Consider the following 60948-nt stretch of genomic DNA (forward strand, 5'->3'; position numbering starts at 1 on the left):
CTCTGGGAAGGAGGCCGTGGGCTTTGGCTATGGCTGTAGAAAAAGCTTTTGAGGTCCCAAAACGCTTTAACTGGCACCTCGCATTTAGGCGAAAGTGCTGGGAAGGGCCCAGTCACCACATTAGCTGGTAGCATGGCCACATGCCCTCCCACATCACCCACACTCACCTGTCAGCTCCAGCCCCTTCCCCCGCTGCTCTGCGATGCTTTCTGGAGGTCGGGAGAACCTTCATCTGACAGCCTGGATCTGGGAAACAGCCAGGAGAGGAGCTGAAGGACATAACTGTGCCCAGCTGGGACACGATTCCCCAGTACACCCTCCTCCATCCCACAACTTCCCCACTCTTCGTTGATGTCTCATCTATGACTAGTTGAGATCATAATCTTGCTACAGCCAGTAACATCTGTAGCATGTCTGCATGTGCCTGCAGGAGGCAGGGAAAACACATGCATCCCAACATTAAGTAGGGTATGGATACCACTTAATATTATTAATTCCTAATTATCTTCATTACTGAATCACTGTCCCAAGGACTGCATTCCCTAGGTAGGATGGGCTGTGTCTGCATCCTGCAGCTCTGAACACACAGAAGACACACTGCCCAACCACAGCTGCTCCCCAAAGGGGAATACCAACAAAGCTTCCCCGGCTTAGCAAGAAATGCTCTCGACATGGAAGGAGCAACCAGACCTGAGCTCCCATCCCCCAGAAGCTGGAGGTGCAATGGCGGCAGGGCGCCCCAAAGCCAGTGACCCACAGGGTGATCCTCCCTCTCCCCTCAGCTGCAGAGCAGACCTCTGGCACCTACCAGGCAGAGGCAGCGGTGTGGGGCTGGCTTGGCAGCAGGGCACAGCTCAGGGAACACAGCTCAGTTTTGAAGGGGCCGCTCCTCCTTCAAGAGGAAGCTGCAAATGGGGAAGATAAGGCTGAGGTTAGATAACAGGAAATGTCTGGAAGCGAGTGACAACACGTTCAGGTTGTGAAAGCAGCTCCCCATCCCATACTAGTGTGCAAGGCTTGGAGAGGGCAAGAGACAGCTAGGATGACCCTCAAGCCCTCACTGTGTGCAGCCAAGTCACCTCAGCAAGCCCAGGCCTTTGGAGCAGAACAGCCAATCCCTCACATCCCAGCTGAGGGCATCATCCTGCTTGCCCTGCTGTCTCCACAATGAAGCAGCTGCACAGCTGTGCTGGCTGCCCAAAGCTGGCCAGCTCACAGCATCACAGCAAAGCTGGGCTGGGGGACCCAGAGGAGCTGCAGGGAGAGCTGGAAAGGACACAAAGTCAAGGACCACCAGGAAGTCTTTGACTCAAGGAACAGGCTCATCAACATGCTTGACCCAGAGGGGTTTCTTGTATCTTCAGCTGCATAAGCATCAGGATAAGGGTTGCCAAAGTGCTGCCTCTGGAGCTGCACCCAGACTTTACTCAGCATCATCCAGAGTTATAAACAGAGCAGATCCTGATTCTTACATCATGGCCTGCCTGCAGTACAGGGTGCCCTAAGGTAGATGGTGCATCATCCCTCAGTGCTGCTTTCATCTAACTTGACTGGCAGCAAGGCATGTCAATACAGCTGTATGGACGGAGACCAGTGCAGAAGCTAAACTGGTCCAAGCAAAAGCAGAAACTTTAGAGGGAGATTCTTTAGTGTGGTCAGTATGGTGTACCATATTTTGTAAGGACAGGACTCATTAAAAGTGTTACTTTGTGCCTGCATTATCCCAAGCATGTATGCCAGCAGCAGTGCCACCATTAAGATGTGGAATCCTTCTCAGGATCCATCTTCTCTCTCCCAGCACTCAGCTGCTGTCCTCATTTTCCAACTTCTAACTCTCAGGTTTTCCTTCCCAGCCTTCCTACTCCAGTCCCAGCTCTGATGCCAAACCACTCAGAGCTCTTCTCACATGTGCTGCCCCAGTCCTTTGGCTAATGCAGGCTCCAGCAGCAAGTGCTGCATAATCTCCAGCAGCTTTCAGTTATGTTATCAGCAAGCTTGGGTTGCAGACATTTATTTATTATGTTCCTGCAGTTCTGTCCAAATCCCTGATCTGTAAGACATGTATGCCAGGGACTGTGCGCTCCAAGATCCTTGGGACTGCTCATGGGCTGCTCCTGTGCTTGTGTGTAGGTGCCAGGGAGGCCAGCTCTCCTGCTGAAATCCAAACCTGACGCTTGTGCTGAGGGATAGTTAGATAATGAGGAATACAGTTACTTTCAAGTTCCTCTTTCATCTGCCTGTGTTTTAAAATACATAATAAAAGAGGAATGGAAAGGTCTGGGTGGTTTATTTCTGTTTTTACTTTGGTTTTAGTTAGGGCAAAGAAGCGGGCTTCATGTAGTCTTTGTAGCCTTTTTCTGGCCTTTCTTTTTCACTCTCCTTCTTTTGCTTATGCCCAAAAGGCTTTAAAATGGCTTAACACTGAGGTTAGGATCTATAGAAAGAAAGAAAGGGCAGATATTTTATTTTTACTATTTGTGGGCACGCAGTGCAAATAAAGTGCTGAAAAACAAAATTCTTGGTCACTCACATTGGAAGACAACTCAGGGCTGAATTTAAGAGTGAGAGAACACCCAGGCAAATACCACAGCATTTTGTCATTTCTGAAAGCCCAGACAAATCCAAATTCTTCAGTCCACACTCTAATCTCACGTTGGACTTCTTTGTATTCTCAACATGAAGCAGCTAACAGTGCCTCTCCCGTCATTTTCTGCTATGTGAACAAAAGATCTGAATTCTAATCACTCATCTTTGCTAGTTTCAACAACAAGTTCTTAGCATTACCGATAAAACCCTGTCAGCCTGTTTCTGAACATCTGAGGGACTTCCTGTATTTTACTGGAAATAGTGCTGATGCACAGCAGCGTGGATCAGAATCGATTCTGGCCCACAGGTAAAAAAAGTCAGAACCTGAAAAATACACTCAAAATGTAGATGCTATTCAATACACACATTAGGAGAACAGGAGAGAATTCCTCCACAGATTTACTTGCCCTTTTTGCAACCCTCCGCAAGTTTGGCTCCATCCTGCTGGCAGCTATCTCCATACTGCTCTGAAGCTAGGGGTCAAGTGTGCTGCATCTGTTGTACAGGAGGTCAGGGTGGTTAATCAGAGTGGTCTCTTTTGGCCACTCCTTCTCACAATTAATGGTGAGAAGCATCAAACTCAGATGCCTAAATGTAGGCCATTAAATCTGTGGATAAAGCTTTTCGGTGCTAACAGCCTTATGGCAAAGACTGCAGGCTCCCAGCCTCCTCACTGCACCTGCAGAACAGGTCCTTTGCATTTCAGGAAATTAGAAGGCTCATTCCAAGTCTGGTGCTTTTGTCCTGCTCATTTTTGTCACCTGGCTGCACCTGGTAGCAAGCCTTGCAGATCTGGGAGCAGCATCATGCTGAAAATTGGTCTGTGGGCATTTCATGCTTGCCTTGGATGGCTGCACAAATTAGTACTGACTTTACGCATGTAATACGAGAAACAGACTGATTTTAAAAGACGTTATGAAACTGAATCAGTGTGAAGAGAAACACGACTCTTCTGCATCCAACAAAAAGGCCTAAGGCACAGCTGCAAAACTCACACTGAGAGCTGAGGTCCTTCACGGTCAACATGTGCTCCATGGTTCCGTCCAAAGCAGCTAGGTTGAAGCTTATTCAGGTAGGCCAGCTTCAGCCAGAGTTCCTAGCAAACATGCCAGCACAGACCATTAAGTCTGATAGAGGATGATCCAGTGCCTTTCTCTAGTCAAGACAGTGCTTTGCACAGCTCCCAAATGCTGCATGGTCCTGGAGGCCAATACTGATGCCTAAGGTGGACGTTCACAGCAAAGCTGACTTCCTCCACAGCTTACAAATGTCACCACAGCACCCCACTCAGTGCAAGAGCCTTGAAATTGCACTCTATTTCCTAATCAAGCTAGCTTTTTCAGTACATTTGCGGCACGCAGCTCTGCGGCCTGTTCTGGGAAGTGGGAGAAAGGAGAGAGAGAAGATAGGAAGGATTACAGATGGCCAACTAATACAGTCTCAGAGGTTTCTACACTGTTCCCCAAACCACAAAATTGTCCTGGAAAACAGCTTGAAAGAAGTGGCTAAAATGGCTCACGTAGCCCATCTGACCAGCCTGCAGCAAGTTCTCTTGCATTTTAGTTACGAGTCACTGTACGTTTTACTTGTCACAAAATCATCCATGAAGAATTAGCAGGTTTGTACTGCACAAAGAACAGTTCCTTCTTATTCTGTGTCTGTGCTGCTCTGTATTCATTGATCTACACCAGTTGGTGAAGACCAAATGAATGCTGAGCTTGCTCCACTGCTCACTGTACCTTCCCAGAATAGCAAGAGAATTTTCCTCGTAACAGTTCATTCCATAAATATCTTCAAAGCCAAGCTCCTCTCGACAAAGGAATTGAAGTTGTATATCATCTGATATATATATATGTATATATATATACGACTGATTACAACCATCAGGATGGTCTTTCAGTTTCCTTGGAAACTGAAAATGCAAAAACACAGTTTTACCATCCAGCAGCACCTGGAACTGAGGTCATCAGTTTTTATGTCACTGTATAAAGTGATGCAAACATGAATTGTTCATACATCAAGCTTAGATTCTCTTCCCAGGTGGAGTGCTATTGATTTCCACACTGGCTAACTATTTGAAGTGTTATTTTCTCCACCCTTGGGTCTTGGAGAGCTTTCAGATTAAATCCCAAAGAGCCATCTGCTGCTGGAACTTCTCTTGAGCTGTCTCTGTGAGCAGTAGATACTGATGTACCCGGGGGCAGCCTACGTCCAGGAGCCCAACTCCAGGGCTCCAAGGAAGCCAGGAGTGCCTGATGCAGCAGTCAGCTCTAAGCACAGCCTGTGGCGATTTGTCCAGATGGCACTGAACCCTGACACTTCTCCAGGCGATGTCGGGGCAAAGCTGAGGAGACCGGTGTGAGCCTTACATGAACGTGCAGGGAAAAAGAAAACAGTACAAAGGATCTTTCACATGAGTGACCATAGTGGAGCGAGGAGAGGAGGAAAGAGGAGGTCAGGAGTAATCACAAGGCTTACATCTGGGAGCAATTGTGCTGCACGATTCTCCAGGGAGTAAGATGGGGTGAGTGCTGTCAACATTCAGAAGATGGTTGATGAAGCCACAGCTTAACTCTACAGACACTAAAAAAACCTGCAGCAATGCAGAAAAAAATGACAACTGTTCCTCAAGGGCTGAGACATCCACAACAGAGGAACTCACTGGGGAAATCCTCCTGTAACCCAGGCCTTTAACTCCTGCAGCTGGGCATAGAGTAGGAATCTCTTCAGCCAGCAAACTAGTCTGGAGACATTGCACCCCACTGCTTGTCTGCCTGCTTGCTAGTTCCTTCTGCAAAACACACACATGGCTGCACATGCCTCACTGGCCTGCCTGGGCCCTGAGTTGTGAGAGCACTTTTTTTTTTTTTTTTCCCCCATTTTGAATCCTTACTTCATTCAGAAAAGAAAAACCAAGTCAGCACAGCACACATACCCCCATTTTTGCTGTAAGAGCTGTCTCCCTCCCTTCATGCCCCCTTCTCAGGCAGGCACACAGCAGTAAGTCAGAGGCTCGACTCCAACCAGTGGAGGATGTTTCTGTTTGTGGCTGATTACATGTTAGTCTCTTTTATTTTAGACTTATGGTTACAAAGCAAAAAAAGAGAGAGAAAGAAGACAAATACAAACCAGGAGTTCAAAGTTGTTTTCCTGATGGACAGCAGCAGATAACAAAACCACACTAACTGTCACAGCCACTGAATGACCCACAAGGCATTCTGTACTGCACACACTATTAGTAATAGTATACAACGAAGAACTGTTGAGCAAATTCTGTAATTCTAAAGGGGCAGAAAAAGAGCACTACTTTATATCATTTAGTACACCCGTATTTTTCTTCTCATTTTTATGAAAAGAAAACCAGACCTTACTTAATTTTCCCCGAGTCTGTCATCTCCATTCAGCAGGGACCTGTTCTCTGTTCACACGTACCCAGAAGCATGGTCTTGCCTAGATGTTTTGCCTCAAAATAAGCTCATATTGCAGCTATCTATCTCCTTAATTCCAGCACATCACTGAAAAATAAAGCCATATTTTCCCACCTTTTTTCCCTCAGAGGAGTATGTTTTCTCTTGCAGTAACCTTGTTATGTGACCAGGCAAGGAATGAGTCTTACACCTGGTAGGACTTCAACAGTCAATCTCTTAAGAAAATTTGGAGCTGTAAAGATGTATTTTATTTACTGCTGATGTCATTGTGGTTACTGCATATGTATTATCCCTAATAAAAGAGTCCAGCCCTAGAATACTAGGAAAACAGCCATGGATTCTAATGCAGTTCTTTATGTGAAAGCTCAAACAAGCACGTAAGTCATCAGAAAGCCAGGACTGTGCTGACTCCTCCTGAGCTCCACCCTGCTCCCTCCAAGAGATTGTGCTTCTGATGCTAATCTATGGCTTTTACTGACCACATTAAATTACTTTTCTCTGCATACTGCTTTCAGAAATGACATATTCACCAAGTTTCTCTGCTACCAGTTTCTTATCAAATGAATACCCTGGGAACAAAGCATTTCTGATTACTACATGATGTAACAGGCAAAGGTCTGTATTAAACTGGTGTGCTCCTACTGTGGCTATTGTCTCTGCACTACACCAGGTCCTTTCCCTCATGGGAACACATCAAGAAGCATAGCTTTGCTCAGTGACATTCTGAAATGATGTTTCAGACTCTGATCAAGGGGCCACTGGCCGCCACTGGCAAAAGCAATTACAAAAGTCAGGGAAGAAAAAGGGCATCAGAACTCTTAAGTTCAGCAATACAAGTTCTGACAGGCTGAGTCACAGATAACCAGAGAGCGGGGCTGCCCCATTCCGATACCAGCTGCTCTGCCCTTTAGCATCTGCTGCTGGCAAACCCAAAGTGATAGGGCAGCAGGTTGGCTGCCCCCTCATCTGATCTCCAGCAGATGTTCTGCTGTTCAGTTAAGCCTCAGACACAATTGGAGAAACAACGTGGGATCAACAGTACCAGGAATGCCTACCATACCCAGATGTCATGTTTATCAGCCCTGTGCTCTCACAGGCCTGCCAGCAGCCACCACAGGGTCACCAAGGCGCCAGCTTTTGCTGTTTTCAGACCCTTTTGCTTTGGGCTTCTGAGGGGACACGGATGTGCAGCTTATCATACACCCCACTTTTAGCATGCAGAGGGCATTTCAACACTGCAGTCTTTGCTTGCAGAGTCATTGTCTTAGGGAAGTGTGTGACCTCTGGGCTCCAGCTCCCATTTCGTGTTCCGTGTTGCTCAACAGTGACAGTTGGGTTTGCATCAGCCATCACCCTCTGTGGCAACGAAGGGCTTCCCCAACAAAGAGCTGCTCTTCAGCTGCAGAAGCCTTCCTAACAGAAGGAAAGTGGCTTTGCTGTACAATATAAATGCATGACTCAATCCAATGGGCATCATCACTGTAACCACTGGATCTGACCTGTCCTCTTGGGACACAAAAGATCTCTTCAGCTGTTCTCCGTAAAGCTGACCCCCCAAAGCCCCTCTCACAGCATAACCAGCTGCTTCATCAAACCTCATCACAGTGAAACAAGACAGACCCACAACGAGCTGTTGCTGCTACAACTGCCAACAAGTTTCATAAGAGTAGGAGCCAGTTGTTTTTTTTTAAATGTATGCATTGCCTTAACAGTCTACAGTGTTTCCCAATCTCTGTCTGAAGACTTAAAATATATAAAGACCAAACCAATTTCTTTACCAGCAGCTTCTAGAACACTGCACAAATCAACAAGGTAGATTAAAAGTGTACTTTAAGCAGCATTTCAGCCTAATCGAGGCAGTGAACTTACACATCCGGCACCAAGACAGAAACTATATTGACCATCCGAGCACATTGCCTGAACAAGGCACGAGTGTCAGAGCACTCAAAAATGAGTGGTTTGCAGTGCTACCAGGCAACTAGACAGGCTGTCTATGGGGCAGATGGCCTCCTGTCAAAGGACGAATAAATATGAATGCTGAATCTTAAAACTGTTTGGCTGACTATCATTTCTGGATGTTACATTGAGGAGTTACCTAAGGATTTGTAGCTTTTTAACACATGGGTTGCTATGAAAGTCATTTATTTCAGTGGAAACTCCAACATCTACAAAGAGCACAATAACACTACTTGATAGAGCAAGTTATCAGTTATAAATATATATATATATATTTTATTAACATAGTCACCACTGTTATCTGTGCATTTTCACCAGCAACGAACAAGACCCTGCATGCTGTGCTCATAAATATCTGCATGGCCATCCACAGCGTTTTGTCTTCCACATCGCTGTCGCCACCGCAGAAACGCAGCACCCAGCTCCTTGCTGTGCCAGCAGCCGCACCCAGGGCTCCATAAACACGCAATGAGTGTCAATCAATGTCAACGGGCACCATTTTCTCCACTCGGATGAATTCAGTTCCACCCCTCTGCTCCATACACACTTCCATGTCCGGCACCGTTCTCTCAGACCGCCCCTCTGCTGCCATCTGTCGCACAACAACGATTTGTCACGGAATATTGGCGAGAAGGTTCGTCCTCGGCTGTCACACACCGACCGACATCGTGGCCAACGTCATAAAATAGGAGGCATTACTTTCGGAGCAACCCCCTCAGGCACGAAGCCCGATCCGGCTGTCCGAGCCAGGAAGACGCGCTGCGCAGCGCCCTTTTCTCCCGCAGCCGCTGCTCTGCCCTCCTCTGGAGCTGTTCTCACCGCCCTGCCCCGGTCCTCCGCGATCCGCGCGCCCCGCTCCTGCACAGCTGTTTCGCTCGAGCACCTTACAGCTCCACTCCACCGCGTCCCACACAGATGGCTTCACCTGCAGCACGGCGTCACGCCACGACCGCGGAGAGATTATGCATTTTCGTGGGGAAAACGAGGGCTGCATCCTGCTCGGACAGCGGGGAGCCGGAACGCCGTTACGGCAGCGGAGCACCCGCCGACCCATGGGCGCCGTCCCGCCCAGGCCCCGCGCTCCCGTCCGCCGCCACCAGGTGGCGCCACCGCCCCGCCGAGACGGCGCCCAACGCCGCGGTGCTCTCATCCCGCGCTCAGAGATGGAAAACGAGCTTTGACTTTCACCATTTTGTACTGCCAGCACCATTACGCTGCAGCAGCCAAGGGCGATCTTGCCCTTCTCTTTAACACGGAAAGGAAGGCAGCCCAGAGGCCGGTAAGGGCTAAGCGTCCATTGCACCCGGTCCTGGGCAGCTGCATTGCACTTCCAGATACAAAACAAGTCCTGTCAAAACACAGCCACCGAATCTAAGGCACAAGGTCAGTTCCTCATTTTACCTAGTTAGAGTGGGCTGCTAGGAAAGCAGCCAGAATAGCCGCTTGCCTTCACTCCTGGTGGCTCACTGGTCGGCAGATGCTCTGTGTCCATGGCGGGTGGTGCTGTGCAAAGTGCATGGGAACATTCTTTGCAATCCTCAGCTTAAAGTCTCCCTAGAGAAATAGCTGCTGTCACGAAAAATGCAAGGGCAACATTTCAGTCTGGGAGTTGGATTTTATTTTTAAAGACTGTAAAAATAAGTCAGATAAAGGCTTGTGCCTGCTTGTGGTGCCCAGAAGACGGAGCGGTGGAGCAGTGGCAGAGACACTTTCCCAGGTTGCTTAGAGCAGTCCTGCTGAATAGCTGTAATCAAAGTAAAGGCAGCAGTACTGAAACCTTCACCCTGGAGATCGTCTTTCTACTGGTTGAAATGTGACTTCTGTTATCATCACCCACAGCTGACAGTTCTGCCAGAACCAAATCAGGAAAACTAAGCAGACTTCAATAACTACAGTAATTTTTGGAACACAGTTCTTGATACCCAAACCAAGCAATGATCAGAACCCTCACAGCCAGCTGCTTGTCTCATTCCAGGTCAGTCTTACAGAGGCTCAACAAGAAGCACACAAAAGAAAATATTGATGTTAGGAGGCCAGGGCTTTCTCTGACCTCATTCTCTCAATATATGTCTGTTCATAATGGTGATTAAGATTGAAGATCTCTGGAGCCTATTGCTGTTTGTCATACCCACTTGTTTAGAACATCTGTCCTGAACTCAACTGCAGGACTCACCCCTACCTATCCCTGCTTCAAACCACTGTTTGTTATGATTGGAGGCAGGCAGTTCTAAACAACCTCAATATTATCACTGGACAGAAGAGAAATGATGATTTACTAACATATTAGACTTCATGCCTTGAAAGCAATGCCATGCCCTTGCTCATAACAGTTCATCTTGTGTTTCAAGCTCCTCAAGGCAGGGGCAATATTTATCAGCCGTTCCGCTGAACTACAGCACAATATGATCACATTTGTACAAATATTTGTAGGGGAGGTCAGGGCCTGACTTCAGAAGGGCCTGTAAACAGAAAGGGGAGAATTTCTGCCCCAAAGGGTTTGCAAACTATGAAGCACTGACAAAAAAACTGAGGAGGTGACAACGACTGACTGCAGTACAAGACCCGGGATCACAGCAGTGCTCATATTCAACCCCTGCAGAAAAGTGGACTCAATTTTAATTTGCTCAGTTTCTAATTAACAAGCCAAGAACTTTTACTTCCACTGCTGCTGCAGTGGGATGCCAGGTACATAGTTCAATTCCCCAAGCTAAGAGTCCAGCACACTCACTTTGTATGTCATTAATGCAGAGGAGCACCAGGGGATGCACCAGAACTGCTGCCTATCCTGACCTGGCCTCGGGAAAGTCACCTTCTTCTCATGGACCATCAACGTGGACAAAGCTTCCAGCTTCAGCCCCACCAGAGATCTCTGCCTGAGGTAGTGCAAATAGTCGCTGCTGTTTGGATTCCTTTCTTTGGCAGTCCAAGCTACTGTGTTACATTCGTAGGGCTACTTTCTGGAGCCCTCTGATAGGCTTGGGATACAAAATATCTCCGAGCTGTACTTAGTGTGGCGAAGAAATGGCCAACTTTGCAGCACTAACAGAGATTGTGGGCAGGCATTCCCATGTGACTTTCACATCTCAAGAGCAGGCGAGGCACATTCAACCTTCCCAGCTTAATTTACTGGTCAGAAACAAGTGTGAGCAAATAGACAAGGGACTGATTCATGCACAGGAAACATTCTGCAGCAGCAAAGCAAACTTCAACACTGAGAGATGGAGCAGCTCTGAACAGCAATACGCAGAAATGAGTGCTACCATTTTCTCCCCGTGGATTTATTCCAGTTTCCTACAGCCTGATGTAGGCAGAAATAAACCTCTTTATCTGGCAGTTACAGTCCTACAAGTCCTGCAAGTCTCTCCAGCCAGGATGAGCACTGCAACAACTTCCATACTACCAGTGCCCCAAGACAGGAAAAGCTGAAGGAGTAGCAGGGTTAGATGAGTGAAAGACCACAGCATGCAGCCAGCACTTGGAATGCAGATGAAGTGTCAACCACAGCAACTCGTGAGTACTCACCAGTGGAATATCCTGCAGGAAAAGGACTGGCAGCAGCACCAGGGCCAAGAGGAAGTGAAAGAAGGCTAGGAAATAAGCTGACCTGAAATCTGCTCCATCCAGAGATGAGAGCCAACCCGAGGGGAGAGCAGCATCAGCATTCAGGTCTATAAATAAGTGCAATCAGTTGGGTTTGTTTGGGTTGCCAAGAGTGATGGCAGCTGGAAATCACAGGGCAGAAAGACCTCATTACTCTGCAAGGACACCTGAGCAGAATAATCAAAAGTATCTGCAATTCAGACTGGGGGTGGAAGTTCACATGACTGCGAGAGGAGGAAGAGTGGATGATAGTACAGTTGAGGTTTCAGTCTGCTCTGTGAGCAGCTCAACCCTTGTGACACACTGCACTCCTGCAGCAGACCCCGAGGCTCCGCTGCAGCTCTATGCAGGACTTCAGCTTCTGTTCATCTCCTGTTTAGCTCCTGTTCCTGGACTCCTGCACCTCTCCTGCTCAGAGCTACCCAGAGACACTTCATCCCCCTGGAGCAGTAACTAAGTTGTGCTGTCTCTGATGCAATTTGTCTATGAAAATGTTCTGCAGAGTCGTTTTCTCAGAGACTGAAACGTTTTGTTTCTTTATTCAGGGCCACATTTTTAAATTATTTTAATCAGTAAAAATAAAATAAATACGTGCTTCAGAAACTTTTTTCGTCCCATGATTGGTTCTTTGCCTTTTGCGTCATGTTCTCATGAGGGAAAAAAAAAATCTTTCTTCCCTTCTTGGAATTTGTTTGCTTTTTGTCTTTTAAACATTTTCTCAGTTTATACACACATGCTTTCACTATCACATGTCATGACCATAATTTGAAAACAAGTTTGTCCTCCGCTATCATTTTTATTTTAAATGCCTGGCGAGTTGGGAGCCTGGGGATGCAGGGCCTGCGGTGGATGCTGCTGTGATAGGGGGGACCGCACTGCCCTGGGCCTGATATGCTGCACTGCTCTCTGCCTGCACAGCACCACTGAGGTGAAGCTCTTTCTATCAGGGAGAACTGAGAACACTCCTAACATTTTTCATTGTGTTACGGGTCTGATTTAAACATAGCAGTGAAGTCCAAAGGGATCCAGTAAAGGTTGAAGTCGCACAATGGGACTGCTTCCCAAATGGGATTTCTCATTGTATTTCATTCCCAGCTGGACCACATGGAGGCCTTGTGGTCCTAAGTCGTAGTCCTTAACTCTTTTCCAGTTCAGAGCTCATGAAAGGACACACAGCCTGTCCCGTAATGCATTAGCACAGTGTTTTCACAGCACAAAATTGCACTGCCTATGCTGCCTATTGGCAATGCTTCCTGATTTATGATATTGTCCAAACAATGCTCAGACATCATTTTAGAGAGTATTAATTAGCAACAGCTGAAATTGCCAAGTTGTGAGCTAACAATTAAGTGGGGCAGATGATTGCTTGTCTGTACTTAAGCTTTCAAGCTGACAATGTTTTGTTTAGTATTATAAACATAGCCTGGTCATCAACTGATGCTGCAGTGACATCATCAGGGCGTTGTATACTGCTTTTGCAACTGGGAAATCCTGACCATCAGGAAACCTTGGGACTTCTTATACTGCTTTTTTTTTTTTTTTTTTTTTTTTTTTTTCTTCATTTGCAATGACCATCAGCTGCTATGTGACAATTCAAGCCCTGTAATTTGTGTATCCTTGCCTGAAGCATCACAAAAACAGTTCTGTTATGAAGTCGTATTGACACAAAAAGCAAGAGTGTGAGTGATGCATGCTGTGTGAGGAGTTCAGGCAGAAATTGGACCTGATGGGATCGTAGTGTCTGTGCAGCATGCAAAGCATTGCTGCCTGTACAGCAAGAGCAAGCTTTTCTCCAAGGAGGGCAGTAACATTTGTGCATCACACGTAGCACTGGTGGTGCTGTGCTCAGGTATTGCAAATACTAAAGCAACTGGGATCAGGGCTGCATGCAACAATGAAGTAGCTTTGACAGGATGCCTTAGCTGTTCTTCAAATGCCCAGCAAGCTACTTTGCTTCCACTATTAACAGAGAATACAAATACACTGCGAGAAGTATCAAGACTGGGAAGGAATCACTGCTGATTATTTCTAGAACCCAGGGAGGTCCATACTTTGTGGACAAATAGTTCTTAAAAAATCAGGGATGCAAAGTTAAAAGAAAAATAATCTAAAAATAAAGACTTCCAGTATTTGCACAGTTTCACTTTGTTGGTTTCAGATATAGGATAAAATTAAAAAGAATGAAGCCAAGGGAAATGCACTGTCATGTGTGCGGAGCACATACAGAGAACAGGACAAAAAGTCCTTGGGAAGACACAGAAATTGATCGCGAGTAATACATTTTATGATGCAGGCACCTAGGTTTTGGAACTGCTGTGAAGTCAGTATGCATTAACCACACTTGCAGCGCAGTCCTGCAAGGTGAGTAATGCTGGTTGAGATGAAGGCAGCTCAAGGCTGCTCAGGGCTGTGCCTGGATCTCACAAAGCACTTCTTTTTCCCCAGAGTCCTGCCCCTATGCAGCCAGCACTTGTCATCCACACACAAACCTTCTGGATCTACTGGCTTTCCCCATGTACAGCAAGAGGAAACTTTTAGGAGCAGGGCTCAAACTCAAGAAAAGTGCACCAATCTGATTCTAGGTGTCGAACGGTCTATTTAACTTTATGAAATTTGAATATTATAGATGGAAACATGATAGTCCCTTCATCAAGAGTCGATTGCTATTCCAAATTCTGGGTAGAAGATCTGCATCCAAAAATTGTAACAGTAACTGCCATCATCCCTGCATATGTGTGGCAACAAAAGGAGAGTCTGAAACTAAATCGGCCTTTCCTGCTCTTTGTAATAATCAAGTTCAGATGAGAGCCATGCTGCATATGGAAGGAACAGTCCAGGTCAGCAGCACCAGTGTGAGTGCATGAGGAGAGAGAAGTAAGCAGATGGCTGAAGAGGAGAGATGTGACCAAGATGATGGAAGATGACAAAAGAAAAAAAAATGAGCAACAACAACAGAAACAAATGCCAAAAATAAACAAAGAGGAATTAAATAAAGTGGAGATCTCTCAGTGAGTGGAGAGGAAGCTAGGCAGAGTCTGTGCATGCTGGGACACCGAACTGCTGCTGAGCCCCAAACCACTGAATCACTGCCAGTGGTTTTCCTTTGGCAGCTTCAGCTACAAAACCACTGCCAAGGTGGAAGAATCAGGCAGCAGTTGTAGATGAGGAGATCCAGATGTCCTCACAGCAGGTACAGCGCAGATGGCTGCCGGCTCCGAATCTTTTAGGCAACACATCAGGTTCCTGATGGCAGCAATATGTATAACAAATGAGGTCACCAGGACTAATATTATTACAACAAATTCCAGAGGAATTAATCACATTTGAACTATAATGATAACAGAACGTTAGTTAGTGAATTATCTCTCGTGTTTCCCATCTCTCTGATGCTTAGAGTCCCATTTCTTTAGATGGGATGTGGACTGTTTTCTTTCAAACAGCAAAAGCAAACTCATTTAATCTAACTGAGGTTTATTTTCAGGTGGGACGGGTTTACAGTGTAAGTCATTCTAAATCTGCCTTGCAAAATGTATTTTTGTGAGTGGCTTTTGTCCTTCTTTCTATGCAAAATACTGTCAGGATCCTGAAAGTTCTCCCATCAGGCTTATACGTTTTAATTAAATGTAATCTCTTCGTAAAAACACACACGTGCATGGCTCACACCAGCCTGGTGCTGGAAGTAATGTCTGCCATAAATCAAGCTGCTTCTCTCCCACAGTAGGTCCAAAACACAATGAAGGAAATATCTTGGTGAATGTCTGTATTACTTTTAGGTTCTTTAATAGTAAGAGATTCAAATGAAACGCATTTATTAGTCCTTGAACCCAAAAAAAAAGGTCTTGCAAGGCCTCCAGAGGAAAGCCTTCTGGAGTAAATATGTCAGATACATCAACACGAATCAATAATATCTTATGAGAGTGAAAAACCATGCAATGGGAGCCGCTTGTTCGGGCATGTGGGAGATGGGCCACTGCTAACTGTGCTGACCCACAGTGCTTCCATCCTCCCTGATGCTGGATGGCTGACAGACTTTCACTATAAGAATGAGAGAAATAAAAGAGAGAGCACTTTGACTACACTCCTGGAAATCAGAGCAGCTGTTAGCTGAGTTGTATGCCACAAAGAGGGTTAAAGACAGGTTAGTGGTAGTGGGTTATCCACAGGCTATTTTTCTCAATCTGGCCATCCCAGAATGGCTGCTCTGCTTCAGTTTCCAATACAAAAGTTTTCTCTGTGATTCATACGTAGTAAGCAGGAAACCAGCAGGAAAGAGTGAAGATTCCACAAAAATTCCACCTTTTCCTGTATTACAGCTCTGTTGATGCTTTCTCTGCTCAGCTCTTGTTTAACTCCTGGGCACCCATCCAGATTCCCCCGCTGGCAGAAGACAAGAAGTGCCTTTCACAGACTGAAAATCAGAGCTTCAGTCTTAAGACACCATTTGGCTGACAGATGTTTCTGCTCGCCCATCTCCATCATAATTTCTTTTTGCTCCTACTAATTTCTACCCTAGGAAGTGCATGGCACTACTGGAGAGAAGGAAAAAGAACACACGCAAAAAAATAAACATTTTAAAGGACTTGGGACATGAATGCTTGATCAAACATTGTAGGTCCAGTCATGACTGGAGGGATGCGTCTGGGTCTGGGTGGGAATTTGCCCGCCATGAGCACTGCATTCAGAGAGCAGATGCTACACAATGCCTCTGAACTACCATTTCACAGAATAGGGAGTCAGCAGTCAAACAGTTTGCAGAAATATCATCCTACAAAGCTGACAAAGTTGTGTCCTGCACTGAGCAGGGACACATCTGCCTGCGAAGTTTGTAGTCAAGGCCTTGAGAACAGCATTTCTGATGAGGGATGTGGTAGAGAAAGATATCAGTAAAACATTGGATAAAGCTCAGGAGGACCTTTGATTTCTTAATTCTTGGAGAAGATCGGATCTCATCTTACTTTTTCCCCTTCTATGAGTCCACGAGAAAGGAGTACAAATGTCACTACATTTCAACTTTTGAAACCACTTTCAAACAATCCCTCACAAAACCACCTGAGGCCCTGGCAGTTCTTTGGCAGCAGTGGATGTTCGCACCCATCCTGTTGCTTTCTCTGCCATCTGTTCTCCATTGCCTCTCTTCTTCTTGCCTCTAAGCAAAGCTCCTGGAGGAGAGCGGCTGCACTGCTCTGCTGTGACCAAGAGAGATGCTTGTGGGTGATGTGGAACAAATCCTTAAACTGTGTTTGTAAAGAAGCTAAGAAACAAAGGTGGTGTGTTGGTTTGGAAAGCACAGCCCCCTGCAATTCTTTGCTGACATAAGCATTTCAAGTAAAATTTTACTTTCTCTAGAAGACTTTTGACTGCAGCTTCAACTCTGATGCAGTCCTTCATTTGCGCAATTCAAGACAGCATAATCAGTATCTTGGAAGTCTTCAGCTGGGAGGACTGTGAAAGATGTGCAAAGGGGACACTGTGCTGATCACTAAACTGTCAGTGAGTCAGTGAGATATAAGCTCCCAAGGTAAATAGCAAAATCATTTTATTTTACCTGTGCATTTCTTACAGCTCTAAGTGATTTTAAGTCTATCTCTGGGGCCCTTCAACCCTATCCTAGATAAATCATTGGAGTATATTCTTAGAAGATGCTGCAGTTTACTGTACAAACCAATTACAACTTCTTAAAACACCGAGACAAAAGGTAAAAAATATTAGTGCAGCCTGCTGTGTTTTTCAGGATCGAATAGAGTGGCCTTAGAGAAGGGAATTGCTTGTGTTGGCACACTTGCACATGCCTAGCATGAAGGGAAGACACATAAATGGGCACCAATAATTCCAAAGGGTTTTAATTGTTCTGCAATGGCCACAGAGCTCCATTCCACCTTCTCTCGGGTTTTTATGCAAATTGTTGAAGCATCTCATCAACCCTGATTTGCTCAGGGAGTACACCACTCTAATCATCATCCTCTTTCAGTAAAGCCTGCTTTAATTGCCTGTGATGAGACTTTGATTTTCACGGAATGCCTTAGCCCTTTGTAATTTTCAGGTTCTGGCTTATTCGCAAGCCTTTTCATGAATAGCTGCAGTCCTTCACGAGCAATAAAGGAAGATACAGCTCCACAAGGGAAAATGAGATCATGTGTGCATGAGCTACCTGTCAGTTTACTTTTTCCAGTCTTCCAACAACATTTCATCGGTCCCATATAATTCCTGGGAATCTGGAGAGCAGAAGAGCTGCATTCAATGCAGATGGTGATATGATGAGAGAAGGTGTCACACATGGGCATTTTTCACGAACTCGGTTATGTTGTTCATCAGCTCTCAGGCTCTGACCCGACTGGTAAGCATATTCTCTTCCTCATGATGTGCCAAGACTTGCTCAGGGATGCATTTTAATTTCCTCAAAAGTACAGTGATTCTCATGATTCATAAAATGATGCTGCCAATCTCTTATATGTGGTCAAGAAAGTTGAGCAGAAGTCTTTGCAGAAATCTTCCGGAGATTTTTGGCTTCCTGGACAGCTCTCAAGCAACTCCACCTTCGGAAGTGTGCAGGACAATGGTGTTAGAGGGAGCATTACATTTTGGGAGCTCTCCTCTGCTCTTTCAGAGAGCAAGTGAGGTCACAGGCAGATCAGCAGGTTGTTGGGAGGAGAACAGGATTGTTTCTAAACATCTACTGTTTTCCCATAAGGGATTTTTAGCACACCAACAAGCAGCTTTGCAGGGCAAGATGAGTTGAGGGAAATGCTTTGATCATGCCTTGGCTAATACAATCACCAGTAGTGCTCCAGCAATTAGATAGCTTTATAGAATTCCTCCACCCAATTGAAAGCATGGTGACTAATTCTCCTGCATACAGTCCATTTCCTCAAAACAGCAGTCAGTTGCTGAAGACAGCAGGCAAAACATTCTGACGATGGAAAACAGCTCACACCTGAGTGGCCTCCTCAGTATAACCAGTTCAGTGCAGAGCAGGGAAGGAGCGTTAAAATGGATGTGATACCGTGCCAAGGAATTCCAGTGTCACTAAGTAATTATTTGCAATAATTGTGAGTAACAGTGTTCATATGTTGAACCCAAAAAACAAGAACTACACGATGGGAGATGTGTTCTCCAGCTTCTAAGATGAGAGCAGAATTTTTATGTCCTCTAAATTAAAATATATCCTATTTCCTATTATCCTCTCATTACCCCACCACAATAAAATCAGCTAAAGACAGATCTGTCAGTCAACAGAGATGGAATTTTTGCCAGAAGCTGGAATGAGTGTTGGCATGGAACGAATTTTGAACACTATAATTCCTTTTTACTGATTAAGGAGTTGGGACAGATGAACCTTCCACTTCCAGTGTAGATGGAAATCTTGACCATCTCCTCCATGTGGCAACCATTGCTCACCGAGACTAGGAAGCCTCTGAGAGAAGCCTTCTGTATGGCATTGGTGCCTTTTCAGGCCTCTCCAGAATGTGAAAATTCTGAGCCAGATGCAGGAGTTGGAGGGAGGGACTAAAAAACTGTGAATGAGGACTTAGTAAGAACTTCCATCAAAGAGGTCCGTATGCTTTCCCACATGGAGGAATGTCATTTTCCCTCACCCATCCCTCAGAGTGCTTCTTTGTACAGCTGAGCAGTAAAAGCCAGGAAGATAAGCATTAATCCCAACAAAGTTATTTAGCTGAATGGTGTCTTTTTTCCCTCATCCCCCACCACACGCACATGGTGAAGCAAGAGGAAGGAATTCCCTACGCCATCCAATGGAAGGATATGAGCCAGTGCCTCCACAGGCACCACTGGTGTGCTGCACTCCTCCTGCTGTGCCCCAGCAGCACCACGTGCAGCTTTCCTGCCCCACAGCCGGGCTGCTGGGATGAGGACATGCACACCAATGCTTCTCTGTTCCTCACCCACAGCCTGGTCCTGGTTGGAGCTGGCAGAATTTTTCTGGCTCCTAGCCATGTCTCAGGGCTTTTTTCCCCTCTCTTTGCCAAAACAAATTGTCTTCTGACAACTTCCCTTACGTTTTCACCCTTTAAAGGTTGGAAAGCTGAAAGCTTGTCTTTGCTGTCCACACTTTCATGTGTTCTCCTCACTCCTCCAGCCAGACATTCAATAATCTCTTTCAGGCAGCACAGGACTCCTGGATTAGTGACAGCTGCTTGTGTTCTGGGGAGTGTGCAGCCTGTGTGCCTGCTCCCAAGGAGAGCCACAGGGCGAGAGTGCTGCCCGGCCACCTCACAACTCCTGTGCCTGCAGGAGCTCTGGGCCTCAACTGCCCGCTGAATGAGAGCAGCTCTTGCCTCCCACTGCCTGGTGGAAAGTGGTGTTTGTGGCCTAGGTGCTAGGCATGGTGCCTGCGACTGATGGCAAGCAACGTTTTGATAACCAACTGCTTTGGTTTTGTTCCTGCAAGAATCTGTCACCACCACTCCTGTATCAAAGTGGGTCCTGGAATGCCATGCTAGGAGAATCCATCAGTCATATTAAGCTGGCACAGGATCAAGGTATTTTCCCTCTTTGCCTTTAAGTATTTCTGATCCCTTTTTCATGTTATTTCCTTGTGATCTCAAAAAATGACATATATATTTAGAAATTCTTAGAAATGCTAATTTATATGAAGATTTAAACTGCCCAAAAAATGCACATTACAGGAGAACTCAGGCCTCCCAGTTTGATCCCAACCAGTCTTTGGAGTGCTGATTCAGTAATTCCTCCAGCAGGTGTGAAAAAAACTGTTCAGGACCTCTGTTGTCCACCTGTGAGTTGTGGTGAGCTGAGGAAACAGATCTGCTGAGTGTGCAGGGACTGCATGCCCAGCTCAACTCCGAGAGGAAGATCTGCCCTGGGCTGGGGGGAATTCAAGGCACGGGCTGTGGAGTCAAGGTCTACACCAGGAAGCTGTTGCCCAGGCTGCTGACATTACTGCCCTAGGATTTGCAAAGGCATTTTGTGACCTGGATGAACTGAAGGGCTGTGCCGCATACATCGCTCAGGTGATTGACTTCATTCTGGCTTGCTGTACTCATGCTTTTGACATCAGTAGTGCTATTTTCCACTAGAATATTGTCACATATCAGACATACAAAACATCATTTTAAGCTTCTCAGCTCACTAGCCCTCCAGAACGCGAGGTAGCTGAATTGCTGAATTCACAGGGTTAAGAGATCTAAGGTGTGATTTTTATCTCAGACATCACTTACCTCTACTGGGAGACACTGCTGCGCGATTGTGAATTGGCTGCTTGTAAACCACTGTGCCAGCAAGTTTCCGAGTGGAATCAGTGACAAAATTTGGAAATAAATTTCTGACTGCTTAGAACAGGGGGGCCAGGAAACTCAGCCCAGTTCTGAGCTAAAAAAAACCACAACAGAAACAGCCACTGCCCATCTCCACACACCTCTCACATTCATGCACTTTCTGCAGCCCCCTGAAATCCTGCAGAATTTGTAGGATTCGCACTCATCTCAGGGAAACCTGACTCTATCAGTCAAGAGGAGGAAATGTTTATTCGCAGCCATGATTATTTTTCCAAACCAGACTGGAGCAGCTTTTCCCAGCTAGTGAATGGATTTGTTGCATATTTTACTGACCATGCACTGAACCATTCTATAGGAATGACTCTGACCCATATTTCCATATTCCTCATTAATCAAATCCATTGACAGATTAGCCCTATGTATAGATATGGAGATATTTCTTCCACTTTTTAGTTCTAGGATTTTAATTCTAAAAGTCTAGGAGTGCCTGACATTAAACCTTGAAATTTGGAAGTGAAATTTTCCCTCAGTTCATACCAACTCCTGAGCCATAGAGCAGCTACAAACTTGGGATCTCTGGCCAAAAATGTTCCCTGAGTCCAGATTACATGGTCACACATCCCATCTAGATGCAACTGTAGCTCTTCAGAGAAGGGCACAAAATCATTGTCTTCTCTGTGTTCTTTGGCAAGTTTTGCTTCTACCTTCCCAACTCTATCAATCACTTTGAATTATTTTTCTAGTATGTAATTGCACTTTTTTTTTTTTTTTTTTTTTTTTTTTTATGTCTGTGCTCATTTTACCAATAAATATACAAACTATCTTTTTCTTTACCAAGTTGGACTTCATTGCTATTCCCACTTGAAGTGTTTCTTGCTAGGCCTGAGAACACCTTTGTGTCAAAAAACATGCATTTCTACAAAGCATTTCAGTTTTTGTAAAGAGGCAATTGATGTTCAGGAAACAAAATAAGACAACATAATTTCTTAAGTTACTTCTACACACTTCTGATATGGAGACGATGCGTCAGAAGAGCAGCACTGGCTTTCTTCTGCTTCATGAGCACCTTTGCTGCTCCATGCATGGCCTTTGCTTCCCAGACAGCAGTTCTAAAAGGCCACCAATGTGTTAAAGACTTCCCAGACTGGACAGATCCATAATTTTATGGGGGTCCCAAGGTGCAGAAGAGCTGACTGCCAGGAAAAAAACTCTGGGAGGTATGACCACACTGTGATGACAAGTGAAGCAGGATAGTCTCTCCTATAAAAAGCTGCAGATATGGAAACTAATCTACTCTTCTTTGCAGCTGACTTCTGCTCAGGTGTTTGAAGACACAAATGCAGCCATACAGGTAGGATCACGTAGGGGATATTGCTAGGAAAAGAGCCTTGAGACTCAGCTTTTGAGGACTGAAGCTGAACCCAGGGCCAGGCAGGGCTTTTTCTGAGGATGGAGGTTCTCCAGTGGCCAACTCCAGATTTTCAGAAAGATGTAACTGTGAAGAATTGGACAGAAAAGCAAATGTGACCCAAAGGATTTGCTGTGAATTCTTGGTGGCTTTTTACTCTTACTGTGACTGGAAATGCTGCAAAAGCAACTTTTCTTGTTCAGGGTTATATATATTCACCCCTTAAACAATGGAGCACAAAGGGAAGTGCTGTGGTCCTAATCTGGCAAGCTGTAATTGGAAAAAAGGTCTGGGCATCAGTAGGTTTTACATCTGAATACTTGAAATTTTTCAACAAATTTTCATCAGATTCACCATATTTGGCTGGACAAACGTTATCCTCTCATCTCTCTGTGTGGGAAAAATTACTGCTAACATGTTTGCTTTTTGGTTTTTTTTTTAACATGTAACCCAAAAGTAATTAAGTTCCCAATTAAACAGCCAAGTCCTAGCAATGACTGCCTGGTAAAATAGTCAGCAGGCCTAAGTGGACTGGGCTTGTCAGGCACCTCCAGAGAATAGCATCAGGCATCTCTCAAAGCTAACAACCTCCTGCTTGTCCTCCCCCCCAGCACCACCAGCCTCTTTCCATATTGGCTGCAGGCAGCTCAAAGAGATATTAATGTTCTGGAAGTGATATGGATGCAGAGTTTCCATCTAAAACCAACCGCAGGCTGCAATTAAGTTTGTTTGCCATATGTCTGTTGTCCTCATCACTCTCAGGCAGTTGCAGTATGTCAGAAACTCAGGCTGGTTTCACTCCATGCCTTTTGCTTCTGCTGCTACTGTCCCCAAATTCAGGAAGGTCTGTAAACAATGAGGGGAAGATGAAGGAATGAAAGAAGATGAAGGTCTGCACCTTTATTTATCTCATCTGGCAGTAAATGCCTTGCAAAGTGTACCAAGTCAGATGAGGGAAAGAAGCTTGTGAGTCTTTCAGTTTCTGCAGCTTTTCTCTGATGCATTTCTCTGGTATTTCTATAGCAAGCTCGAATGAGTATGGCCCTGGATGAGGATAAAGCAGCAAGACACTGATCTCGGGGGGGGGGGGGGGGGGGGGGGGGGCTGTCTTCATGCCCTTTGCCTGTGTTTTCACAGTTTCTTTGAACTGTGTAATGTAAACAGGTATTGATCCATATAACATGAGCTGCTAGCCCCAGATTGTTTCTCCACCACTGGACCTCTCCAGCTCTTTACATGGAAATCATGAACTTTATCCCTCACAGAGGCACTCCCATGTTTTTCAGTTCCCCTCTACACATTTTTTGCAGGCAAGGTAGATGTCACGGGAAAAAGTGCTGGAAAAGTCATTGCTGAAGCTGCCAGATTTGTCCTGGTAAAGAAAAGAGATGCTTTCACAGACCTAGAGCACCATGGCACATCTCATCACACCTCCTGAGCCTGAGCGTGCTTCTTCCTCTGTGCAGGAAGCAGTGGTCTACGAATAGCGGCAGTGTGGATGAGGAGTTGGCTCTCCTGCACTGACTGTGTGGCGGCTCTCAGCAGGGCCACTTCCACTCCAAATGTGTTACTGCAATGAACAAACGAGAGATGGGTGTGGTTGCAGAGGCTGTTCACACAATAAAAGGAAATGCCTCTGCTCTGCATATGCTCAGGAGAAGGGAGGGTGTCTGTGTGTTGGGGAAAACGGGTTGTTGTGTGAGACAGGGTACAGAGGGGAGGTGTCTGCATGAAAACCAGAGGCGAAGGAAGTATTGGAGAGAGTGGGTGGGTGGATGGTGGCCAGAGAGTGGGAACAAGACAAAAGAGGCTGTATATGGCTGTGAAAGAGTCTGCATGAAAGGAACTTGGAGCAAAGAGTGCGTGTGAGAGGCTCCCAGAGAAGAGATGAGAAGCACAACGTCTGTGTGTGGCACAGAGATGGACACAGTGCCTGCACGGTGCAGCCAAGCAGGACATTCCATTCCAGATGCTCTGACAGCCTTTTGCAATTGCATGGACTACACCATCTTAACACTCACTGTTATCCAAAATCCTCCTCTGAAGTGGAAAAATGATTTTGTTATGGGCTGCAGGTGCCAAAGTTCAGCAAGATTTGTTTATCCCCACAAACACATAAACACTTTATCTTCTCAAGACTGCTTTGGGAGAACAGGGAGACTTTCGAATCACTGTAAGTTTCAAGATCATTAGGGAAAAGCCCCTCCAGAAAGGCTTCTGATAATTTGTGATTCAATCTTTTTTGAACCACATTCTTCTTACCAGGTTCTTCACATATATCAGTTCTACTATTTGGCACTTTGCATTTCAAGGCTCTGTTTCATCTGATGTTGAAGAAAATGGATTGTATTGGAGACTGGCTTCATACTTGACTTGGACCGAGACGCAGCTGACCCCAGCACCCAGCAGTGCCAACATCTGATGTTTATGATTGGACCTACCTCTAGGCCAGGGTTCCGAGCCACAATTGGCCTGTGCCAAGTAGACTGACAAACACAAACAACTTCTTTGATGAAAAAAAAACCAAGAAAAAAAAAAACAAGAAAAAAAAAAACCAAGCCGAACAAAGTCAAGATTGCTGATAAATAATCTGCAGAAAACAAAATATTCGAATAGTGCCCTAGTGGAAGACTATACTCAAAATTCCAGAGGATCGTGGTAATCTGATATTAACACTGATTTACACTATACTTTCCTTCAGAAAAATCAGACCAGGGCAACACACAAGTTGCCCCAGACCTGTGTGTGATCTCCATGCCTCGCTGTTATGACTGGTTTCTCTGATTTGTAGAGGGTTTCTATTTGTTCCCTTGGTGGATTCCAATTCCTCTGGATCAGACTTAATGGGAGGAAAAATGTTAAAAAAACACAAGGGGAGTCTTCAAAGATCCTGAACATTATGGCCAGCTGGTGATCTCATGGCAAGAATGACTTCAGAGGTGTGCTTGGCTTGGTTCACATTCACAGGACCTCCTCGTGCCAAAGATATTTTAAGTGGGCCAAAACCATCTGTAAACACACCCATTCAAAATGCTGCAGAGTCGCAAACACACATCGTGTGTCTCACACTAACTCACATACGCTCCTGATAGAAGATGTTCTGCTGTCACAGTCAGACTGTTATTGCTATTTATCACACAGTATGCAGCAGAACAGTCTTATCCTGGATTTGTACAGGTTTAACTCCAGTTTAATTCCCAAAGGTACCCCAAATCCATTTCTGTTGCCTAGAATTGAATCTGCCTCTGAAGAGCTTACAGAATATCAGCTCAGGCCCTGTGGCATTCACTAAGGCCTGTGACAGGAATATTAATGAATTGCAGCAGAATTATGGATTTTGTCACTTACTAATCCCAGCATACCGAATAATCCAGGTTTGTGAATCAAAAGAAGTCACACTAAATGTGAAGGCTTAAAGCAATGCTGAGACATCCCCTGTAGGCACATATTTTCCCCAATCCCTTTCTCAGCTACTCACCTCAGTTATCATCCCTCTGACTTAACAGGAAGGAAGGAAGTCAATCAGAACCTCAGAAGGATCTCATCCTAGAAGGTGGCAAAGAGTAGAAGGAAAAGAGTGGTAATTCAAGGTTGGTTTCTGGGGAGTTGTTTTTTGTTTTTTTTTTTCTTGAACAGTGTTTTCCCCATAGTCATTAATATTTTATGGCGGTTGCTCAAAATTGCAGCAATGACTGCAAAGAAGGAACAGGTTGATCCCACGGGGAGTCCTCAGAGCTGCTCCTGCCTGACATTCTTTCTGTTCAACACACAGCAAATCATTTTCACAAGCTGCTATGCATTCCTCTCCAAAAACTCACAGGATGAGCTGGTCACCTCTTCCTTTCCAAAAGCTAAATCACGTTTGCAGGGCCAAGGCTGGAAGTTGGCAAGAGGGACAGCCCTTTCTGCGTGGGCAGAGTGCTACCACAGCAAAAGCTCATACTCTCAAAAGCACATATTTTCCCATAAATGGCCAATCACTAAGACACACACTGTGAACTGATAAGGGCATGGGTAGGAACCCTTATGTCCATTTGATGAAGGAACAGTTCTATGGTATGTTTGGATTATAGGATAAAATTGCAGATGGCTTCATTGCAACTGAAATGCACACAGATAGGGCTTACGGCACTGCAGCCAGTAACCGGGGCTGGAGAATGTCTACCTGCTGTGTGTCCCCCGAAGGGTGTGGAGGAGCCACATCACAGCCACCACTGACACCAGCACTATGCTCCCTGTGGGACACTCCTGCTCAGGGATAAACGTGTGCTGAGGCGGAGACAAACCCGTGTATCACTGCCTCTGTCGGGAGCAGGAAGGCAGCGACCACAGGCATCATCGTGCTCCTGTCTCCACATAAGGAGCAAGGAGGTAGCAGAGCAGCGTGGCCTCAGGGTCTACAGGCCTGCAGGGGTTCCAGGAGCAGTAGGCTGTAGCAGTCCATCATTGCACAGACATCCTTTGGTATTTTCAGCTACAACTGAAACTACAGCAGAAAAAGCAACTGGGCAAATGGGATACCAGCAAGCCCTGCTGAAGGAAACACAGTGTAAATCAGGGTGAGAAGTACACAGTGCGTATAGGATGTGTTCCTTCTATATGAGGGGCCAGCTCAACCTTTGACTTGAGAACAAGATCCAGCCTGAGTAGCCATGTTAAATGATATTGTATAGGAAGGATGTGATGGGCTGGCCTTCATGCTAACACAATTTTGTGTTCCCATTTGCAGCCCATGACTTAATGCTTTGAGGGAAAGAAGAGCTTCCCTCCGTTTCATCTCACAGACAGTGCAGTTCTGGACGGGAAGAAGTTTCTTACCTGATCCCTGCATTTGTTCTGTAAACGTGAAATCAGGGCTGCTGAATATCAGCTCATTACAAATATAGGCAGCAATGCTAGCACCACAGCAAACGCAATCATGAACCAAGTAGTAGTTCTGCAAGTACAAAGTAGTTTATTTATTGATCACATGTATTGACAAACTATTTTAAAAGACTTCTCTGCACTGGTCAAAAAACAACACAAAAGATTTTTTTTCCCAATGTTTGTATCAGGTGAGAAATGTAATTTTGTCAGTGCTGGCCTGCCTCTGCTGGAGGTGTTCGTGTCATACAGCAACCTGATCACTTCACACAGTAGGGCCAGGGGATCTAATGTCAGTAGGGAGAAATTTTCAGCTGCACCAAACAAAGCATGGTATTCCAGGCCCCTCCCTACCTGAAAAAAGGATGAGGATTGGGCTACATTTTGTTTTCAAACAACTCCTTAATTAGCAAAGGGAACTACTGTATTGAATTGGAATCCCTTGGCTAGTCCTTTATTTTCTGATGTAAAGGGGGAGAGAAGTATAGAATTGGTTCAGTCTGAGATGTTTCCCATGTGATAATCCTCTCGCATTCTTCTAAAACACAGTGATAAACACAGTGATTTGGGATAATGGCTTCCAGCAATGTATCTTGAATGTGCTTTTGAAAAAGAACAGGAGATGCTATATGGTATAGTGATGCTTTTTGTTGGTTTTTTGTGGGGCTTTTTTCATTTGCTTGTTGTTGATTGGTTGTGTTTTTATCCTGTTTGTTGGTTTTTTTTTTTTTTTTTTTTGTCTTTTTTTGAGGGGGGTGGGAGGGAGGTTTGCAGAGGCGAGGGATTGCTGAATAACAGCTTACTAAAAGCTACAGTTGGAACAAGTTGGTTTTGATATTTTTGCAGATGGGCTTCCCTGCTGGAAAAGGCTGTTTCAGCAGAGCACTGACATTGAACAACCCTTTGAAAGACACCAGGGACCTAAAGAACATCAATGCTGTCAGATTTCCAGACCTGAATTCCTTCCTATAACACCCAGGCTTGTAGCCAATTTGGCTGCCTTGGAGCAGTTGTATCTTTAAAAAATGCTTGATGTGTATTCATGTTTCAAAAAGAAAAGAAGGAAAACATTGCAGAGTGATTCAGAAAGGCAGGCGTATGATGAAGTGGAGCAACAAAGTCACCAGTGAAGACAAATCAAGCAGAGATGACCTTCCCAAATTCCATATCACTAACTGCTCCTCAGAGAGAGCTAGCATTTGTATCCTGGCATGACATTTTCTTTCTCCATATCTGATCCTGTATGTAGCTGCTGGGATACCATAAAGCAAACCAGCTGGGGAGATCAGTAGGCTGTTTCTGAGCTCATTCTTTGGAAGATTAACTGCTCCTCAGAAAATGATCATTCACGGATGGCTTTTGGCAGGAGGCAAAGGGGAGGGAAGAAGATCCTCTCTGTTTGCTTGAAAACTTTGGGTAAATGTTCTCTTTCACACACTGCTGATCTGTAAGATACATATATCCTGAAACTGTGCTTGTGTGGTGGGAGTGAAAAAGCTCAGCTGAACTCCATTAAGCTACCATGGTGAGTGTAGTGAGCTTAGGGGCTCTTGAGCATTTTTATTTAACATGAAGAGTGTTATTCAACTCAGAAATCATGGGAACTTCCAACTGCAAGGGAAACCTTTTCTACTTAAAACGATACTAGGACTTTAGAAATAAATCCTACAGAAATGTGATGTTTTAGTTATAACAAGATAATGGGCAGAATTGTAACAGGACTGTGGATCCACTTAATCAGACATAGGAAAAAAAAATGAATGAAAGGCACTAATAAGCACTAGTGTTATCTGTAACGTTAAATTTGCCTGGCCCATTTGTACCTTCCGGATACAGGAGTTGCCTCCAAAAGTATTTCCCATAAGCATGCAATCTGCAATCTGATGGAGACGGATTACATGTTTGGTTGGTTTTGTATTTTTGGATTTTTTTTCTGTTTTTTTGTTGTTGTTGTTGTTTTATTTTCTGTAATACTCCATGAGCATATGAAGGCTGCATTGCTTTACTTCTTTTTTTCCCAAAAAGTGTTTTATGCTGAATAATTTTTGTAAGGGCTGCTTAGAGACTGAGCTTACACGCGTTGTGAAAACATAAAGTCTGACCACTGTGTGCCAAATGGCAAATAGAGCATTCCTCATATTTGTTTTTACCTTTTAAAAAAATTACTCCATTTTCCAGGACAGTTTGTGTGACTGAGATGTTGTGCACTTCTTTAACAGTTCAGTTGATTTAACGCCTCCCATGCTTCTGTGAGCAGTCGAAACTTTAATGTGGAAGAGAGAAAACCCTTAGCATGGAGTACGTATTCCTCCTGCAGTGTGTTCCTTTCGGCACATCTTCAGAGAGGGTTTATAGCACGGATATTTCCCAAAGCAGCAGAACTATGAAAGCATCCACCCTCGGTATGTGTTTACCTTGGAATAGCCTCTTGAGGCTTCTTTCTCTACACAAATAGACTTCCCCACAGAGACATAATTTTCCTGCAGTGCAAATTAGAAAGCATTTTAAACAGAACTTCCTATTTAAAAAAGAAGAAAAAAAAGGATGTGGGGAGCAGAAATTTGTCCCCCATCGCTTCTCATGTCTTCTCGATGATAAATAGCCCCAGCCTGTGAGGCAGCCACCCAGGCAGATCCCACTTGAAGCAGCACCAGTAATGGAGGATGGGAAGGAGTCTGGGCTTCCCTCTGCGGGCATTTACATACCTTCCCTCTCTGTTCACAACTGCAAAACATTCCCGTGGCAGAATATTTAAAAATCTTGGGAAAGCAACTTAATTAGTGCCTACTTAGGCTTTACTTAACTGTCAGTGAGACTGAAGTCTTTGCTTAACAGTCTCTTTCAAAAAATGACAGCCTGATACATTGTGGTAATACCAACAAACATTATAGTAATAAAATCTATTAGCATAATTGTCATTAGCCAATTTCCTTGGAGAAAGATCAAGGGAGAGGTCAAGCAAATATAGGAAGGAAGGTAAGCAAGCATGTCTTATAATGAGATAGCAACTCTCCACCTGTGGGAACAGATATAAGGAATGATACACACAGACATGAGCAAAGCAAGAAGCTGATTGACAGTAGGAGATGGAAAATTATGTGGGCAAGGCCATTTCTGTCAGCTGGGCTACGAGAGCTGGAGGTGGGAGTGAAGGAAGAAAGTGGTGATACCTCACAAAGTTATTTTCACGCCTCAGAGCTCAGGTGCCCTGACTTCCAAGGTAAGCTGCTTTGTAGAACAAGAATGGAACTGTCTGTGGCCCCATCAGTTCTTGGCTCATCTGCTCAGTTCGCCCACAAAAACTGTCTGTCAGAGCGATTTTTTTTTTTTTTTGGGTAGCTCCTTCTCCATATTTAGTCCCTGACTCCACTCTTGAGCAATGCCTGTTGTTGAAAGTGAGGTTCTGCACCACTATTGGTAGTGAGGCAATCTGTTGGGTCCCCTTCTATATCAAGTTCACTTCACTTTGTAGTTTTCCAGCCTGCAGTGATTTGTGCTCAAACCCTGTACAGAAACGTGTATTTCTGAAAGCAGATCATGCCTGTCTTCCCCAACACTTTTTTTTTTCCTTTTTTTTTTTTTTTTCCTTTGTTTTTTAAATTATTATTATTTTCGGCAATGCTTTGGGCACAGAAAGAGGAAGCTCACGTGAGCATGAAGAGGGGTGGGTTCACGCTAACCAGGATGATGAACCTGAAGCGTGCCCCTCCTCCAACCCTCCCCTTTCCCCGTATGTTTCCACCTCGCTCTACTACACGGAGTTTCCCGGGAGGGCGCCGGGCTGGAAGCGCCGGCAGACACTGCCGGGTGGGGCTAATATTACTCCAGTACAGACCGGGCTGTTCCCCTGGGCGCCCACACCCGGGAAGGATGAGTAGGAGGAGATCGGGCATTCCTTCCAGTTTTGCATCCTGCCGGAACGGGACGGGCGTTTGTTCTGCCCGCGTTTCCCCCCATCGGACGAGACCGGAGCGCAGCAGCCGTCCCACACCGGGTTGGGGGGTGCCGCCGCCTGGCCCCTCCTCTCCCCTCCCCGTCTCCCTCCCGGCCCGCCCCGCCAATGCCCAGCGGAGCCCGTACCGGGCGGAGCTGCCCCGTTCGCAGCGCCGCGCGGCCCCGGTGCTCCGCGTCCGCTCGCCGCCGCCGTGCACCATGCGGGGCGCCGAGCCCCGGCCGCGGGTATGACTGGACCGCAGCGCTCCGAGCTGCGCCGCGGGCTCCGCGCGGAGCCAGGCAAGTACCGCAGCGCTGCCCTCGCCGCCACGGTCCCGGCGGTGTCCCCTGCCGGCTCTCCTGGGGCGGCCGCTCCGCGCGGAGCAGGGGTTTCGTTCCGGCTCCCGCGCAGACGTGGCCGCGTTTCAGGGGCAGATCTCCTCGTAATGCTGCCCGTGTGTCGGGAGATCTCCAAGCCCTTCCTCAGACGTGGCTGCGTTTCAGGGGCGGTGTTCCTCGAGCGGCGGGGGAGTTCAGAGCCGGACGAGGAGGTGCCGGGCTGGATGAGTGCTGTGGGGGAACAGCCGCCGGCCCGGCTGCTGGAGGGACGGGGGAGATGGGAGACCTCACGGGATAGGTATGCCTGTATGCCTGGAGTAGGGGATCCGCCCGGCTTTGGAGTGGGTCAGGAATGAAATACTTGGGGTTTCTGCAGTACGGAGTTTTGAGAGTGTTTTTCTCGAGACACGTTTGCACAGTGAGCTTTTTCAGAATGGTGGCAGAATCACAGTGCTTTTGCGTCTACGTGTTCTTCTAGGAGATCTGTAAAGTGCTCTCACTGCCTACATGTCAGGACATCATGATGGGCAAAACAGCCCTTTTGTTGCTGCCTTGTATTTTTAGACTCACCAACAGAAACTGCAGTGTTCTCTGGGGTGAAAAGCATGTGGCACTGGGAAAAAAGTAGAACACATTGGTGGGGGAGATGCTGAGCAGCAGTTTGGTGACTTTTTCTAAGGCAGTGGGGTGAGCAGTAGAATGTAGTTTTAGCATGAAATAATGGAAAATAAAGGAAAACTATAAACGTTACTCAAAATGCCAGTTTGAAATTCTCTAAAACAAAACAAAACCATCCAAAACACAGTAGTTAAATGGAACAATTTTCTTTGGAGGCTGTTTCCACTGGAGTAAATATGAAGTTCAATTAAAAAAAAACAAACAAAAAACAAAAAACAAAAAAACAAACAAAAAAAACCCTGCAGCTAGCTGTTATATTAATAGTGCCTGCCAAGGGCTGGTGGGTGCTTACAATCGGAGTCTTAGAAAGATCTTTACAATCTGGAGCAATATGTTATTGCATCTCTTGCTGCCCATTCTAGAGATGCTCGCAGCTTTTGCCTACAAGCCCTACCCAGAGCTGTTAGGACACAAATGTCTGTTTTTCTCATGTTTTTCCTGTCTTCTACCTTCAGAACATCCCTTAGCATTCCTTTTCCTAATAGGACCCTCGGCTGATGTGTTCTGTGTAACCAGAAGTGTTGCTGTGATGTGCCAGCATTACCTGCAGATTTGGAAAGCGAGGGCCACTCTTCGCCTCGCATCTCATCAGGCTGTGAGCTCACTCAGCTGGAGCAGCAGGGCTGCAGGCTCCTGCTTCGGCATAGTGCAGAGCTCTTATGTGAGCACACAGCGCTGCAGGCACTGCACCGCAGTTCTCCCAGGGCTTTCTCCAAAGACTTGATCATCAGTTTGTCCAGTATGGCTTTAAGCTAAAGTTAGCCACTGATATTTGATGGACTTTATATTAATGGCAGCGTTCTCTGCCATGAGTTAGTTGTCCCTCCTACTTGCTGAGACCTGGCACAATTCATGACCTGCTGCAGGGAAGCTTCTGGGTGTGCTCTGTGGGCCTCTGAGCTGGTGTTCTCCAGGATACAGTTAAAGAGGGACATTCCCTTTGTGGAATAAGGAAGAAAGTAGTCAGGAGGCTGCACAGATGTTTTAACCCCTCTCATCCCAGAGAGGTTTGTAATGAAACAATTTTCTCCAAAATCTCATTGCTCATACAGTTTGATTGGAAGCCTATTTATTTAATCATAATTATTAATAATAATAATAATCATTTTATTTAATCAAAAACATCACCCTCTAGTGATGTTTTAAAATTTAATATATGTTTCTTTCAAGAGGAAAGCAACTATTAAAGTCTATAGGACAAAAAAAAAAAAAAAAAAAAAAAAGCTTAGATTTCTTTAGAGTCTACCGCTTCAAACACAGTAGCACACCATGAGTGAGCTCACAGCCTCCTTTGGGATGGACAGTGCTTCACTGCCTGTCTGGCAGCACCTGCAGGTGACATCCTGTATCCTTGGCTGGAAGTGATTGCAGAAGTCATCTCAAGGAGTTACAAACCTATGGTCCACACCCAATCTGCGTGGTCATTTTCTCAATAAAACATGGAAATCCAGCCTTGCCAGCTCCCTACCCACCATATGCTTATAATCATTGACCTGGCTTCTGCTTAGGATATTCTTTGACTTGTCAAGGAAAGTGTCTTTGTAAAGATCACTTATGCCTTGTATGGCATATAGAAAGTCTGCTTAATAGCACCGTCTCCATTTCAGACAGAGAATGGCACTGCAGCACTCTGTGATTTTAAAACAAACAAAACCCCCACACTTTGATTCTTCTTTCTGGTGTTTTCTCCTGAGGGGTGTTAGAGCTGTGGGAGGAAGGACTGGCACAGGGAAGGGTATGCATGGGCACAAGAAGTCAACCCCTCTTTTTCTGTTCTCTGCAGTGCTGCCCCTTCTCACATTCCCTTGAGAGCAAATGGTAGGGAGGATAATGATGTGGAAGTTTGCAAAACCTGATGCTCACAGTGAGCCCTGCTGAAAACAGGTAGGGCAGAGTCCAGCATGCGAGGGAGAAACTGAAGCAAAACAGGATGTTTTTTGTAATTTAAAATGTATTTTTCTTAATTCCTGTTGAAAAACCTGGTTTGGTTTGGATTTGATGTTGCCTGCAGCATTAATTGGGAAATTTATGAGCAAAAGAGTTTTGTGTATGTGTATGTGCTTGCATAAGGAAAGCAAAGAAGGAGGCTCAGGACAATTTTCCAAATGAAAAAGTAAAGATGCCAATAGGAACTGACAATGATGCCAGTAGAAACTTATCTGTTCTGGTTTCCTCAAAATAAATACATATGTAATCTGATGGAATCTATGAAGACCCATGAAAATGCACAGGACTGGAGATGTGTGTTTACATATAAATTTATGTTCAACCCAAGTGATGGGAGCGAGGTATAAGGGGCAGATTATAAAGCCTTTGGGGTCTTCTGTGCACTGTTGTGTGGTCTTCTTTCAGCTGATACTGATGTCACGCTTGTTCCTGTAGAGGTTAAGGCAGAAGTAAAAAAAAAAAAAAAAAAAAAAACACTGGGAAAAATGAAGGCAAGGAATAATGTATGAATCAGGAAAATTGTCTTTAAATAGAACAGTTCTCAGAGTTTTCCACTGCCAGCTCCTTTGGACTGTGCCAGAAACAGAGGCATGGAGAGTAGCATCTCAGAGAAGCCCACGGCTGCTCTCACTCCTCATTGCCAGTGGATGCAACCTCTGCATCCCTGTGGGTCCTTTGCCCTTTTACAAATCCAAACCTCTGCAAAGCACTGGCATTGATGGTTGACTTCAGTGGAAGGCAGGTGTTTCCTGTCTAATCACGTCCTCTCATTGGCTCACTTATGACTTTCTGCAGTAGCTTGCAGGAGTTGCTCCCATGAGATAATTAGGACAGCTTAATTTAAGGGGCTTAAATGGGAGAAGTTCCATTCTGCTGCTTTTCTGTTTCCATCTCTTCTGCTGCTCATAACTGGAATATGGTTTTTAAGGTTTCATAGCTTAACTTGCATTGGTTCATAGCAAGGCATTTTGCTGTAAGAATGTGCACGTTTTCTTGTTAACCTCACTTGGCAAACCACCCTCTGAATTCCAGGTGATTTGATCTCTGAGCTCTTTGTGATTAGTTTCTCTTCCCTTTCTCAGTCTGCTGGCATCTTTTCAAGCTGTTTTCAGGCTCCTCCTTCACACCTTCATTTTTACATGGGCTCAGCCAGCATGATGCTCTCCAGCCTGCCTTGCCTAACTGCTCAGCAATGTCTCTCTTGGCCTTTTTCAGTGTTCCACTCCTAACATTTTCCTGCAACTCCAACAACTGGCAAAGACGTGCAATTTTTGGACCCGAAGTCCACTTTTTTTTGCCCACCTCGTGTAACTTTAGACTTGCAGATCCACTGAAATTCATGGTGTTTGGAGCCTCACTGTCATCAACTGCAAAATTCTGTAGGATTAAATCCTACAATTCAGGAAAAAGCTAAGATGAGTTTTGAGGAGGGATTCAACGTTGGATGTTACTAATAAGTGTGTTAGCTGTCTTGTTCTCGTCAAGCAGATGGGCAAGCAAGAGAAAGGGGAAACTGCCTTTCATGGTATGTGTACTAGAAGAGGTGCTGTTGATTAATCCATCTTTCAGCCAGCCAGCTCTGAAAATGCCATTTAACAGCCCTGTGTCTGTGGAGCACTAACGGGATGCTTAGAAGTCATAAAGGGATTAATGTTCAGCCCTAATGAAATCCAGATGCACAGATCTGCCTCTTTTCAAGCTCTTTTCTGTGGCCAAGCTGCAAATAAATTTATTTAATCAAGGTAAATACATGAGAAGCACCAGCCCTGCATTGTGCAGTAGGTACTTAAACTCACAGGCACCAAAGACTACTGGCAGTCCCTGTCAAAGAGGAGTGGGTTTCCCACTGATGCTCTGCTTGTAACAGAATTGATCGTTCTGTTTGATCATAAGGTAGGAAAGTGGGACCTTTCTTGGGAGGCACAGTTCATGCATGTTTTTGCATTCAGACTGAGGGAAGCTGCCTTGGACGTAAGCCTGCTTCTATTCCTAAAGAAAGGCCAAGGCAGGTATACTGGCAAGGAGCATCTGGTCACTCTATCAGGGATGTGTTGGAGGTCCACTAAGAGCCTGGAAGCTGGCACTGATTGTGCATCTTGTGCAATGGCAGGAAGAGGGAGAAGTGAGAATTCATGCCACAGCATTCAAGATGTGTTCAGTGGACTCGAAGCATTACTGTACTATTAGTAGTTAAAATTTTCTCTTCCTTGCGCAATTTTTAGCTTCCTATATCACAAGCTGAGTGTGGGTACTGTGCACTTCAGGTGCTGGTAGGTCATCTGGGCCCTAAGAAGGGCCGATCCTGTGTACTTGAGCTCAGCAGCCCTGCTTTGGAGAGACTGAAGTAGTTCTGTAACTGGGAATACCCAGGCAGTCCTGTTTCTTTTTATGGTAACAGGAGGAATTTTGAACTAGGTGAGGGGAAGAAAGGGGGGTATTTTGAAGGCATGGGGAAATGTAGTACATTCTTCTGTTTCTCACATTTGACTGCTCCGTGAGTTTTTCTTTTTGCCAAATCACAACTCAGCAAACTATTTATTTGCATTAAAAAAGGAATCCTGATTCTTAATTTACTTTGGCCTCAGTGATGAATTCTTATACTGTGAAATTCAGTAAGCTTCCTCCCAGTGTTATATATACATCCTACTTTAAAATAGAAGCTTCTGCTTCAGAGAACCAGCTTGCGTCAAATGTTTTAAAGCACTTTTTAAAAGTATGCACTCACTGATTTACAACTTAGGTCTTACCAGCACTCACCCTGTAATTGTTTGTTGCTATATTCATAATCAGAGTATACCATGGCCCAATGCTGGAGATCATATATATGTGTGTGTAGAGTTATGCAGAGGTTTTCTTAAGTCCTGTAGAGACAAGAAGGCATTTTGTGAGAAGTTCCAGGAGTCGCTTCATTCTGGAAGACCTCTGATACTCTCCATGAGGCATCATTCTCCCTGTGCTTTTGAGGACATCCTCTTTCTTTGCCATTGCTGCCAGTTGTGCAATCCTGAGGAAGGGAGGCCCTGCAGGCACAAATAGTCCATGGCAGCAGAGGAAAAATGAGACGGAACAGATGAGTGTGAGTCAAACTAGTCCCCAGTCACCCCCGGGTGGAAAACCTACTCAGCCTTTGGCAGTTGAGAATTGTTTCTCCTCATCACCCTTATATGGGACATTTTAAAATAAACCATTAGGGCTTCATTTCTTGGAAGGAAAAGGAAATGTTTCAAAGCGTGTCCTTGCAAACTGATTTAGCACCATCCATCAGGTTCTGCATATTTTAAGAAATGTCTGGGTTTGGTTGGAGCTGCTTTTTGCATCGAGGGAGAGAGAAGCAATTAGTAAAATAGCATGTGAAGGTTACTTGTGCAAAACAGTTCAGATAAATGTTTACACACAATTTTCTTAGCTCTGCGTTCACATTAAACTCTGCTCCATCTCTGTGCTGCAGCCACACAACGTTATTTTACATTTTGTTCTCCGATTAATTAGGCTAACTATGGATCTAAAGTAGATCAAAGGGTTAAAGTGGTGACGGGAGAGTTAAAGATTCTCCCTAGCATTTGCAAGGAAATGTTAACACCAAATGTCTTTGCTGGCAAGATTCACCCCAAAGAAACAGCTGTGCTTTTTTTCCTGTCTTCTGGGTCCTGAATTTTCACACTGTTTAGGGTGAAGTAATGTAACAATTGAAGTACAGACGGACAGGCAGACGTGTCCTTACCTGACATGCAGCAATATGGAAAAAATAGGCAGGAAGGACCAGAACAGAGCTGCATTAGCCAGAAAACATAAGGGACTGCCAGAAACTCAGGCCAGGGGAGGCACAGGGCAGTTAGCATAGTGTTAATTGGGCTGTGTGTGCTCCAAGAGCTGCTCCTTTTTAGAAGAAGTGAATTGTTTGTGTTATGGAAAAACTTCTTGTAGCTCCAGTGGCAGCGCGTGAGCCTGCCTCATCAGTCAGGTAGAGGAAAACAAATTTTAACATACTGGGAATTTCTAATACTATTCCATGAGATTTCATCTGCTTAAATTCTGTCTGCTCACAGACGCTGGTCTGTGCTTTTGGATAAACTCTTGGCAGGAGCTGTGTCTGCCTTTTCTTTGCAGTGAAAATGTCATAATAACAATCTGTGATCTGAGGAGAAAGGAAATCTAGCTTAGATCTCTCCCAGAAGGAGGACCGAGCTTCCAAGTCTATCTCTGCCACTTTGTTTCTATGCCACCCTTTGCATGTTACTTACACCTTCACTCTGAGTCTCATTGCCTCCATTTCTCGAGCTGCCTCTTTGAAGCCAAAGTAGCCACATATGGAGGGAGAGTAAGGAAGGGCCTGGCTGAGTAAAAACTGTAGTGTTTTAGAACCCACCAGCTAAGAAGAGTTATGGTGAAACACAGTTATATAGAGGGAAAAGCAGTGGCAGCCAACTGTTCTGAAAGCTCTCGCTTGGCCAGACGTAGCAGTGGGTCTTCCTTCAGACATGCAGGGTTTGCTTCTCTTCCCCTGTTCACATGCCTGGAACGTCTCTAGAACAACTGCAGAGGCCTCATGCACTGCAGGGATACCCACGTGGCATCCGTATGGGAAATGGGATGGGATGTCTCATCACTTGGAGGAGCTGCTGAAAACAGAAGGACGCAACATTCTCGTGAGTGCAGTGCATGAAAAGGTGGAAAAACTGCAGCGGCAGGGAGTGTTGGCAGTGCAGGATGGCTGTTAGCCCAAGGCTTCATTTTCCTTTCCTCTCTGCTTGGTGAATCATGCCGGGGGGCTACTGTGCTGCATGATGTTCCTCCTGGTCTCACAAAGACCTGAGGATCACAGGGAGATTACTTTTATAGTGTTATTAATCAAGTACTTTTCCCCACGCTAATTTTAAATGCAAATCAGCATAACAAAATGACAAGCCTGGTTATTTTCAATTCTTGTAACCTAATGCCAGATTTCCCTTTCACAGAACAATCTTTTCTTCTCCATCTGTCTCTAAGTTGGTTTTCAAAATTGGAACGCAACTGCAGTGTTATACAGACACTTCATAAAAGCGTCCTACAGTCACATAAACAAGAGACAGAACAGAAGGCAGAAGTGGGTGGAAGAGCAGCAGCAATTTTTTTCATATGAATCTAATCCACGCCATCAGTTAATTGCTTCTGTACTCTTAAATGGCTTCTAAGTTATTTTAATGTTACCTAAGAGCTAAATAACTGCGTGCTGTATTTATGCAGTAAGTTTTGCTTTTATGTGTGTTTACTGGGATCAGTTGATTAATAGCAGAGATCAGCTATCTGCCCTGACGCAACATAATAATACTGTGTATTCACAGGAAAAGGTTATTTCATGAGATCCATGCAAGAATGAGAATAATATTGGTGTTATTAGCTCTGAACAGACTGTGATGCTCCGAGTGATCAAAGACTTTGTGACCGATGTCATCTGTCCCTGGCAGTGTCTTCAACAGCATAAACCTACCTAACTGTCAACATGGAGTTTAGTCAGAGTCCACATTTATGAACAAATATGTATGTATTTTAAAAGTATATGATTCCCTTTAATCATCTTCAGTTTATGACTTTGAGAAAGTGAGCTAAGAGCCAGGTTTTCCATATTAAAAAGTAACAGAAAGTAAAAGCTCAGAGAGAAGCAAATTTCCTTGGAAGAGTAAGCTAGGTGCCTGCAGTCATACTAGTGACTTCTTGGAAGGGTTATAATCCTTTATCTCCATTTAGCAGCATGCGAAGGACTCAGGGTGAAACATCAGTATGCTGGAAGTAGGGATAGACCTTGTTGAGAAAGGCATTAGCAGAAATAAGTGCTTTAAACCAGTTTTAAATTGCCTAAGAAAAGCAAAGGTCATAATCCTGTAAACAAAGAAAGAATTACTTTCCCCTTTCTGATTGATCAGGGCTCACCAAATACTCCAGAGGAGAGGATCTGTAAGTAGAGATCCTTCCCTTGTGGTTGCCAACCCTTGAATGAGGTCTTGGGAACTTCCACCTGTGCTCCCAGGCCTGGCTGCTCCCCTTCACCAGTGGCTCAATCACGGCTTCAGGCTGTGACTTAATGTTCCCATACATATCTAAATTAACTCTCTCCCTATATTTGATCATATTGCCTTTAATGCCCTTGAACACAGGGAAGCCGGAACAACAAAGCTGGGCAAAATTCCATACAATGGTTTGTAATGAAATTCAGTTTCAGAATTTTTTTTTAAATCCTGCTTGTGATAGCAACATAGTCAGTGTTAATCAACCAGGTATGAAGGAACAGAAGGGACGATGGTTAAATTAAATTCAGAGCTCACTGGGCAGATGGACTTCTTTGCAACGGATATGTTGATGAGTGAGTGTCTTGGATCTAGAGTCACATATTAATTTTTAGACTATGTCCATCTCTAACAAGATTCAGTACAAGTAAAATCAGTGCTCAGTGCTTCCCTTGTCCAAGAAAGGGAGGGAATGGCTGTCATCCTTGCCTCAGCAAAGAGTGCATGGGGTGGACATTTGCTAACTGACAAATCTTTCCCTGGGAACGCCGATCCAGTGAAAACTAAAATTTCATGGAGGCACTGCTTTGGAAGAGCCTTGCAGTAAAATGGAGGGTTCTGAAAGAATTCTTCCTATCACAAAGGATCTTAAAGCTTTTTACCAGGCAAGTCTCTTTTGGAAAACATCCTTGCTTTGTGTCAGCTCATCCACCCCACCCCATGGTCTCTAGCACTGCAGAAATTTTGGACATAGGATCATAGCAGCACCAAGAGACCTCCAAGATCATCTAGTCCAACTATCTAGTTACACTAACATTTCCCCACTAACCTGTGTTCCTTAATACAACACCTAAATATTTCTTGAACACCAAATCTATATCTGTTGCGTCTTATCACACAGATGATCCTGCAACTGGGCAGTTGTGGGTTTGCACATGGCCAAGCCAACCATCACCTTGTCTGTCTATCTCCCACTCCTGATCTAGAAGTGGAATCTCACATCTGTGTCATCATAATGTACAGTCTTCCATAGCACCAGCAGCTTGTAAGCAAGAGAGATGTATTTTCCTATTACTTTTCACTGGCTGATGGAGATGAATCTGACCAGGTGACTTCTTGCTGCTGCTGGCAGAGTGAAGTGGTCTTAACAACTTGCACCATCTTCTGTGGTCACAGAAAATATATGACATTTTTGAAAACATGTCAATGCTTATGAAACAAATATTTCAATTTACGTTTTGCAGAAAAATTGAATTTTAAAAAACATTTTCATTTTCAAATATAAACTACACCAGATAGCAGCATTCCACTGTATAGCAGAAATGCTAAGTCAGCACCTGAAGCAATGATAGAGCACCTGGTGGGAAGGCAGGGCTAGCCCAGGGGAGCTCAGGTGCATGCAATGTACTGAGTGATGGAAAGGGTGGAGCGAGGATTCACCCCTTCCCAGCCTTCATGTAAGGGTTGGCAGTGGAGGTGAGGGTATCTTGCTGGCGATCCCTGCCTACTTGAGGCCTTCTACAGGTGAGCAGCTTTTTTTCCTTCGTTTCTGTGTTCACGACTGCTGTGTTTCGGCTCATTCTTGTTTACTGCAGCCGAAGACTTTGCCTCTCCACTGTTATTGCTATACTCTCCATGATATTATAGCTTTACACACCACCACAGACATTACAGACTTTGACCAACTATTGAGAAAGGGATGATCCAGTCTGTATTAAGTAGGTGTCGTTATTTTTCAGCCCTCTCCCACCTTAATTATCTGAAAAATAATATTCAAGTACAGAGGTCAGTGGGAGGGGGGAAATCTGCTTGTGCTTGCCAGTGGAATCGATACTGTAGACCTTACATGGGTTTGGAATGAGGGGCATTAGACTCACAGCTATTCCAGTGCCAAGAAATACGCAGCTAAAATTGGCAACTCAGAGATGTGTAATACACAAACAGGGTCTGGAGTGTTGCAAGTGTTCAAGCGCTTTCAAGTATGTTGGGTAAACGACTATCTGTTTCCATGGTTAAAAGAAAAAAAAAAGCAGAGATTCTGCTGTGTCCCTCCAAGGATTCTCTAATTCAAGTGCCTGGTTAATGTGAGCAGAGCTGACTTCCAGCAAAAACGCTCCCTGGCTCTGGTGCTGTGGGGCACAGCAAAGTGTTCTCCTCATCTGAAAACAATACTCTGTGGAAATGGTGTGCAATGCTGTCTGGCACCCTGGAGATCTCCACACTGAGGATCACCAGCAGCTGCCTGCAAGAAGCAATGTTCTGGGGGGCAAAGACGCTGTGGCTGCTCCAGAGAGCTCCTGTGTGGGACAAAGTCCTCGTGTTGTTTTGTCCATGCAGCAAGAGGGGAGGCAGGCACTGGAGCTTCCTGTCCCATACAGAGTAAGGGAGCAAAAGGTGGATCTGGCTGGTGCAATGCTGTGCTTCAGATTTGTTTCAGGAGTGGCCTGAAGTATTTATGTGCCTATTAGTAAATAATTGGCACACTGTATAGTTAAAGGAAAAGGTAAGCTCATTTTCTCCTACTGTGGGACTTGTGAAAGTTTTTACATTGTGTTTCAAATTATTTCTCCTCACGTGAAGGCAGAGGATGTCACCTCAGTTCCCTTTCTTCATATGTTGGTTTGAAATTTTTTTATATTAAAAATACATCGATCTGATTCCCTGTTTGTGACTTGGGCTTACCAGCTGGTGTCAGCATGTTTGCTTTTCTGTTGCTGTAGTCACATTTTTGGTGTGTGAACTGGTCATCTCTCTGCTGTTTTTGTTGTTTTCTTACATGGCACTGAAAGAACCTGGATTGCTAGGAGGCTTTTCTTGTCTAATAGTTTCTTGAAGAAATGTTGTTTACATTGGATAGGCCTTGCTGAACAAAAATTGCTTGAAATGGAATACGTAGCTATGCTCTCCCCAGCAGAAGAAGAAAAGCGAGCAACAATTTTACCATATGTGGCTACTGAAATGAAAGGCAGAGCAGGTTATTACTTCTCTGCTCTTCCTCTGGAGAAAGGCAATGAAAAGGTTTTTTGGAGGGCAATGCTGGCAACATTCAGATATCATTAGGAATGGTTTCAGATTGTCAAAAGAAGAAATCCGCATGGACTTTATCACCTGTGTAGTAACTCCTGACTCTGATATATCCTGTGAAACTTATTCTGGGGAAAATGCCTTCCTACATTTCACTCATATCATGTATTTACTTGGTACCCCTTACCTCTTTACGCTGCGGAGAAGATTAGTAGGTGGCCAAAATGATTGCTTTATGTACAGTGAGGTCAGTAGGTGCGTATGATCCTTTGTAACAGAAGATTGTGTCACTTGCATGGTTACATTACAACACTGTTGAAGATGTTACAACGATGCCCCTGGCCCAAGGAGGCATTACGTCTCCCTGCAGGCCCACTTTATTTATTCAAGTGACCTTTGCAGCTGACAGCTACTCGGGTGTTTCCACGAGAAACCACACCCTAAGATATTGCCTGACTGACTCTTTGCTGTGTTGTGTTTTGTAGGAACATTTCATCCTATTAAGGCGCCTAGGAAAGACAACTTCCTTTTCAGTACGGACTTTTTTTTTTTTTTTTTTTTTTTTTTTTTTTTTTTAGAAAACAAATGTTTTTGAGTCGATGTTATTTTTATTTAGTTCTCTCTGTGAAACTTCCAAAGAAAGAACTTTGTTTGGCAGGGTCATACTGGGAAATGAGGGAGGAACTAATGTCCCCCTGTCTACTTATATACTCATGCACAAATAAATTACTTGGAGAGCATTGCTGATGTTGCAAAGCTGAGCATTCATATGTTAGGAAGTGACCTAATTAAGTTGCTCTTGTAACCCAAAGTTGGAGTGGGGTACACGACCATACACTATTTTTCACGAGTCCATCTGTGTTTTGGAAAGCTCAGACAGACCAAGTCAGGCATTAATCAGCAGTCTGTGTTGTAGAAAGCTCTTGCCTGTGGAATTCTTTGTCACAGAAGTCAAGAAGTATCTTATAAATGGAGTGGGGCATGAATAAGCGCGCACCTTCTCTGGCAGCTGTACTCCACCTGTGCCACAGATTTCCATTCTGAACTATAGTGAATAAATTCTACTGATTTTTGAAGTGATCACTTGTGACTGGCTCTTAATTTTTGAGATTCCTCACATTAACACTAGGGAACAGATTTATAGATGTGCTGAGCCCTTGTGGCTGTAGCAAATAATGAGCAGGGAGTGTGCTTCTAACGTGCTGAACGCTGGGCACCCAACTGCACTGCAGGCATTTTGGTCTCAGCCTTTCCATCAGTGGGATGGGAGTAATACCTTCCTCTAACATTGCAAGAATGATATGCTAATGTAGTTAATGTAGGGTAGTACACTCTAATAGTGTAAAGTACTCGGAGATAGTACTACTGCAGTAACTATTTCTGCATTCAGCACAGTTTGAAAAATATGTAATTAATGAACAGGTTTTCTCCATAGGGTATCTCTTCAATCAGCAATCCAGTATTTGTCTCCCAGGCTAAAATCTGGCATCTTTCTCCAGGAAAAAAAAAAAAAAAAAAAAAAAAAAAAGACAAAAAGCAAAAAAAAAAAGCTGTTTGACGAGTAAAATGAGACCTCTGGCCTTTATATGTATGTGTGACTTTTCATGGTAACCGTCCATGTCAACAAGTCTCATCTTTACTATCTCCTTGCTGTGACAGAGGACTGTGGATAGTGCTTTTGAGAAAAATACAAGTATCTTGAGGTTACAAGGAGAGGGTCACATTAACAGTCCAATTGCTGAATCTGTATATCATGGAAAGTGAAGAAATGAGGAAGTCTACTAAGTAATGTCATCCATTCCTTCAGCCCATAAAATATGGCTCCCCATAGCATTAAATGCTCTCCATAGCTTTGTTCAGTCCAGTTTTAAATGAGATTTCTGTTTCTTCCCACAGTCTGCTAGGTATGAGCGTTAGGTTTTCCTGATCCTCAGCCCACACTTTTTTTCTTTGCCTAATTTCATGTCATTGAAATACTTTGAATGTTGGCTGTGCAAACTAGAAGTGTTTCAAGTTAGGAAAGTTTGAAATGTCCCACATGTATATGAGAGCTGACGAGTTCTTTAGTAAGGAAGCAAAGTGTTTTCAGATCATGGCTTGCAATATTAGGGTTTGATAAGAGTTAGCTAGAAAAATGAGTGCAGTCATAGAGTGCAGTGAGCAGATCTGCTTCCAAGGTGGCTAAACTAACTGCAACTTATTTTTCTCTCGCAGAAGATGAAGCCCATCGTCCAAAGAAGGCGATCTACACCTTCTGCCATTACGAAAGCTCTTGGCAAGTCAAAACACCATTCCAGGTAGGGAAAATACCTCTTTGACTCCTTTTTCTACTCTTCTGCCTAGGCAGGCTGAAATCAAGCTGTTTATCAAATTCATTCAGCTGTGTCAAGGACAACTTGTTTATGGATAGATCTGAAAAATCTTTGTGTATGTGCACATGTCTTCTACACTAGCAAACAGCGGAAAAAGCCATTATTCCCCACTCTCTTGCTGGACTGCAAGAGAGCCAAGCTTCCTGTGCCATTCTGGCTGAGCTCAGCAAGGTATTTAGCTGCCAAATGCATCGCTGTGTAGTCTGCGTCTAACCCGCAGCAGGCAGTGTATGAGAAGTTGAACAGAGGTGCCCTAAGAAATTAAACAACTGATGTCACAGACGAGCAGAAGGTGCCCAGTGCAGAGCAGTACGTGAGGGCCTTCCTTGTCTAGTGGTGCATGGCTGTGGGTGAGAAACACAACTGAGAAGTGTTGGAAGGAGAACTTCAGTGTAGAGATGTCCCGCGTGGGCCTGACTATGTTCTGTGAACTTACGCTGATTTGGCAAAGAGCACAGTTGTACTAATCCCCTCAGCCCAGACTGCAGTGAGAGTCTGTGGTCTGGTTTAAATTAATGGGGGAAAGAACTGTAAATGGTCCATTACTGAGCAGGTCTGGAAGGAGTTGCTCCAGAGAGAGGAAGGCTGCACCAGCCTTGTCAGGAAAGCAGGCAGTCGTGGGGAGTCTTCTGGGCAGGTGGTATGGGAAGACAATGTCTCAGGGAGGCACAACAGGACACATGCTGCCATGGTGCTTGCTGTCTTGTGTATCAGTACTGGCACATCCATCTTGTGAGCATCCTGTCAGACTGTTTTCAGCAGTGTGTGGAGACAGGACAAGGGGAAACGGCCAGAAACTGGAGTATAGGAACTACAAATGTGCACAAGAACTTCTGTACGATGAGGTGACGGAGCACTGGAACAGGCTGCCCAGGGAGGTTGTGGAGCCTCCTTCTCTGGAGATATTCAAGACCTGCCTGGACACCTACTTGTGCGACCTGCTGTAGCGAACCTGCTTTGGCAGGGGGTTGGACTCGATGATGTCTGGAGGTCCCTTCCAACCCCTATGATTCTGTGATTCTGTCATTCTGCCATGTGCATTCCTGCTCAGCCATCATCTGGGGACTCCACAGGAGAACTTGCTGTCCCCTGCTCTGCAAGCTGGACTGCCATTGGAAGGGCTGGATTTAAAATTAGGCTGTGTTGATTCACCTGGGAGTGGGAGGGAACTGGGAGCTGCATTTGGGAGGAAGCTGAGTATCTCTTTCACATACACGCTTGCCTGCAGACAAGGTGCACATTTTTGTCTTTGTAGACAGGAGGATCTTTATTTCCTTCTATCTCCATAAAAATCTAGGACAATTTCTGAGAGGTTAACAAGTTCAGATGTGCTCATATATCTGATCCTATATCTGAGTCTATTAATAAGACTCAGCAAATGACTATTGACTGTTTGTTGAGCACAATCCCACTTGTAGAGTGAAGGTAGACCCAGAATTGTGTGGGACTTGTTTTATTGCCAACGCTGCCAACAACAACCAGGGAGCAGAGCACAGCTTGGCAGGACTGTACCCCCTGGGCGTGCTCTGGAAAGTGCTGAGATGTGAGCAAGGAGATAAATACATTGTGGAGTTTTTTCCACCTATGGAGAGCATAGAAAAAGGTTCTGGTTCAATCTCAATAACTGCTTGCTGACTGCAATCAACATGCGTCAACTACTGTTGTGTTGTTGGGATGTTTGGGGTTTTTTGGGAGGGGGGGGAGGGAAATGGTCAGTATCTAAATCAATTGCAGAAGAAATGAAGTGTTGGGTTACAGCCGTGTAAACCAGAATCAGATGGCTGGAAATAGCTGAATGCATGCAGTTCATTTTCTTTGTGCTACAGCCCTTGCACTGACAAACAGTTAAGTACAGATGGGAAACATGGACTGAAATGAAAAAGGAAGTCTCCATTCACATTCCCTCCCCATGCCTGGCTGAGCAGTGCTGAGAGCCAGGGACCGCCTTGGGTTTTCCTTGTTGACTTCCAGTCACAGCTCACATGCATGTGCAGGAAATAAGTTTTTTGCGTGAGAAATGACTCAAAAAGAATATGCGAACAGCTTGACCGATCCAGATTCGGTATAGACACTTACGCAGTTTTCAATCTGTTTGAGGCTGGTAAAATTAATTGGGCAGAGGCAGACAAATGCAGTTCATAACTGAAAGAATTGGGGGCAGTGATGGGAGAAGCAGTGAGCTAATGCTTTGTTTCAAAATGGTCACCAGTTCAATTGCAAAACCTTGTGAGAAAAGCTGCTGATAAAGTAATATGATATATATATATTTTTTCCTTCCAGGGAAACTACACTCTCTTCTTCCCATTCAGACAATGGGCTGCCAAGTGGGATCTTTAGCAACCCAGGTTCCACATTCATCCTGGATGAGCGAGTACAGCTAACCGTGGGCTTGCAGACTCGGGAGAGACATTTGATCTTGTTCAGTGATATGCTGATCATCGCCAAGTCCAAGTAAGAGAAATCTGCACTTGCTCATTCTCGCTGGTGCGTGCTGTTGAAGCTGAGCCCTGCGCTATTTTTGGAGTAGGCATCAAAATATCTCTTCTTTACAAATATGGATCTAAAACGTTGCATCCCCTCCTTTCACATTGAGAAATTCCTCCTACTATTAATCTTTCACTCCATTTTCCTGGAGGAGAAGGCTGTCTAATTGTTTCTGCCCTTTTCTTCTGTGGGATTTCTTGGAGAAATTGCGTAAGAACAGGGTAGTAAGAGAGTAGTAAGCACAGAAATTTGATTCTTGATCTCACTGTTTCTGTCAGTTTCACGTAATGTATATGTGAAGAACTTGGGTGACTTCAAACATTAGAAAGACAGGATAGGTTATAATTAGCTCAAATCATCACCTGCCTGTAGCTCTAATGAATCATATTGCCCCAAACCATAGCTGTCAGACTGGAGCCACCAACCACAAAACTCACTTGCAAAATTTTCTTGCGGTGCCTCCACACACCCAGACATTTGGGTTTGTCTGGGTATCAGACAATTTCAATCCTTCAATGTTTTGGAGGTTTGTTAATGTTGTTGCTGGTTGTAAGGCGGCGTGGCCAAACACTGAGGGTCTAGATATTAGAATATGAGAAAGTCATAATTTGAATTGCAGGTCTTCCTCCAGCCTGAAGTTCAAAAAGCAAGTGCATCTGAGTGAAGTTTGGACTGGCACCTGTCTCAGTGAAGTAACAGAGAAGAAGATGAGTCCTGAGAATTCATTTGTTATCGGCTGGCCTACCATCAACTATGTCGTCACCTTCAGGTATTCCATCAGACCCCTCTTTTCAACCAGGCAGCTGCCCAAGTTTTCTGTGTATTAAGTGAAACAATAATTGAGAGTGCAGAGCCCTGAACTCTACCACAAAAACCTCCATCCCCAGTGAGTGAAGGATTCATATTAGACAGTGTGGTAGTAATTTAAATATTGGACAACAGCTGTCTTAAGAAAGTATCTGCAGGCTGGTCTCTGAGAGCCTTTTAAACTAGAGAACCAAGCCTTGGAATTGTTGTTATAACAAGGATTGGCCCCATTGTAGAATACACTGGAGTGCTACATCCAGATCAGCCATAGCAAACAAGGTTGTGCCATCGTGTATCCTACAAGCATGTTGTTTCAGTACCAACCAGCAGCCATTTCTGAAGGAGATCCTAGTTTAAGATTTTTTTTTCATTATGAAGGATAGTTTAGTTACATTACTGAAAAATTATAGGTGGCCTCTTGCCAGGATTAAATTCCTTTACTACTAGTGTAGAGCAGGCTGGAACACAGCCAGATCATGTCCAAGTGCCATGTCAAAGACACCTGAACTCATAAGGCTTGCTGAAAGGCAGGTGACTTTTTATTAGCCTGAGCTCGGTCTAGGCTGGCAAAATTATGTCTAGAACTGGTATATCCACACTGAGCTCAGGTTGCTGCTAGTTCAGGCTTCTCTGCATCACACTCCTTTGTGAAGCAGAGAGGCCAGCACTTTTCAAGGGTCGTTCTGACTACAGGAGTTCTCGTGACTTTCAGCTAGGAAGAGCTGATCTAGCCTAATGCTTTTTTTTCCTTGGTTCAGCTGTTCTAGTGGAAAAAGAAGTTAGAAACATACTCTAGTTTTGCACTTACTGCCTCATCGTGTCCAAGAGTCAGGGTGGTGTCTCCCAAGTGATGGGTTTCTGGCCTTAGGACTCATGCTCTGACATGCCAGCAGTCACTTGTCTTTTAATCCAAACTCAAAACCAATTCAATTATTTCCTTCATGCTACTGAGGCCTGGACAGCCCATGTTGGCAGTAGAACCTTACAGGAAGAACAGACATCAGAAGGAAAGTAATAGTAGAAAGAAAATAGTAATTAAAGGTCTCTGGAAAAAATAATAAAGGCCCACAAGTTACGTTCACTCCAGCATCATAGAAAGACATTTGTTCCTTATCTGAATGTATGCGGCCCTGGGCAGGGAATATAGTCCAGTTTGTTTTGGGGATTTTTTTGTCATTGTTGTTGAAATAGGACAGAAGCAGGAAAGGACTGTGCTTTTGTTCCAAGACTTTGCAGGAAGGAACTTTGACTTACAGCTATATATAGGTGAAACTGAGTAAAGTTTCCAAAGGTTGTTACCTACTCAGCACTCGTTTGATGATCTGCCTCCTTTTTATCTTCAGCTCAGCTGACGTAAAAAAGCAATGGCTGTCTGCATTACTGTGGTAAGTGACCCTTCTTACATTCTTTATCTGAGTGATTCCTCTACAGTCCTCAGAGGAAATCTGTTATGATATCAAATTGCCCTCTCCATTTTCATCACAGTAAGTGTGTAGCTGCTATTTGAAATGCCTGCCTTTGAAACCTGAATGTGGAATTCCAGTGTTAAAGCAAAACTAGTGTTTATAGGAAAGCTGAACAGTAAGATGTTGTTGGAGCATCTTTATTCCTTTGGAGATGGAGATTGATTTTCCTAATCGTGGTGGAAATGTCAGAAGTGGTATTGATTCTCTGGTTGTATTTCAAGGCATCCGGACGTTCCAATCAGTTCTTTTTTAATGTTTTTGTATGTTGTTTCCATTAGTATCCAGGTATAGAGAGGGGGAGACATTACCTCCCGATTTTGTGGAATGCAGTAATGATCCAGAAATGATGGAAGGAGTCTTCCATCACTGTACAACGCGTACCTTGCATTGCAGTACTGCCATATGGGATTTTGCTAGTCTAGGGCCTCAGAGAAAGATAAAGAAGCCAGTAAGAGCACATGATCACTCTGTTGTTATTACTGTTGTAATTAATCTGTATTTATTATGGTGCCAAGGAGCTGATCCTTTGAGCCTCTTGTATCCAAACCTTAGGGCTCTTCCTTTTCCCTTGACTTTCAGGCATATCAGTGAAATGAAACAGAAAGAATATCTGAAGAACCTAACCCTTCAGATCTTTGTGCTGGATGCTGAGAACTGTTCTTCTGTAAGTAAAGCTAAGAAACGGGTTATTGGACCAATGCTGCATGGAAATCCATGGAATAGTGGAGGGAATGTGTTGCTGCTACTGCTATCCTTGTTTAGAGGGTGCCCATCTGTGCAGCTGCATACTTTCTGCTGGAAGCCCCCTCAGAGAATTTTGGTTTGGGAAATCGTAAGATATAGAGACACTTATCAAAAAGTATCTTAATGTTATTTTTGGCCTCTGCCATCTGTTCTGTTTTCATTTTGCTTCACTTCATAATTGGTGATATTTTGTGCCAGTGTGACCAGTAATTCTTATTTTCAGTGTAGTAAGTGGAGGATGTTGATCCTGAAAGAGTTGCTGGTTTGTTCTGAAATAATCTGCTGGAGTGTATTCTGGTCTCTTAATAGTGCATTTCTAGACTTTACATCAAGCTTGGTAGTTCACTTATACCTTCTGGCAACTCTCCCCTCAGAGGGGAGCTGTGGGCACCCTTGTTTTATTAGCATTGTGCCATGTTTACCCCTTCCAGTGACAATGGTACTACTTTCAGTTAAGTGCCAAAATGATTGAATACAGTATCTGAACACTACCCACTTCCTCTGTTTGTTTGTTTTTTGTTTTTTGTTTGTTTTTTTACTGGATTAAGCCTTTGGGTGTTGTAAGGAATCAATGATAAATAAGTAGCTAAGAACAGTTTTCATAATATATCACCTTCAACAATGATTCAATTCTAGTTCAAATTAGCAAGACACTTCTATGAATATTTAATGAAGACAATCATAAGACAGATAAGTGATTTTTTTTTTTTTTTTTTTTTTTTTTTTTTTTTTTTTTGCTAAATTTTCAGGCTCTAAGAAATATAACCCATCTCCATACCTTCTTAATGGCTTCCTACATTTCCTCTGTTTTCCTTTCTAGACCACCACAGTCAATGTGTCCAATGTGGAAACTGCAGAGAGCGTGATGAAGAAGACATTTGTCCAGCTTGGACTTCCTGTAGGTGACTTGCAGGGACTGCCTGATGCTAGCTAGGGAAGCTGTCAGCATTCAGATTTTGGGACAGTACAGAGGTAGAGAAGTCTTTATTTGCTGCAGTTAACCATGAGGATACTGATACTCACTGGGCTAGGAGCAATCTGTTTATGTGGCAGCAAAATTCTAAAAGCACAGACATGCATACGTTCCTACATTAAATTCAAACTTGATGGAAAAAAAAGTCCTTCAGATTTCAAAGGACTTCCATGCTTGCTTAGGCTTGGGCCTAGCTTGTCAAAGAATTATTAATACAGCTGTGAAATACTGAATGAATAAGTGATGTTATCAGAGGAGACTTTCCCATTGCAGTGATCTAGCAATTGCACTGTTAGCTTTTACAGTGTCCAGTAGCACACCTAGGAAATTTGTGGAATATTTTGCTAAAATAGTCCTGGAAAATCTTATTCTCATTCTGTAATATGAAAATCACTTCTGTTCTGTCATGCTTACGCGTACTTCTGAGAACAAGTGCCTCGCTGTGCTCTGTAGTATTCCAGTCTTGAGATAGACTACTATTTCTCACCTCTCTTCAGCTTGCAGAACACACGATCCCAATACATCATACAAGGATGTCTGTGCTGCTGCATGCGAGGGAAGATGGAGAATAGCTGGTACCACACTCTAAAAGCATTGGCCTATTGGGGCTCAAAGTGGTCCCACATTCTGTGCCCTCCATGTACAGTGAGGAACACCAGAGCACCAACACTATTGAGAAAGCACAGTGACTTGACTGGTAGTGCTTTGCTTGTTGCATCAAGAGATTTCTTCAGTCAGAGCCTACTGAGTGAACAGTCAGGAAACCATTATGTGGTTTTGCATCCCTGTGGCTCTCAGTATGTTCCTCTGAACCTTTATTCTTCCACTCTCATACAAAGTGACTGAGAGCAGCCTTCCCTCCCAGCCACGTGCCTGTCCAGGAGTTATCTATACATGTCTGTTCTGCTCCTTGCCCTGTTCAGACTATTTTTTTTTCTGCTGTTTTCTCAGTTGTGTGCAACCTCTGGGGCCCTGATCTAGGCCCCCTTCAGCTGATATTTTTCTCTTATCTGTTCTTCAACCATCAGGATAGGACAAGTGACTACCATCTCTGGGTGATCTCAGGAAAAGATGATCCTGCTTACCCTCTCATTGGTATGAGCTCTCCTGTTTTCTTTAAATTCTAGCACCATAGAAATAAGTGAAAAATGACTCAGGTATATGTGGCAGAGAAATCTCACGAACAGTGTGAAGAAATAGGGCAATTTGTCCCAAGCTGTTAGATGTATTTTAACTGCATCTTGCTTCTCTGATACATGTATCAGTTGTTCAGCTGTTGCTCAGACTGCTGTCCTGCTGCATGCTGCATATTCATGCCAAACAAGTCATCCCAACACTACATTGTATTTTCAGTTATAACCCAATAAACACGTGGTGAGGCTGCCCGAGAAACGCGTGCTCCCTTATTAAAGAGATCTAGCTCCAAAGACCACACAATCATTTTAAAACCATCATTTTGGGGTTTCTTACACTGCACATTTGTTTATTTGTGGGTGTTTATTGGTATTTTCTAGACTGTCATAGTGGGGTAACTCTAGCACAAAGTAATGCTTACAAGATGTTTTTGGTGTAATGGGGCTCATAAGTCTACTGTAGTGGTTTGTTGCATGATGTTCTTTAAAACTGCTAATGGGGAGTGATTGTCCAGGTTTAACTTGCTGAATTTAACTTGTAAAACAATGATCATAAATGCACAAGTGCATCCTGGCCTCTTCAGCCCTCAGGTGGAGGTTTCTAGCAGTATTGTTTAGAGGCCCAATTGGAGTGGCAGCCATTGGCTGTGACTGCTTCCTCCTGCCCAGATTTGGAGTTGTTTGCACATCTGCAATTGACTTGCTTTTTACACACCTCTCTGCTCAACAGGGCACGAACATCCGTTCAGCATCGCGTTAAACTGTCTCCGGGACTCTGCTGACCAGCAACAAGGAACTCACAATCACACCCTCCTGCTTGATGGGACAGAGGCATCCTTCACCGAGCAGCTCCCAAAAGAGAAACGATGTCAGTTTGTCCTGAAACCCAGGCTCCAAGCTCCAGTGCAGCTGAGGAGGGGTAAGAGCTGCAGGAGTGCCTTAACCAGGATGAGATTTTGCTGTTTTCACTGTCAATGCCAAACTCTTCCTAGCACTGTATGCATAGCCTTGAGTTGCTCTCATGCTTAATTGCATGTGTAAAGGACACGATTGCAGAGGTGCTAAATTTGTCAGTGAAGACATTCAGTCCTTGATTAACTTTCAGTTGCAGGCTATACATGGATTTCATAGATTCCCTGAAGAACAGTGAGTTAATAAAGAGTTTTGCTGATGACTGAGAGATGAACAGGTGGCTTAACTGCCATGTATCCCCTGACCACCCTCATTAACAGTGTAGTTATTATCCACGAGATGGTAGAAAGTCCTTGGTTTGCTCAGATCTCTGTCTCTGCTGCAAGTCAGTCACTGTCCAGTAGAAATGATAGCCATGTGTGTAATGAAGGTATGTTTTCTTTTAGAGTCACTGCAGAAGCACACCAAGAGGAAGAAGTCTTTGATTGACTGGGCCCTGAGGCGCAGCACCAGTGCACCCACAGACAGCCCTCCTTCACAGTCACCTACCACCCCACAGAAACTCTTCGGCATGTCTCTGTCCTCTGTCTGCCCTGATGGGATCCTTCCCAAGCCAATCATGGTAAGGAGTAGTTTAGGCTGTTGACATGAATGCAATGTGTTTAGCCAAGAATTTAAAGTCATTTGTGATGTTTACAAGGACTGGCTTGAGAAGATCAATGTTTGCCCACGATTCAGATCTAACTCAGTAGCATGAGTAAAAACTGCATAAGCTGTATCACTTGTGTGGATATCCATCCTGTTCCAATGGGATTTTCCAGCGAGACCATCACAAGTGAAGAAGGAACAGTGTCAGTGTACCATGGTATATAGCCTGAATCTCATTTGACCAATTTGTCCATTGATCTCTCACCTGCCAAAGGATAGGAGCACTTGTGTATACTTGCAAGTTAGCTGTTAGACTCTTGTCCCTGGTCAGGTCATGACAAACCTCTTGTATATCTGTCCTCTTTCCAGTGCTGACCAGCTCTTACGCAGTTATAATATATGAGATATAAGGTAAACAACAGGGTGAAGTGTTTGGCTCTTATGAATAACTGAGCTTTCTCTTAGGATATGCTGTTTCTGCTGTACCATGAAGGTCCCTCTACTAGGGGCATTTTCAGACGTTCTGCCAATGCCAAGACTTGCAAGGAATTGAAGGAGAAGCTAAACTCTGGAGATGATGTCCGGGTGGATGGAGAGTCGGTCTTTGTGGCTGCAGCTGTCATCACGGTGTGTTTGGCCAAATAACTGTTATCTCAGCTAATCACGCCTTCCTTCTTTCAGTAAGGAAGCAAGATGTATCTTTACAGAGAGGAAAGATTGCAGGCAGGGCGCTGTAGGGGCTGTTGCACAAAATATTTTCTATTGAGGCACATTCTCAGCTGGTGGCTTCACTCATCTATGTGCACGAAGTTATCTGTCTGACTTGATGGAGGTTACTTTAACATTCAGGTATGTTCAGTAGCCCTCTTGCCAATGTTTCATTTTGCACCTTTATTGTACAAAGCAGCCTCCAGCAGCAGATATAGTAGTATTTACTTCCTAGATAACCATGGCTTCTATCTAGAAGTTATCTCACATCAAATACTCTGACAACCTGAACTCAGCAATTCAGATGCTACACATATGCACTGCCACAGAGTCCTCTGATGTCAGAAGAACAATTGCTCTGTGTCCTTTTCTGGACACACAGAAGAGAGTGGAGGGAGATGTAGATGTTCTCAAAGGCCCCTTCCAATATAAGATCTGAGCAGAGATGTTGTGTTGAATGGGGGATTGTGGTAAGACTCAAGTTTTAATAGGAAAAAGCCTAGCGTTTGTATGGTCAAACATGCTTTAAATCTTGTCAGGTTTAACCTGATCTGTTAAAACTGGTCAGAACCAGTCAGATCTTTGGGAACTGAAATGCTAAAAAACCCCTTGCCAGTAGTTTTTGCTGCCCTAATATAAAAGGCTGTCAGACATATTACAAGGCAAGGCATATGTTAAGTTCTTGCAAAGTCCTCTCAGAAAAACGGCAGTCCTTATTGATTGGAAATATTTCAAACAGAACTACGCATAGCCTTGAATAGCAGTCCTTGCTCTAATATAGTAGAGATCAACCCTGTTCTGGTGAGGGGAAAAGCACGAGGGCTGGCTGTTTACTCTTTTCTGCCGTAAACTATAGACACAGTTTGGTAATGCTGCAAGTGAAGAGCCTTGAGGACAGCTTGGTGAAAATGGGGAGGGAAGGAGAAATGTATCTGTGTCACATATCATTTAATCTTCTGCTTAATATGAATAAATATTGACTATATACATAGTGAAACCAAATCAAGGAAATTAAAACTGACCAGACTGCTCTGCATGTATATATTTAATTCAGGATTTTCTCCGAAATATACCTGACAGTGTTCTATCCTCAGACATGCACGGACTGTGGATGGAAGCTGTGGATACAGAAAATCGGGCACATAAGATTGAAACTATCAAAAGGTTTGTAAAATCCTTTAAGGATTATTTTGGTGGAGAAGTGGGAGTGTAGGGCTCTAACTGTAGACTTGTCCTCATGGAGACTCCTGTTGCTGCTCCAGGTCGCAGTGGAGCCATTGCTGATTGCCAGTATCACAGATCAAAGCATTTTCCTTTCAGTTGTCTTTTGGTAACGTTTCTAACCCACAAAAAAATCTTTAGAAATCTGTTTTTTGATGACCATTTCAAGTGAGAACAATCAAACTGATAAATTGCAATAATTCAGCCAACAGAAATACCTCAGATATTAGTGGAATTAAATCTTTTACTATTGTGACTCCAGTATTTGAAGAATGGATTTTTATGAACAGTGCTGTTTTTCTGTTACCACTCCTGGAACAGCTTGGTCAGTCAGCTCCCAGAGGCCAACCTGGTCTTACTCAGACACCTCTTTGGAGTCCTTCATCACATTGAGCAGAATTCCGTTGTGAATCAGATGAATGCGTTTAACCTGGCTCTTTGCATAGCACCCAATATGCTGTGGCTACCTAGTCCCACAGGGCCCGAGGAGGAAAGCAGGTCTACAAAGAAGGTAATATTTCATAGGTTTGGTCTCATAATTGTCTTCCTCTTTTACGATTTTTATTTATGGGCTCTGTATTTTGTAGGCTGAAGGGAGGCACAGTATCAGTGATACTGTGATCACTGATCTAAATGATACCTGTGATACCTGATCTAAATGTGTATGTTTGGTGGCCCTGCTAGGCAGGGGGGTTGGAACTACATGATCCTTGAGGTCCCTTCCAACCCGGGTGATTCTGTGATTCTGTGATATTGCCAGCTGAGTGGCACCTGGGCTTCACCTTTTCCCCTGTGCAGTTATGCTCAAGTTAGTGGAGCAATTCAGCCACACAGATTATGTAGGGTAGAAAAGGAAGCTGTGATTGTTTTACCAGCTGAAATTTCCTTCAGGACAATTATGCTAAGGGAAGATGGGGCAGCTGGAGTTAGATATTGCTGTTTCATCTGAATGTAAAGCTATCCTGCAGTGATAATGTATGCACTAAACATGGTGGAGGGCAGGAGTCCTTGCTTGTAGTTTGTTACTGATAACAAGGAAAAACATAAAATGTGCCATGCCTGGCTCGCTGCTCCAGTTCACAAAGTTCATATCCTTGCTTCAGGTGTAGTTAATACAGAAGTATTACTGTGTTCTGAGCAGCTTTTTGAACAAAAGATTCTGTAGGAAATTATATATTTTTGAAATAAAAAGGAACTTTGGGGGAATTGCTTGAATTGCATTATTTACCTAGTTGTGTATTCATTGCACTGACTTTGTAAATCTTTGTCTTTGCCAGGTAGCCATGTTAGTACAGTTTCTGATTGAAAACTCGGCAGAGATTTTTGGAGGTGACATTGCTTCCTTGTTTCAAAGACCGGACAAAAATTCCACAAACTCAGAGAGATCTCTGGGTAAGCTGGTGGCATTCTATCTTCAAGATGTTGTTAAAACCTTTTTAATAGGTGAACTCTTAATGCAAAGTAGTTTGTTTCTCCTTCATCTCTGCCAAAGAAGTGTTGAAAAAACAGCTGGTTTTGTGGGTTGGTTTGTTTGTTTGTTTTCCCTTTCCCCGTCAGGCATGGCCAAGAAAGGGGAAAGCAGTGGGCTGAATTCTCACAACTTAAATATATCCCTGAACATGGGACTTTATCTGTGGCTGTTCAACCTATTCCGGTCATTCCAGACTAAAGTACCAGCACAAGAATTTATTGTAGCCTTAGTGATGGCATGTCCCAGCAATGTTTTCTTCCAAACTAATTATGTAGGTCCAAACAAAATGGTTGAATGGGAAGAGATTCACTTTTCTATTGACTATGCTGTGGATGCAGGCTAGTGGTGAAAGCTTAAGTTGTCAAGCCAAAAATGTTTATTTTGTGCCCAGACTTGGTTTAGTCCTTGGGAAAAATAATGGATCATCTTTGATTTCCTCTTTACAAAGTAGAGTTGGTAATATTTCTTATGCCTTGGCTGTAAGGTACTGTGTGGAGTTAAGAGATGCAGACAATTGATTGTGTTTTCTACTCTAGGCATGGCTCAGAATGATGACTCCTCTGATGAGCTGGAATTCTCTGCTTATGACCTGGAAAGACCAAAGCATTGCCTGATATCTAAAACAGATGACGTTTTTGAACCACCCAGTGGCTTGTTACTCGAAGAGCAAGAAGACTGGGACTTGTTCAGTGAGATTACAGCCTGCTACCAAAGCAAAACCCAGAAGAATGCCAGTGCAGACAGCTACGAGCTCTTAGAAGAGGAGGGTTCCTTCTGCTCCATAGGCTCAATACGCTCACTTAGCCCAGCCAGGGACCGGTGCTCATCAGAGCCCAGTGTCTGTCTTAGCTCCCAGCTTCCTGCTCAGAGCCATGAGCCAGTGGCTCGCCAGTCTAGCTGTGATGCCACCATCATGCACAGTCACACGGGCTACATCCACAGACTTAAGCAACTGCAAGTGGAGAGCCAGAAGTTGATTGATGAAGGCCTTAGCACTGGGGCTAATAAAGCCAGGCAGAATTTGTGGCAGTCACCTCAGACCAGCTCTAAGGTAAAGAAGCCCAGCTTTCGGAAATCTAACCTGTCCAACAGGTCCAGCTTCTCTAGCCTGTCCTCTACCACTACATCTCCATCTGCATCCTCACTTAGCTCCCTAGACAGTGCTTTCTCATACTGTTCGGAGTCATCAGCTGTTAGTCCTACAGATGTCTCCTCCCTGTCATTTATGTTTGGCACATCTGCCAGGCTTCATGCTGTGTCTCCCAAGATTGCCAGGAAGTCCCCAAAAGCGTGGCACAAGTCCTTCACCTCTCCTGTGCCTTTACAGCCATGTGACCTAGACAGTTTCTGTGACTATGAACCCAAGGCTGTAGAGAGCAGACATTGTTCTGGGGAGAGGAAAAGCTTTCTTTCTGGCAGCAGAGCTGCAGTGGGGAGCCCAGCAACTGACACTGACTGGGAAAAGGAGGAGAGACAGCTGAGATTTGCGGGGGTGCCTGATCTGAAGCTCCAAAGCCTGGATTATCCCAATGAGCTAGAACAAAATTCTGAGCCTTCACCTGATGACCTAGCCAGCAAGAAATTCCTGCAGATCAACCAGCAGCAGCACAGGGAGAAGGTAGTGAAGCACATTGAAATCAGAAGTGTTGATGCCTGCTCTCCAAGCCAGGAAGGCCTGAAGCGCACCAAGATAACTTTTTACATGGCCCCAAATAAAGAATATTACTGGGGATTGCCAGTGGAAGAGGAGAGGTCCTCGGCAAATACCAGCAGCCCTAATGAGCAAAGCACATCTAAAGGCTTGCAGTCTGTGAGAGTCCATATCCCCCAGACAGTGTTTTATGGGCAGAATACACCCCTTATTCTGCAGTCTGCCTCCAGGCAGCTCCACTGTGAATCAACAATCCTGTCCTCACGAGCAAGGCACAAAGAGAACTTCCACAATGCCTCCACTCCGAAGGAGCTGGAGAGCAAGCCAGTGGGGGAGGTACCGGTGCCAAACCCGAGCGAGGGGATCAACACGTTCAGCCACACCATCCGTATCATCCTCCCTGCTTCCATTCAAAGCACCGTCAGGGAGTATTTCAAACATGATGAAACCAAGACCTGTCCCAGGGCTGAGGCAGAAGCAGTGGAGAATGAACTTGTTCGGAGCAGGATGGAGTGGCTCAGGAGGCGGCCACTGTCAGAAATGGCTGCTGAGGAATGTGATGCAGTGGCGTTCGCGGAAGAGACGTTTGTCTAGGGAGAGGGCTGTGGGAGGACTGAATTTTGTGTGCATGGGTGTATGAGCAGCAGAAAATATTCTGATCAAGGTGTGAAGAATCTAGTGGGCTGTGTTGAGCAGTGAGCGTAAAGTGGCACTAATGTGTATGTAATGTTGGGGTTTGCAGTTCATTTTGGTTGGGTTGTGAGTGATGTTCTTTTTGTTACATTCTTTTTCTACTTGAGATACTTCACCAAGGGGACTGATTGCCACCAGCCTGTCTCTGAATTTGCTGAGGTTATCTCTTTTTGAAGCAGAAAAGGAGAAACTCTGCTTTATTTTCTTCAGTCACTGATGTGTACAGATGACTGCAGAACATGGGCAGCAACTTTTCCAGCAGAATTAGTTAAATTTTAAGCTTGCATAAATAGCTCCGCTGTTCCCTGATCATCATCACCATTCATCCCAAAGGAGATTCTTCACCTCCATTCCAGAAATCACAACTTCTCTCTGTTTATCTTCCCTTTGTCCCTTAGGGGTAGAACTGTGTGCATTACTACTCGATGCTGGACTCCAGATAGACCAAATAGAGCCCAAAGCCCAGCTTTCACCGACAGACAACATCCAAGATCCTTTAATTTTATTTTATTTTTTCCAGTTAATTGTCCGTTGATTCTCATGATTTGGCAGATCCACCATTACTCTGAAGGGCTGTAGCTCTGTCGCTTTAACAGAGCTATGGCTGTTTCACTTCTTTGGCATCCTCTGGGAACACCTGAGCCTTCCCATCCTCCTAAGAGGTGACATCT

General features: G+C 44.4%; 1 protein-coding gene across 1 annotated transcript; it reads left to right on the top strand.

The window, feature by feature from the left end:
* Nucleotides 1–31509: 31509 nt before the first annotated feature.
* LOC306951572 (rho GTPase-activating protein 20-like) lies at nt 31510–60178 on the top strand (the record flags this gene model as incomplete). Its single annotated transcript, XM_079542099.1, has 15 exons — nt 31510–31576; nt 45209–45291; nt 47647–47817; nt 48470–48619; nt 50001–50042; nt 50703–50787; nt 51688–51765; nt 52869–52935; nt 53704–53892; nt 54332–54507; nt 54999–55160; nt 56296–56405; nt 56784–56973; nt 57740–57854; nt 58470–60178. The coding sequence occupies exons 2-15, from the start codon at nt 45212–45214 to the stop codon at nt 60176–60178; spliced, it is 3324 nt and encodes a 1107-aa protein (XP_079398225.1). The 5' UTR covers nt 31510–31576; nt 45209–45211.
* Nucleotides 60179–60948: the final 770 nt, after the last annotated feature.

The sequence above is a fragment of the Tetrao urogallus genome (genome assembly GCF_951394365.1).
Source record: "Tetrao urogallus genome assembly, chromosome: 13".
NCBI classification, from domain to species: Eukaryota; Metazoa; Chordata; class Aves; order Galliformes; family Phasianidae; genus Tetrao; species Tetrao urogallus.